Below are 72,089 nucleotides of genomic sequence, written 5' to 3'. Positions count from 1 at the left end.
AAAAAAAATTAGATTCTGGAATGTTTTTTAGTAACTTACGTTTCTATTTTCTAGATTAAATTATAGATTGCGATTTTACGACGTTAATTGATCGATCATGCTTCCTGTATTCATAGCACAGAAACGTAGAATAAAAGAAAAAGATACATAACGTTCAAATGGTTTCACACGCAAGTGCTGTATTTACGTATTGCGTGATAAGTATATTATATTAGACAATTTGTTTTACCGATTTTATTCCCTTCACATTCAGTCTTGTCATTATTTTCTAAATATAAAACAAATTTATGAAGCAACATTTTCGTTTAGAAATTGGCGTAACAGGAAAAAAAGAACATTTGACATTCTAATAAATCATAAACCGTGTAACTAATCCTGATTGTACAATTTTTGATACAGAAGTGGTCACTTTGAGGCTTAAAAAATTTCTTGAAAATTATTACTTATATTTTGCAGAAATTATATTTTGATTTCTAATTTAAGTGCAATTTACAATTTAGTATTTAGTGCAAAAAGGAAACAATAATTTATTTTAAAAAATAATTAAAAGTTTATAAATTCATTTTATAAAAAACAAGTTCATTTTTTTAAATCTAGATTATGGCACTAAATAATTCTCTATTAGTATCACATCAAAAACAATTGTTTTGACAAAAATTAAATAAACGCAAACTAAAAATATTAATAAATAGTAAAGATAACATTTCTGCAAAAACTAAACAAATCCAAAAGTTTTTAATTTTTTTTAATAATAATTCAAATTTAATTAAGACCTAAAACTTTGTTTTATATTTTAAATAACGTTTTCTTCTTTATCTTTGTTATTAATGTAAAAATTAAATGTAAAGTATTAGAAGGTAAAAAGATAATTAATATAAAAGTCTTACAAAAAATAAACAAATTCAGAGATAAATTTTTTTTAGTGGATACTTAAAGTATTAATAAAATATCCCACAACATTGTTTTTATATCTATTTTATAAGCGGAAAATTTGCTATATTTTTACTACAAATGATTTAAAGCTTAGAAATTTTCACATTTTCTAAAAATTTTTAACTTTGGACTTGTTTGATTTTTGTAAAAAAAGAACTCTTAATTAAAGCTGTCTTACCTTTTAATTAGATATTGGAATAGATTACTTTTGTTACGAAATTGTTCCTTCCGTGCTATTGTTATATCACACTAGTATATGTTGTGTTACACGTTCTCTCGCGTCATCTATAGTGTTTCTGAGCGTAGTAGATGAAGTAAAAACAAATGCATCTTGCCGGACGGTGGAGCCAGTACTACTGCAAGATGACTTTTCTCCGTCTCTCGACATCTCAATCGGCCTCGAAGATCGTCAACATTTTTACGATATTTTTTCTTACGTATTCTTCGTGATGTAAACGGAATAAATTAACGAAAGCCTTATGGAAGTTCCGCTATTGCGCCTTGCATAAAAAAAAATTTTTTGATGCAAGGAACAATGTGCACTTCAGTCATATTGATAAGGCAAGTAATTGAGTAATTATAACAAACTATCTCATTATTGTTTATCGAATCTTTCTATGTGTGTGTTAAAAATGTTTTTATATTGATATTATAAATATAAATCAACAATTTTTGACGTGAATTTAAAAAATTAAATAATATTTGTATATAAAACAATTATTAATTTCTATTTGCTTTATTTGTGCTTTTTTAATTATTTTAATTATGTTTTGCTAAATTACAATGTATTGCTGAAATTTAAAATGCATTTATGTTTGAATATAAATGACGCAACGTCTGAATTATATGAATTGCAACCACAAAAGAGAATTTTGCAATTCTCAATTTTTGGTTAATTTTAGTTTTACTTTAAGAAAATTATTTAAAAATGTATAATATTACTTATAAAAAATAAAACTTAATGAAATTAAAATATATTAAATGTAAAATATATTTTCAAACACATACAATTTTTATTTAACAATTCTCGTTTTACGTAAATAAATTACGTGTTGAATTAGTTATTTATTTAAATTGTATGAATTATTTAAATCGCGCATTATCCTCGTTTGTTTGTTAGTATCCTTGAATCTTTTTGCCTACATTCTTCACCACGACATGTGTGTCGCAATTTTTTTCTCGAACTTTGCACGTTGTCTATTTTCGATGCTATAGGTCCCTCATTAATTTGCTCGTCAAAAGGATAATCGTGCAACAGGTCACTGATTTAAAAATTACATAAAATACTTTTGCTCCTAGTTTGATGTCGACACATGCGACATCAAACTAATATTGTGTATAAAAATCTAAAATGAATAAACATGTCAGCAAATACAGGCTTTCTTTTATTTACGATTTTATTATACTTACGAGTAATTAATCTTTCAGTTATAAAACTCCAGTATAAAACTTTGATTAACACCTTTATTGGATTTAGAAATAGGATCAATAAATCTTTTATTTCTTCGAAAAAATATTATTCTTATTGCTTGAATACGAGGAGTGCACAGATTTCGCAAAGAGCGTTACATCTGCTTCAGGTGTCCTCGTTATGTGAACGGCAAAATGTTACATGGTCGAGTTCTCGATGTCACTAGATGCGACACTCTAACCGCTTGATCATACGAGTATAATATAAGGCTTGTTATCCAGATAATAAATCATTAAGTGTTAATACTATGCAATACATATTGTCGATGCAAAATTTTTATGCAATCTGCTTCTTGCGTGATAAATTAATATTAATAAATAAGACGTATCTATCTTATTGCACAATTATTTCTAAATAATAAAATAAGAAGTCTGCATAAAACACACTACGTAATTGTTCATTTATATGCATTATTATGGCAATATATATTAAATTATAAACTAATAAATAAAAATAAAGTTTAAAGATTTTTTTAAATATTTGTTTAAAATAAAATAAAACTAGTTTTACGAGATGTAAATTAATTTGATTGTCGCTCTTTCCTAATTACCTCGCACACCATAATTAATTAAAATTTGACTAAATTGTTCTTAAATAAACACATTTTATCTACACATTTAATTTTTATAAGTACATATTTATAAACATCTATTTTATAAAATAACATACGCTTTTAATCATTAAAAGCGTACATTTGACTTATAACGCCAATTTTCGAGTCATTTATAAAATTAAAAGGAAGAAGTAACAGAAGTAACACAGTGCAATAATAATGGATAAAACATGAGGCAAAAATATGGCGTTATAAGTTATAATTATCTAATGACAGCGAAGAAATCTCCGCAAACGTTACACAATCTTATCTTATCTAAATCTCAAATCTAAGATGTTCTCTGATCAACGGAACTTTTGAACAGCCTTCATAAGCTGTGATCAATATCTGTCGATCTAGAAAACGTATGAGCAAAACTTGCGGGACGTTTCCCAATAAGAAACGGCGATCATTGAGCAATTATTTCGTAGTAGTGCGAATACGAAACAAAAACGCAACCCTTTACTTGGGGTTATCCGATGGTAAACCCTTTATGGCAAACGTGCCGCGGAAGAAAGGCTTGAAAATTTCCAGTAATGTTTGCGTTCGTTGCGCTGAATTCTAAAACAAATGTGAGCAATCATTAGGAACTGCGATATGAAGATTAGTAGTTTTTGTTTCTATCGAAACTGGAGAAATCGCCTGTAGTTAATGTATATGTAACAAAGTAAGTGAAGGGCGATTCAAACACGTTAATCGATTAGGTAGTACTAGAAAAATGTTGCATTATAGACAGAATGAAACATATAATTAGGCTTACGCGCGCGAGCGGAAGGCAGTCATTAACACTATCTCCCGTACTAATATACATTGCTTTTAATGAAGGTGCATTGTACTTACTAGAATTACGCTGTTGAGAACCTTGCTGACATTAGTTATTAAACCGAAGCCAGTGCCGAATGCGCTTGACGGTATATCCAAAGACACCTTATTTCTGTCAAATATTACCGTATCCTCCGTGGTAGTACTAATATACCTCTTCTGCACACAAATACATACAATCAGATTTTTCGCCATTGTTTTATTGAATATTTTATCATTTATTAGAATAGCAATGAGATAGAATGTCACGTGGGAAAATGTGGTAGAAATAAAAACATGTATAAATTGTGTTTGTGTTGAATTAATTATACATCTCTTATGATTTGTGATTTTTATGAATTTCAATGAATATAAAGAAAAAGAACTCTTGAATGTGAATTACTAATGTTTATAATTTTATAAGTGGTTTCATCATATTTATAATTTTATTCCATATTTATTCGTAAATGCAAGAGTGAAATAAATTTTTTATAATTACACATACACATACACACACACACATATATATATATATATATATATATATATAATTTGTGCATTTAAGTTAAAAAACTTATAAAATTTATTCATTTATATTTAAAAACTATGCTTTTTTCTTTACAGAAAGAAATTTGATGAAAGAAAGAATATTTGTGTAAGCAATATCTTAAAGAGAAATAAAATAAATGCAAAGTATTTTAAATTTTAGTGTTATAAGATTAATCATCGATCAATAATAAAAAAAAATTATAAAGAGATAGTAGAATAAATATATGTATAAATAAATTCTTAAGATATATAGGGATATGTGGGAAAGGATATATTAGAAAATTTCACCATGTTCTGCAACTAGCCGCATGTGATAGACAAAATATAATTGTATGTTTATTTGACATCAACATTATCACACCATCATCACCATCTTTAATTTTGTTCTTTACGCGTCATGGAGCATTAGGATGCATTATTTACATCGCTTACACACAGCAAAATGGTCTACGAGTTTGTGTTCGCGTCCCTACAAGCTACTCTTAAATTATTTACAGCTTTCGCGGTGGCAAATTGACTACGCCGCTACAGCTCTTCTATAATTTATCTCAGATATAGCGCAGTTTCCACACCGGATTTGGCCGGAAGAGCGTCGATTCCTCAGGAGAACATTTCCTGGAGAATTTTTGTTTTTCTCTCTTTCCTTACTTTTTTTTTTTCGTTTTGAATTCTTTTAAGTACGGACTTTTTTTGGAGAGAGGAAGGCTTCTAGTGAGAGAAAGAAGGTTCTGCCAATTATCGGCCCAGCTAGAAACAGAAATTCACAATCCGCGTTACATGAAACGTCTACATATTTCCACGATCTTAAAATCCGTCCTATTTTTTTTTCTCGCGGTTTAACGTTCGTTCGTTGTCTGTCGTCGTTTTTTTCCCCCAAAGTAGATCTCTTCTTTCAAGTGCTGCTGTGCTCGCTCCGGTCCAGGCGTTAAAGTCCGCAATCAAACGTCCCTTTTCCGCATCCCATCGGCATCCCGTTTTATCCCGCCCGCCTTTAAGCCGCCTAATACGCCGCTTGTGGTGGCGTATAATCGTACTGTTTGTGTACAATACTTGTTTTAATGGCATGTATAATGGTGTTGGAAGGCCTTGTTCTCGTGAAGGCACCTTCCGAGGTTAAAGGGGAGATAGGTCTCGGCAACATCGATTAGCCGGAGGTGTAGCCGGGGGTTTAATGAAGCGTGTCGACTGGACTGGCGAAGCAGGTTCTTTATTGTATTCAATTACCCGTTTATATATAACAGTAGCATTTCAAGGCACGGAGAAAGGTATCGGTGCAGGTACGTACGATGACAAAACATAGAAATAGCATGCTTTGATATTTAGTGTTGTTACAAGAAAATTGGTCCGCCAGGATTAGTAGCGTTGTTAAATGTATCACATGTTTTTCTAATAGGATGGAAAATTAATAAGTAATGCGTATTAGAAAATAGGTAACAGCAATAACCCGCATGCAAATAAATAAATAGATATACCCAAGGAAAAAAAGACTGATAAGAATAGCGAAGAATGTATTCATGATATGGTATTAAATTATTATTGAACTATGGAAGCGAATATTTTAAAGAAGCATTTACCAAGAACTCATTTCTTTATCATCCAGTGCTGTAATTTACTGTTATCGTCTTGCAAATAGCGATAGCCTTACAAGTGACGTCGTACAAACAGTCACTTTCGTCCGTTTGTTAAGTACAGGAACTATTCACCGTATCTAGAGAAACCGTCACACGTATTCGTATTTTCGAGACAGTAAACCAGCGCTTTCTTACGAAGACGCACAAGATCCAACAGAGACAGCTTGCGTTTATGTATCAGACATAGAACAGGCGACATCAAAGGGACTTTAAAGTGTAAAAAAAAAATGAGAAAGAAATTGACAGAAGTTTACACAGAAATAAAGGTAAAAATAAAACTTATTGCGATCCTACCCCTCCTAGATTGGCGAAAGCTCCGAGATTGATCCCGGCGCCCGCACCGCCGCCGTTGCTGCCGCCGTTACTGCCCGTGCCACCATTGCTGCCGCCGCTAAGACCGCCGCTCAAACCGCCGCTCAAACTGCCTAAACCGCCGCTACTTTGGCTCAGGCTTGACAAAGAGCCGATTTTCTGAGTCAAAAGATTGCCGATAATGGCCGACCCGGAGCCTCCGTTAGCTCCATCTGTGTGTCCTGTATTTTTTAAGTAAATAATAAGAAATCATATAAAATAAATAAAATAAACACTTCATCTTAAAGAGATATGCACATATATATCTCAATAATAAAACTAATTGTGCAAAATGTTATATCTTATAAATATTTATTTCTATCAGAGATCTGATTCTTGTATTTTTTGATTAAATTTGGAATTTTTTAAAATCCGTACAAAAGATTCTTGTTTATAAAACTTGATGGAAAAAATTAAAAGAATTGAAAATTTTTTCTCGATATCACGTACCTGCGCCACCCGCACCCCCGGAAAGACCGCCAGAAAGTGAGCTGAGCGGTGCAAGTTTTCCGACCAAAGCCTTCGAGATGCCGGCCGTGGCACCCGACAAGAATGTCGTCGCGCTGTTTATGATGGGTCCAATGCTACCAGTCGCAGCTTGAATCTTCTGAGACACTAAGTGGTTAAGGAACTCTGACGTAGCCGAATGTTTCGGGTCGATTCCGAAAACAGCATTTTTCGCTTTGTTGGATTCGTCGAGAACTGCGATCGCTTTCGTTTTCGAGTCTATGAAGGAGTCCACTTTCTATAAAGATATAAGTTTACGATCAAAAACTGACTATTGATTTGTCATTTATATCTACATTATAGATAAAGAATTTTTAAGTAGGAATATAATACAATAAAGGAAAAAAAAGAAAAATTTTCAACTCGATTAAATTTCTTCAGCTCAAGTATTTTATATATTTAAAGTTAAATGTACAAATATTACGAAAAAAATTTAATCAAGAAAAATTTAGTCCAGTTAACAACTTTTTTCTTAACGTAATAAAAACGAATGTTTTAAATTTAAAAGAGATTTGTTATATTTCAAGCGCATTCTTAATTACATGTGTTATTATTAATTACCTCCTTCACAAATTTTGTGGCGTTATATATTATATATATGTAACAACAGAGATTGTACAAAAAAATTAGTTAATTATTCTTACGTCAAACACAAAGTTAATGATGCCGTTCGAGACTCCAAGCCCAATGCCAATCTTTCTCTTGTCTCTGTCCCCTCTTTCGTCATCGGCCGCCGCATCATCAGATGCTTCGACGACGAGAACCTATATTCAGATCGTAAAATTAGCCTCCTTAAGTGCAACAATAAAATAAGATTAAAGCTAAAGTTTATAAGTAAAAGAGAAAAGAGATCTCGATGATGAAATATGTTGTAACATGGAGATATTCTTTGTCCGGATTTTATTAAAATCTTATTGCGCTTTTTACTAGCCGAATATTACGTATTTCATTACGTCAATACTATCAACGAAACCTGTTCCACAAACGTTCGCGCGAAATATCTACGGAATGTTTGGCGAAAAATAGAAAATAACACATCGCGCTCTACGCTATACTTATGTTCTTTTCTAAAGTTGTAATTTTGTACATGCAACCCCGATTACGCAATGCTGTTTTCGTTTTGAGAGAACGAGGTCGCGTTATGGATCGGATATTGCCGAGTGAGAATCGCACGGCGGTTACATTAACACGGCGATCATGAGCAGCGATAATGATGCGACGTGTTGCCCGTTGACCGGCGCGTGTTCATCAACGTTTCACGGAAATTTCGTTACAGTGCATCCGTCTCTAGCGCGTTCGAACCCGTAGGTAGCGCCGACTACTTTCACTCTTGACTCGTTCTCCGAGATTGGGTCTCTCTCTCTCTCTCTCTTTTTCGTATGTATCCCTTGTTCTCTGTCTCTCTTTTCTCTCATTATGATATTATATCTTTACCGTGCCATTTACAGCGCGTTTAACTAACGTAATACGTTGAGCTACCGGGGTATCTTTCTTTACTTCCTTTACTCTTTTCCCCTTCTTACAACGACGAATAAACTCCCCTTCCTCCCGTGACAATCTTGTTTAATTATAATCAGTTAAGAAATTAAATATCAATTTACAAATATAAAATTTCTTTTTCAAAATCGCATGCGGTCTTTTACCACAAAAAGAAGGAAAAGAAAGCCACGTTCTGTGTGAAGAGTATACTTTCCCCTGGATTAATATCCACATGATAAATATTTATATAAGCTATGGAATTTGGTGCTGACCCAGATACTTCTCTCATATCGATTGCACATTTCCTAATCAGTTAACGCGGAATTATCCAATCGATAATTTTTGCGACGTTTGCTTTCACTGTCCGTTACCAAACGTTATAAATCTGTCTTTTTGTTTTTTTTCCCCGCCGGCAGTAGGTTTTGAGGCGCTCGTTCTAGGTCGAGTGAAGGTATGGCATTTAGTGCGATGCGTTGCGCTTAGGAGGGAAAGGAAGGACGTAACGCGTCGCGTAACGTAGATCAACGTAGTCAAATTCTTGTTCGGTTTATTTCGGAAAGAAACACGTTCCTCGGTAAGCCACGTATCTATAAATCCGACTTATGCTTTTCTCAATTTTCTCAAGTACGCCTAAGGACACGCGGTACGATGGCACTCGTAAAACTCTCGACATAAGAGATCGACAATAGCTTTCCGCAAGTACTTCAGCATTCAAATCGCTTCATTAAAAACGAGGCGCGTGATCGCGGCTCTCCTTCCATTTTGTTCTCTTACTTTCTAAATAAGATTTGAATTAATTCTGTCTTTCCGATAACTTTCTTGATACGTACACGACTAGAAGTTATAGAACATTTAATATCTTATTATATAATATTTGGTTGTATCGGCTTCTCGAAAGGGGAAATATGAGGAACTTACTTCGTTTAGCGGACTGAGGTCGTCTTCCTTGGTTTCTCTCTTGGCGATAGGACTGCAATTGACAATGGCGATAGCCAAAAACAGTCCACAGAACGCGCACGACACTTGCATTGTGTCTCCTTCGTTTGGTCCACGTGTTCCAATTTAGTCTGCATGAATAAAAAGTTGTCTGACAAGGCAGCAAGATTCCCGGCAGTAATAAAATCGAAAGTAATTCTTGAAAAGTCGAGTGAAAGGGCGCTCGAATGAGCTTCGAGGCAAAAACAATTTTTAAAGACTTATTTAGATTGATACGATTTTGTAAACAACAGTGACAACAATAGTGATAATAATTAGTCAATAATTGGTAATAAGTGATAATAATTCCGTGCAATCAGTGAACCAAGGAAAATTAGGTGCAGGCAAATAATGTTATGTAAATGCATTATACAAATTGAATTTTCTTCGATAAATATCTTCTTGAAGAGCTTAGTCAAAGCATAATATCGTTAAAGAAGACTTGCAATAACAAAGAAAAAAAATTGTTAACAGTAAAGATCAATTTTTGAGAAATGTGAGGAATATAGAGGATTTATTAAAAGACGTTTGATATTAAGCTGTCAATAATAAGTTGTTATAAATATGAAATAATTGGCTAAATAATATGTTATAAAGATTCAGAAAACAAAGATTCACATTCTGAACTCACTTTTATTAATAACAGTGGGTTGAGAGTATGAGCCAAAGTGATTATCTTGTTAATAAAATAAGCAGCTTTCAATTCGACTGTCAAATTACAAGGGTAAAACGATCGGTGGAATAATACACTATAATTTATAAAACAAGTAAGAAGCCCGTAAAATAATCGCATAAATATGTAACAAGAGAGGAGATTTCGAAAAAAAGTATAGAAGAAAAAAAATAATGCCACTCAACACGTGTCTCAATTTATGTCAATTTGTTTAAACCGAACGGAATCTTTCTCCGAATAAAATAGGTAAATCAACGAGTTCTCAGTGAGCGTGTCAGTCACGTGGCAGTCAAAGCAGAACATACATATGTGAAGGGATTTGCGTGGACTTACGAATGCCGGCGCGGCGAGCGCGTACGAGCGAGCGAATGCGTGAGTTGTGTACCTGGCGAAGTGCGAGGCTCGTTTGAGGACCACGGTGAAGGAGGTCCCGATGTCTTACGGAGCCGAAGGGGAAACGAAGGCGAGCATGTGTGCCCCTTCGAGAATCGAGAATTGTGCACCGCGAGCCTCGCCTCCCGCAGGTGGGGCGCCCTCCAATTCACTCCATTCGCGAAATCCGCTCAGTAGCTCGACATCATCCTAAGCGCCCGCCAATAGGACCTTCCTCTTTCACTTTTGTCTTCCTCTCTTGGCTAATAACTTCACAGCTTGCAAAGTATTGAAAATTACACAGTTGTAAGCTCGGAAATTATCAGTTCGACACTTTTTTTATTGTTAAATAATAAAGGCTCAAATTTAAACTAATTTCTTTAGTTAAATAATATTATATATATATATATATATATATACTAAAATTTTTACTTTAACATAAATAAAACCTGTAGTTAAGAAAACAACTAGATCTAACAACCCATTTTTGTGATTAAATTGCTTAGTTTGAAGGCAAGCAGTGCACATATTAATGTTACATTTAGTAAATAATAAACTCAATTGTCAAATAAAATTTAATACGTTTCCTCAAGTTGAAATATTTAACATCATTGTTTTAGTTAAATTAACAATGTATTGAGTCATAACAGTAGCGACATAAGAATGATTAAAAAATAACTAAAATGATAACAATTTGATGTAATAAATTTAACAATCTGACGTAACCATTGTTCAAAGACTTGAGGTGTTGTCAGTTGCAAAGAGCTATCCCACTTTGAGCCGTATTTCTTTTGTTATGTATGCTAATAGTGAATAATAATTTAGTGGCCGATTCCAGTCACGCTTCGCGCGTAAGCAACAATAAAGCCTGAGAAATCAGAAATTACGATGTCATCAATTTCCCTGATTATCATTTCTTTCTCCTATGTAATAAAAGAAAAAATGTATAGAGCGTTAAGTAAATATGGGAATTACGTAACTTTTAGTATTGTTCTACCAACGTTCATACACAGCAGGTGCTATGTAAGCCAATAGAATGCGTAATATAATCAGTAATACATGGTTTAAGATAATAGCTTCGAAATATGCCGACTTTAAAATCACCTTTGGTATTCCCATTCAGTTGTGCGAATATCCACAAGGTTTTGCATGTAATATGCATATTAGTGCTATTATTGCGTGATTTTAAAGCTTTACGTTCAAACTTTCTCGTACTATTTTGAAATTATCCAATACAAAATTGGAGAACCTTAGTTTACGTAAGAAATAAGTTTCTCCAAATTGGACTATTTATCTTCGTTCTTTTGCGTGTTGCAAAAATAACGTATGCCACGCCGTCGTGCAAGAAACTGCAAAATAAGAGAGATGATGCATTACGATATTTACATCGCATTGTAATGTTTGATAATCTGCTAACAACAGTTGGGAAATTGGAACAGTCGCTGGAGGAAATCTCACCTAACATAGTTTAACATCAAATTAATTATTTTTATCTTTACAATCCATAATTATTATTATACACGCAATAGATTTCATTTGCAATTACTGTGTTCACTGGTTTGATCCTAAGAGTTAATCAAGATGAACTCTCCTTTCGCCTTGACCATAATCTAAAGGTAATGTTTTAATTTCAAATGTTTTTTGAAAAATATAATATAATTAATTAAAATTAATTATTAAATGCCCCTTGTGTTTCTTGTGGATATTTCCATTTTTTCATCGCGTGCAAAAGGAAAAAAAAACGTATTTAGGATGCGTTTATAAAAAAGTTATCATACTTTTTTGCTAATTTTTGTTTGCCATTTTTGTTTTACATGTAATGGATCATAAAGATAGAATGACAAAAAAGTGTTAACATCAGCGCGTTCTGAATAAGGGCCATAAACTCGTTCGTATATTGTATACGTGTAATTCGCAATAATGATTTTTAAGCTAACTGACGCTTACTCCTTCTAAGGAATAAAAACTATTAAATTAGACTCAATAAATTTTACAATTATGTATTTAACAATTGCGTTGCTTCCGACACTTTAAACTCGATTATAGATATAAGAACTGATAATATAATATCTTTGTTATTTTCTGAGCGTAATATAACGATTGATTAATAGGATAAATTCAAAATAAATTTAAGATAATTCGAAATTTTATACATGTAATTATCAAAAAAAGGCTTAAGAATGTTTATCACGGAAAGATACGTCATTAGAATGCACTTAGGATTGTGTTTATAACGCCATAAATTAAAATAGCTATCCACTATTCTACACACACAGGCTTTGTATCAATAATCACTATTCTTTTAAGACAATTGCTGGATGAATTTTTTTCATACAATGCATTTGTATGTGTTACGTTGTGATGAAATCAGATTTTTAAAAATCGACGAAAACACTATAATTTATTAGAAAAGAATGGCGTGAGAATGTAAACACGGGAATGTAATGATGCTATCTAGCTTCAAAATAAAGACTTTTCATTAATAATTTATCAGATTAAATGATAACATTTTTACAAAATTTTTTATATCGAGTGAGAGGTGGCAATTGTAGCCTCATGGGTGTAATAACTTTATTAATAATCAATATTTTAAATTAAAAACTTAATTTTTATATTTGTTAATGTATGGTTTAATTTTAGATTTAAAGTTAAAATATTAATTACTTGCAATAATAATTATAAAAATAACAGTATTATAATAGGTAAAAAACATAGATAATAATGTATCTTTTCTTTTAAAATAAAATTTAAATAATTAGTTTTAGTTAAAAAAACATCGTGTTTTATTATAAAATTATACAGTTTTACTGTGTCAACAAATTAAAAAGAAAATATATGCAAATGTATGTACCTCTACAAAACGTTTTTGCTATAGACTGCAGTATTGAAATTTATAATACATGTAGTGTAAACTATAGATTAGCGATAAAACTACAATCAACTTAACAGATCTAATGCGGTTAATTATTTCAATATGAAAAAGAAACCATAGGCCTGTTGAGGCGTTTGTTACATTGATAAAATTTTATCCTATTACATTTGTAAATGTAGATAGTAAAAAAAGCCAAAAATAACAAAAAATCAAGTATCTATATTTGTATGACAATACGTTTAAATTTAGTTTCAAAATGTTCAAAAATAAAAATGCCTTGTAAGAAATATCGGTTACTGTGTTAGCACATAACAATAGACATAACTACTAAACAAATAATTCTATAAGTAATCACTAGAATTTGTCACTTGATAACATAGATAGTACGAATACTATAATATCAACAAGGGTTATAATATACTACCTCTTCTTCTAATTTTTTTATTATAATTATTTTTAATTAAAATTACTACAACGTTTCTATTAAAAATTTTTTAAATTAAAATATTGTCATACATAGATATCAGATGCAATGCATAATAATCTGAATAAAACATATTGAATCATTTTTTTGGAATATTTCCGGGTATTCAAGTGTACGAGGACTCAATTAATTTGAATGTAAATTATTTCGGATATGCCAAGGGACTTTATTGGTGTCTAAGTAGTAAGACAATTGTGTGGTCAGACTGTTCTGCCACGCTCGTGAAGTGGCGCCGCGCGGCGAACACGCGCCCAGACGGATATGGCATTTCAACCGCAATCGAAGAAACATCGAGTAGACTTTCCAATGAAAGAGAGAGTAACGCAGAGCAACTCAGTAACTTCTCCTGTGGGAGGAAAGTAAAAAGGGGAGCAGAAAATCCCACGCGCGCCACCGTAAAGTCCGGCTTATGTAAAAACGGTTGCGTGTGTGGACGACCTAAAAGTGGAGCGTAATTATTTCACACCGACGCCTTTCCGGAAGTGCGACCGACGGAATATAATGTCACCGCATGCAATTCCACCTTTCCTAAAATTTTATTTTTAGAATTTCTCTCGTAATTCACTGCGATAGATTTTTTATAGAAAAAAAGACTCGAATGAGGACGATCGTTGAGAGATAGAAGAAGAAATATAATAACACAATATCCTTGTGTGAGCAATTTTTTTTCTCTACGCGTAATTAATATCTATCTTCGTGTTTGTGAGATGCAGGATACGATAACGTTGACTCGATACATGTTAAACATTGCATCGAATATTCTAGTAGCGTCGCATACGAATGAGAAAAGAATATAACTTGCGCCACGTAACGTAAACGCGCGCATCCAGCAATAATGTACATATTTCAGAGGCCATGCTAATATGTTGTAACTGTTTATCTATCAACCGCGTACGGTTTATTGACACGCTGCAACTTTGTGATTGTCCTCTCTGCGTTTCGATATGCAGAAGAGTGCACGGCAAAAATTTTAAGCTGTTCCAAGAATAGCTGCCGTTCAAAGTTGCATTACAAAAAAATTGAAGTCCAATGCATATGGACGTTGACTTGTCACTCAAAAAACTCACTTGTGCCACATGTACACTTTCTGCTTATTAGTATGTGCATCGAAGGGTGCGAATAAAACTGGATTGCAGTGTAAATTAAAAGGCCCTCATTAAAAGGCTAACTTACTTACGTCTCACTTGTCACGTTCTGTCAGTGATTTTTTCTAATTAACAATAAAATATTCCGCATGATAAGTGCGCGTACAGAGGACGCGGCTGAATTTCATGTTTGATTAACTCGACTCGCGCAATCTGATTTTTCTTGCCGAACCGAGCAATTTATTCGCGCGATAGCCGCGCGCAGATTTCTAATTTTCACTCATCCTACAAATCAGTAAGAACGACTTACGTCTGCCCCCAATCGGTTGATGAGAATTGAAATATATAAACGAAGCGCAAAATAAAACGCATCGCGTGAAATTAAATTTAAATGAACGTCACAAAGTTGGCATTAAGCAAATTTCGTAAATAATCGTCCGCTGCAAAGAGTTAAAAGCGTTTCGGATGCACATTTATTATTCAACATTGTGCCGCTGTGTTGTATAATTAACTTTACAGATTACTTCCCTCTCGATAATTGTTTATTAATTCGTCTCGACTCACTTCTCTACCTCGCAATTCTGTTTCTACCTTCGTCCCACGGCGTGCTCCGCTTCCTCTTCTCGCAAAGCGGGCAATTCTCTTGGCTCTTCGTCGGCCTTCGAAAAAACCGCAAGGTAGCACTCGACGAAACTGTCGCAAGCCGGCAGGTGTCTCACCGGTGTGACGCGCGATCGCTTCGGGCGATCAATCACTCGCGCAACCGCGACCTTTGCCGCGAACGTCCTCTCGATCATCGATCGCGAGATGATGCGCGCGAAGAAGGCGGGTTAGGTCGGCCGTTGTGGGAGAAAACTCCCGAAACGAGTTTCGAAGTGAGAGAAAGACGCGCTGCTGCTCGCGACGCGGCCGATCGATCGGGACTTTGATCGCGCGGCTGCGACTATCCGGCGGAACGAAGGCGAGCGAGGAGCGGCCACGCGCTTCGGCCGTTCGCGAAGAAAGTTGGCAACGGGGAAATTGGTCGTACGAAACGAACGCGTCACCGCGCCGCGGCGGCGACACGAACGCGACGATGACGAGGTGGGCGAGGAAATTTATGGCACACGCCGCGTGCTATAGGCCCGTGCGTCACGTCGCACCGTCACTGGATCGATTGGCCCATTGACCGGAAGTCATCCGCGATTATTCGAGATTTCCGTGGCAAGTAAGCTCGTACCTTTCAACGGTGACGTACAAACGTTTCTTGGAAGCTGGAAGTGACGCGGCACTTCGGGAATACCGAAGGAAAGTACTTCGCGGGACGTCTCGCTCGGGTGAAATGCGGAGAGAGAAAGAGAGAGAGAGAGAGAGAAGAAAGTAGAATCATGTTATGTAAAAAAGTTATGCTTCTAAAGAGCGCACCTATTATCCTATTCTACGAAGTGCTAATAAGATGATATAACGAGCAAATTATAATAAGCAGATTGCCAACCACGCAACACTGTCGCATTATGCAATTTTTGTTTTAATAAATTGTGTCACATACATCATTTTCAGGAAGCATTGTTTTTCTTCTTAAAATTCTCCTTCTTCATGTATTATGCCAAGAAAAGAAGAGTTGCTAGTTAAATTTATCACTTCGATTGAATGTCTTTGATTAAAGCATTTTTACATATTTCTATTTGTGCGATTTGAATATATAGGATACTTAAACATCAATTTAAGTATCAATACCTGATGATTTATTTAGTGCATAAAATACCTCGGTGAAAGACGCGCCGTTACGATATGTTAAATATCGCGGGATATTCGCATTTAAAATCCACGATAATTTATTTCTTCGGTTTTACGTAATGGCGGCGGCACGTGTTCGGGTCGTCCGTGCGTGCGTGCGTGCGTGCGTTTGTTCACCCGGTGACGCGACGGCCGTTGTTCAATCCCGGTCGTGCAACCCAAATAAATATCGTTCTTTACTTTCTCCGCGACTGGCTGTGCCTACGAAACTTCCTCTACGCGGCTGCCGTCGCCAGCCGTATCGGGCATGCACTGAGAAATTTATTATAATGGACATGTGACGTGTCCTCGTGAGCAGTTAACGGCAGTAAAAGTCGATCGCATCTATCTCGCGAGTGCATATCTGCTTTCTTTCTTCCGTCACTTTCTCAATAAAGAAACTCGATCGACTACTTATCTTTGGCGTTTAATGACACAATAATGCTAAAATAATGCGCATAAAGTTTTGACGTAATAATAACGTAGATCTCTATTTTCACTAAATAATACGGATACGCTGCACAGAGAGAGAGAGAGAGAGAGAGAGAGAGAGAGAGAGAGAGAGAGAGAAGAGAGAGAGAGAGAGAGAGAGAGAGAGAGAGAGCCTGTGTCGCGTGTGTTTTGCTCCGGAAGTTCATTTCATAACAATGTTTGAACAAGTGCGCATTAAGCGAGGTGAGAGCGCATGACGGAGATTCAATCTCAACCATTTTCTACTTTGGGCAAGAAATGTATGTGCGCGCAATAAAATAGATATGCAGCTAATAGCGATAAAGAGATAATAATCGAAATGCGCAATGCGGATAATAGACGGGTTTCGATCAGATTTAGATCATCGTGGCAGTTGTGGAAATTTACTGTTGATTTGCGCAATTTATATATTGGCAAGGTATATTACCCACTGTTTCATAACTAAGGCGATAATTTTAACATACCTTTGACATGCAATACACCGGTTTCCATGTATTATCGTGAAGACACCATTCTGCAATAGAACAGAATAATATTAGCCATTCAAAAAATATTGTTAGTTACGATGATCAATATAGGGATTTATCATTAAAATGGCAGTAAAGCGAGATTAAATCGCTAATTTGAGAGAATATAATGATTGTAGCCATTTTCTCTCACAATGTCCTGTAAAGAATGTGAACTAAAAAGTTAAAGGAAATATTAGATGATAATGCATTAGCAAGAATATTAACAACTGCGAAGTATGTACTGCTTGACTCATCACGGATATTTGCTATAAACATTTATCTTTTATTATATACAGAATTTATAGTTTTAACATTTGTGTTGTAAAATTTAATGGCTTGCTAAAGTGCCCATCAAATTTAATCGGAGTCGATAATGTGGAGTCATTCGTGCACATCATTAACAAGATTTCGTATGTATTTCTTTTACAGATTTGGAAATCCTTTTCCAAAATTAAAGTATTCCTATTAATATCAGCATATAAATTGAACTTTGTATCGAGAATGAAAAAAACTGTTTGCAGACTGCTCTTTTGCAGACTCTTTTTATTAATATCTGGATTTGCAATTATAAAAAGTTCATGAAACTAATCTTTTTTTCTAGGCTGTTAGAAACATGTTTTGTCATAGTGCCTTTATGCGACTTACATCTTTATCACAGATCACAAAGGCATATAAATCATATGTGATTTGCTTTATAATTACTGTACAACCATCAGATGATGTAAAGCGTATCACGATGCCCTGTTAGACCCTTCTGATAATTATTATCAAAGAGGATCGCTTTAACCGTGACAGCTGACACCGCCGAGAGATCGTTCCACGTAGCAAACGTGCAATTACACGCGAGCGCGCGCGCGCGCGGACGAATCTCGCGGCGCAGTCCTTGGAATGCAACCCCGTTGCAACGAGGTGCATCTATTCAACTGTATTGTTTGTTCCAGTTCGCGGTTTCGCAAGGACGGCTGTCCGTAACGACCCGTCGGATCGTTTCGAGCGACGTGACGCAATTTTTTCGCTCCAAAGGTGTCGCACGAGGCTCCAAGTGCCGGCGAGCCTTAATTGCGGACGATCAGTAAATAGAAATCGTCAGCCGAAGGTAAAGATCGATCGAAGGTTTCTCGTTAAAAGATAAATATTAATATTAATTAAAGATTTTTGAGTAAAGGTGCGACAAATGATTGCGCGCGTATGTAAATTAAACATAGATCGTCGCGCTGACATACACCTCTGCTACCATTAAATATTCTATACGTAATCTGTTTCTGATTACCAATCAATCGCACGTGACGATATCGAAATAGATTTCTTTCTTTTTTTTTTTTATACAATCCTGACATTCTAGACCACGGTGATCTACTCTTGGGAGACTCTTGGGTAAGATCGGATGATCTTCTAGGCGTCGCAGCGTTGGAATGGAGGTCAGCAGATCCCTGCGTGATCCATTTACTTCAGACGGGCAATCGCATTTCGCAAGCTATAAATTCTCACAATGCAAATTAGCGTGATACTACAAACTGTACGATTAGAAGAAATCAGTGGCGTGAATATCACGCTCATCGGTCGTAACGAAACAAAATGTGTTTAGAATAATGGCGCGCGTCATGTTCGCCATTTGGTTTTTGTAATATATAATGCAAGATATAATACGTCAATATTCTGCTTAATTGAGCATTTAACGTATTCAGTATATAATCACTTTAACGTTTCTCTGGAGCTCGATAAACCGTGTTCCAGTTACTGCAAATTATTCAGCAGCATATCTATCAGTACCAGAGCAACATCAGATTTTTTTTTATTGGCTGATAGATAGCCGATTAGCATCAATCAAACTTAGCTGTTGATCGCACGTTGTGTCAACGACCTCAACGAGGATGAAAGTAGCCCCCGTTTTAATTTTATATGTGAAAGAGGCGTGACGTAAGCTTAATCTTAAGTCGATAGAGATATGACCCAATTCTATTGAATGACGTTTATGCCTAATTATTTGCACTTGCGAAAAGAAAATTGCATCAAAATAAAAACCACATGCGATTTCTTTTATGATTTATTACACGATTGATTACACAATTAAAAACTGTAATAAAAGCTCAATTAAAAACTGTAATAAAAATGAATGCAGTTAAGATTAATACAACAATTAAAGTATGTATACTCGTAGAAAAGAGAAAACAATTTCTGTTGTATTATATAAAATGTTTCACTAGATTTAAATAAAAGTTTCATTGAGATAATCGACGAAATAAAATCGGTTGTCGGGTATTGCGTAACGTGAATGAGAATGCGTGTCTGCATGCGACTAGGAATGCCTACCATGTCTTGGCAAAGCATTATGAGGGTCAACTAACGACCTCAAGTCTACGAAAAGTTTCACTTTCTTTGGCGATAGAAAGTGACTGCGGCCTTCGATGTTATTTTGCGATCTTTAGCTGGACTTTTCACACGTTTAACATATTTTTGCACAAACTAATAAATTGCTAGAAACTTTATGTTCACATTTTATGTACTTCTATCTGTTTCATAAATTACATTCATTTAACCTTGCTTCTGTTTGAATCTATTTGAAATATATCTTGTTACTAACATTTTATTTAAAAACTTTTTATGAGTTTGTCCGTGAGAGAGAAAGGAAGAGAGTGTAAGATTTTATTAAATATTTTTTTAATGTTTTTTTTTAATATTATATTTTTTAAAATTTTTTATTATATATTGACCCAAGCAATATCACAAACGCCCCCCCCCCCCTTAAAAAAATATTTATATCAAGATCAAATTATATTAGAGATCTAATTTTATCATTCGGTTTATAAAATTAAATTTGTTTTTGATATAACTTGATCTATTTTGATATGAAGATTTTTTATTAGATGATAGTAAATTTACAGGATGGTTGCGTTAAAACACTTTCTTGTTTTTTCTTTCTTTTCTAGATATTTAGTTATAAATTATGCGCGTTATTTGATTACAATTCATTGGCACATTAGTTTCCTTAAAAGTTGTTGCGAAAGCTAGGTCTATAATTTTTATGGTCAATTTGTCAATATTACAATCGTATTACCACAGCGTAGAAGTACTGTGACAGCCCTGGCGCTTTGGTATTGCCGGAAGAGAATGATCTTCCGTGTAATCCTGGAAGGATTCATAGGTCAGATAAAGTGAAACGTGCTTTCACTCGAAACAGCAATCGAGAAAATCAATGCGACACAATCTTTTGGAATGTAAGGAGCTTGACCAAATTAGAAGCAATGTTGTGAAAGTAGAGTTCTTGTTGAAATCTTTTTTCACTCGTTTTAATTGAGACTTGTACTTGTAAACTCTAAATGTTGAATAGAATTTATTAATTGATAATTACAATTAAACGTTTAGTTCTTGATTATTGTAACGATAAAAACTCTAGTTACTTTAAAATAAATCTTACGCATTAATCAATTTAATTTTTTAAATCTTATTGCTCAATATAATTTTTCTAATGTCTAATTAATTTGATATTTTTAATAGCTTGTATATATGTACATTATATATGTAAACTACGTGTTGACAATTTGGTCAGTCTGAAAACACAGTTGCTAGCTAGATATCAATGCTCAAAAGCATCTTTAAGATCTCTCCTTTCCCTAAAAATTATATAAAAACTTAAAATAAATAAATAATTAATTATTTCCGTAAAAGTTTATTAATTAATTGTGGGGATTCGAGCTTTCTCTCTCTTATTGCATCTTCTCGTTTATAGCCTTCCAAAAATATGTTAATAATATACGCAAAGTTCAGGAAACAACTGTAGCCGATCAAGAATTTTCACTTCCGTTGACATAACGACTTCGGTCCGTCCGCGCGTTTTATCATTTATACATGCGGTATCGAAGTGAAATCGTCGGACGTATCGATTAATAGAATCCATTATGGCGAATTATTGCGTGATGCAAGTGCGAATCTATGCAGATAAGAAAAAATGTTGCGAAATTCTTGAAAGCGTGTCAGCTTCAAAGACCCGATTCTCGGAAGGTCGGGTTAAGAAGACAAGAGGTAAAGAAAACAAAGGCCGAACTCTTTTGAATGATGAGCGAGGGCTTTTAGTATTATGAGGACTTTCACTGGCCATTTCGAAAAAGTCAAGTGTCGATTTGTCGCTGCAGGGTAATTAAATAAGCGTTTATGCAATGTTACGAGCACAGGTCCGCATCCTGGCTATTCTGCGAGAACAGTGCTGTTAGTAAATTTCACGAACCATTAAAATAAGCCATGCGCGGTGTCAACGTGATATTTCCTCATGTGATCCGTTGAGTCATTTAAAGAGGTGTAGAACAGGATGTCTAAGTTACGATATCCATGACGAGTGGAGAAACACGTGAACAAATGAGAGCACAAGGTGCTGGTTTAGGCGAATTGCGTAAACCTGCCAACCCGTAATAATAACGCCGAGAGACGTTTGACCTGTCGACTATATTTCAAAGGTAACGGAGACAGAGCTAGGAAAACGCAGGAGAAAAAAGGAGGATAATCCTAGAATAACCGTGCTCTAATGTTGCAGAACGGCTCATTGAAACTGTCTCGAGCTATACAAATTACCGGTTTCAAAGAAACTTTTATGAAGACCGGGTAAATTCCGAAGATCGATGTGTTTTCTCGAACGCGATATGGAGTTCGAATCGCTCGCAGGGATCGCCAAATTATTGTCCTGACTGATTAATAGCCAATGATGTGAGAAAAATACGAACCACAAATATCGCTTTCTAGTAAAATAAATCTTTAACGGCATCGCTTAGAGACAATCACGTAACTCATCGCTTGCTGTATCCGTATCATATATCCGGGATATTTAATGTCTGTCGTCGTAAAACCCGCCTATATGTATAATTGCACTCATTACAAATTGCTGGTGCAGTTCAGCTTTTTTCTTCGCCAGCCACGCACGCGGCTTCTTTGTTCAGAACCTATGTCAACTTTTAATACTATAAAGCATCATAAAAACTAGATACGCGAAGAAACTAGCTGCGTCCAGGAATGCGAAATGCTCCTTTTGTCCATTTCTTCCGGGTATTCGGTTCTCGCACACATGTCCCGGACGTGCGTACACCCGGATGCACGGTTACCAGATCCGGGTAACGCGTAAGTGCTGTGCGCATACGCAAGCAATCAATTTTTTTAGATGCGCTTTTATACTCTAATACATATGTATGTACATGCGCCGAATGAAACAAATGTAGGGTCTCGTTCCGCGTAAAAGAGTTACAGCTTCCTTCTCGCTAGCTGTGTCATAAGTATCGTGTCGCAGTTGTTTTCTAATTAACAAGAGTATGTTTAAAGATGTGAATCACATCTTAAAATATTAACAAGAATGTCAAAATTTCATAGATTGTTTTATTATTACCTTCACGTTTATTTATATAAAGTTTGTGCACAATTCTGTTAATAGTTTAAAAGTTATTTGATTTTTGACTTGTTCTTTTTAAGTTAAAATTTTTGTCTTAAAATTTTAGTACAGAGATTCTAGAGGAATAGATATATTGTAAATTATATAAAAATTAAATTTTTTTTCAGCTTTTTTAAAGTATTAGCTATTGGCAAATTTCTCATTTCAAAGTTTGAAAAAAGTTTTGTCGAATAAATTTTGATCTATTATAATCGTATAAAATTAACATATGTTCTAAACCTAAAATCGAAAGAAGAAAAAATTTAATTCAGAATCGACACAACAAAACGATTGATCGTACAATTGATTCTTACATAAAATCACGTTGTAGTATTTATTTAGTAGTTCTTTGTAAATTTGATGAGAAAATATAAATTAAATCAAATGAGTAATGTACAAACTATAAAATATCAGCCGCGGCTGCTGAATAATTCTGCGACAAAAATCATCACATGATTATTTTGCTTAAACGATCAATTCGAAATCGCAGTTTATTATAAGGCAAATTAATTATTTTATTTCTTTTGAAATTAGTTTCAGGGTGTAATTAAAATTTGTTATCGTTCATTAGACAACAAAATAAACTAAGAATCCTACAGTTTTAAATTTTGATAAATTTTTCTAGATACCACGCATTGTCTAATACATATCTTAGCATCTGATAATACATGTCTAAAAGATGTCTTTAATATATTTTTTGACATGAAGTTTAAATTTAGCTGATACTGTACAGCTAAAACATTCTTAATTAAAATCCAGTCAAAAAATAAATATAAGACGATAAAAAGTAGATAAAAAGAAGATTCAAAAAAACAAATTTAGCACTGATAGTAATTAGATATTAATAATAATTGTAAAAAATAGCTGCAAATAAATTCAATTAATGATTAGTAAGAATAAATAAATTTTATTTTATTTACACATGTTATATTATTAATATTTATAATTTATACTAATGCCCCCACAATCGTTAAAGTTAATCGTTAAAAGTGCGAATGGCGATGTATTTATACATTGTATGTTGCACAGAATTATTCACAATTTATCCACAAGATTACTCATAGGAAATGATTTAAATGAGGCGAAAGCTTGCAACAATCATAACGATGACGTGACAGCTGTCCTTGCGCGGCTAAGATTATCCTGCAATATTACGCAAAAGCCCACATGATCTCGGTTGTAATAAGTTCATTATTGCAAAATTCATCACTGGGATTTATCGGAGAGGTCAGCCAAGAAAGAGAGAGACAGTCTCCGTAGTCGTAACACCTGCACTTAAAGCCTTTCCAAAGAGACTTTACGTAAAAGAACCAAGAAGTAATCCTAGGAATGTCTACAATTATGCCGGAATACAGTCCATCTCGCGGGAGTGATTCTATCAAACTTAAAAAGGTAATAAACTACAAGCGAAATGTGACTCAAAATCTCTGCCGTCTTGCGACTTGTCTTCGCGTGAATGTTACGTAAGGAGAATCCGGATTTGGCGGAGGCCCAGCATAATCAGGCTGGTAAGAAGGTTTGGGGGGCGGTGGAGCATATGTAGGTGGTTTATACGTGGGGGGACCATACGTAGGTGTCTCTGGTTCCTTTGATGATTGTGAGGAACCGGCTGACAGATCTGCGCTCGAGCTCGACGATGCGCCGGATACACTTGAGCTGGAGGTTGACGACGTGGCCGATAACTTTAGGATAGCACCGAGAATTTCCTGTAACGGCTCGGTAAGCGCTGCTTTAGGCGGCTGTAAAGTCGATCGAGAGATCATTTCAAACGAAAATGACAAGAATACCGCTTTTGCGTTTATCAGCATAAATAAAAATAAAATAAAAGATAGTACTTTTATCTGTTTTAATTCAAGTTTTTCTCGCAATTAAACAAATACAAATTAAATTTATAATTTATAATTTAAAAGTGTGCATGCGCGTAAAAAAATATATAAAAATATATAAAGTAAATAAAATATAATAAATATAAATATATATAAAAATACAAATATAAATATAAATATAAAACAAATATAAGATAGAGGTATAGAAGAAAAATTTCACTTACAGGTTTAGTGCTGTATGTATCGTAACCGCCGTAGGTTGTGGACGCTTGGTACGTGTCTTTGTTACCGTATCTATTATTGCTATTATTTTGACCATATTGACCATATGTAGTACCATAACCATAACCCTTACGACTTTTGGAACCAGCACTGGCACCAGCGAATACACCTGACACAATCGAACTTACTAAAGCTTGAACATCTGAACTACCTGCCGAAGCGGCGGATTCCTAAAATTTAGAAATAATAATAAAATGTTTTTATTTAATTTCAGAAAAAAATATTTAAAAATAGAAAAAAATTAATAAAAATTATATAAATAATTGTGTAGAAGATAGTTCTGTATTATTAATTTCATGATACGTACTTTACTTAGTTTAGCGGTGATACTGGCAACAAGGCCCGATAATACTGATTGCCCATACGGTCCCATCGGCTAAAATCAAAAGCACAAAGAGATAAGCAATAATGCAAAATTTCAATTGTACTATATAGTATAAGTACAAATATAGTATAATATTATAAATATACTAAAAGGTTCATAAAAATATAAATTACTTTGCTTAAAGGTTCAGCCGATGCACCAAATACAGATGCCGATCCTTGTATGCCATCAGGCTGAAAGTCAAATTTACATCCATTAATATTTTATATTTGCAAAAGCAGATAATTTTTCTCTCTCTATCTATGTTTATGATGTTCTACAATTTTGCAAATATAAAAATAGAAATAAAATTCTTACGCCACTACTAGTACGACTCAGTGGCCCGATCAAGGGCCCCGAAAGTGGTCCGCTTAATGGAGCTATCAGCTGAATAAGAGGCCCTAAAATGGCGCCGGAATCGCTCCCTTGTCCATCTGGGCCCTAGGAAAAATGTTATCGTTCAGAGAGTACGCTTTGGAAATTATACTCGATAACTTTACCTCACTGAGTTTCTGAGAGAGTGGCAGTAGAATTGCTGGAATATCAAATCCATCCTCATCTTCTGGCTGGAAGAAAAGAGATATTCTGTCATCAAATAATTAAATCAAATAATTTATAGAGTGGTATCTTAATCTTACATCAGAGAGTCCTTCGAGAAGAGGAATTGCACCTGCAAGTACTTCTGCTATATCGACATCGGAGTTTGGCTAAAATATAATCATAGCTTACTATTTTTCATGCTGACTTCATCTCTAATGTTCTATTGCGATAGAACGTTTTGTGCAATCAGAAACACGAATATAGAAAATTCATGAATGCTTAAGCGACCCTTAGACGCTCAATATTATTGCACAATATTTCAATATTGCACAATATTATTGATCAACTGGTTATATTAAGTTTATTTTAAATTGTTAAAAAAAATTATTGTACAATAGAAAAAGTATTACTTAGCATTTAAATGCTTTTTAGTGGACGTTATATAAATTTATTGTGATATGTCATACATCACTAAGTTCTTCGAGAATCGGTGCAGCTAACGGTAATAATTCGATCACAGCTTGTATAGATCCACCTTCTTCTTCTTCTTCATCATCTTCCTCTTGTGCTTCTATTTGCGGTCCATCATCATCATCATCGTTCCCATTATCGATGTCTCCATTATTGCCGTTTCCATTACTACCGTTCCCATCATCACCGTTCTCATCATCACCATTCTCATCATCACCGTTTTCATCATCGTCCTCCTATATGATAGTTTACTGTATTATAATCTTTACTTTCTTATAAAACGTGGTTTATATAATACATGGAATAATATAAATTACCAATTGTTGCGCTAAAAATGTTTCATTGCGTCTTCCACGATTAGGCAGTGGTGGCGGGATCTAAAAATAATTACGTTTTTTTAGGAAAGTGTTTTTGCCAAATGAATATTGTTACATCAGTTACTTTTTTAATCATGCGACAAGGACAATATGCAAATATAGTTATTATGGTCATATATATACTGTTTATAGCAAAGATAAAAAACTAATTTATTGCTTGTTGTATGCTTATTAATGCGCAATCAGAATACCGATCGAGGCCAAGTCACTAATTTCGTCATTAAATCTGTCTAAGACAAGAAAGAAAAATTCGTCGTTAATTCTTTTTGAGCAATAGATTATTAACGCGACATATTTTATACATATTTATGAGCTAAATCGTGTCAAGTTGAAAATATTTCGGCCAACGCAATTGACGGTAAATTTGAAATTTTGTTATTTTTATTTATAATATTATATTATTTTTAATTCTTATTTATAATTATTACTCCTTTCTATGTATCTTTTTTTCAATTGCAAATGCAATTAAATTTCAATTATTATATATTGAATTATAACACAAAGTTTTTCACGACTATTGTTGTTAATCTTTTTTTTTGTGTAACGCTATAGGAAAGATTTATTTGAATTATATGTAAAATACAAAAAGTCTAATATATGTACGTGTGTGTGTGTGTGTGTGTGTGTGTGTGTGTGTGTGTGTGTGTGTGTGTGTGTGTGTGTGTGTGTAAAGTAAGGGTTTTAAAACAATTTTAAAAATTGTTTATAATCTTAAATGTAGAGGTAAAGCAAATCCTTTTCTCTCTTAGAATAATCAGTTTAAAAATAAACTTTGAAATCAACTTTTTATAATGGTTTCACAAAAAGATATTATGATTCATAATTATGTAATTATTATGTAAAAATACTACTCTTTTGAATATATATAGCAACGTATATTTTATCTTTTTTAATTACAATAGATTCACTACTAATCTTAGCAAATTAAATATTTTTTACATTGAAATGTATCTGAATATAAATTAATAAAATAATACATTTATGTGCAATTTACAATTGATTGCTGCTTGCAGTCTACTCACCTCTTCTAAAGCCACTTGTATCTTCTGTGTGTTCGTACCTTTCAAGATAGAGAGTACAGGTGACGCGACGCTAATCTCGGTGGAATTCTTCGGCAATTTCCGGAGGATACCCAACATCCTCAACAAATCCCCGAGTACGGCCGACTGCCGTTTTATTGATGACTTTTGACTATTTGAATTATTCGTCTTTTTCTGGTTTTGCTTTTTTTGCTCGCGTATATTTTGCGATTTTTTTTTCTGCTCCGCCTTTTTCACATTTCCCTGCATCTTTGTTTCACTCGTATCCGTGATAAAATCTTTGAAGACGTGTCCGGATTCGTTCATGGGTGTGTAGTTTTTTTCGAAGTATGACAAAAACTCATCCGGTAGATCTCTAATCGCGGTGTAATCCTTCGGTTGCATAATCGTACCTGCTGGAAGTTCTTTAGTGATTGTAACCACCGCCTGGAACGGAAAAGTCAACAGAGGTTCACCCACGTACGACAGATTCACTCCAGTTAGTCCGTTATTCACGGCAATCGGCAACGCCTGAGCTCCAAATTCATCGTTCTGAGCGTCCTTTATGCGAAGATTCAAGAAATTCCTCATACTCTGGAGATACTTCGCCGGGTCTTCAGAACCGGAAGAGTTCTTATTGACTGCATTTTGATGCAATTTAATGGTATCGGTTGGGCTTGTCGGTAATGGGAGGTACATGTTAGCGGGCGGCTGCAAGAAGGCATCAAAATTCGCAAAGGAATCAAACTCGCTCTGAAACGGATTTCCGATGTTGAAGTCCACGTATTGTCCAAAATCAGTCGGCCCATTGATATTCGAAGTAGGAAAATTAGAGCGATCCTGCAGTTTGGATGGTGTCGGTTGCATCGCTCCCATGGGTAAAGGGTAAGCGACCACTTTGTCATCCGCTCTTTGCACAGGGGGTTCCTTAAGCCTTCGCGCCGGATAGTTCAAGCCTTGTCGTTTTTCGTTGAGAGGTGCCTTCTTCATCATCTCCTTCGATTTCGTGCCTGAATTGTTTATAAGGGGAAGTCGTTTCTCAGCTGGCGACGAGTTTTTCAAAATTGGCGTAAAATTTACATTTGTTGCCATCAAACTCGATACATATTTAGACCAAGCAGCTAAATCTTCCTTCGAGGTGATCTTGAGTGGCAGCTGGAACTCCACTACCCTTGGGGAGGTCGAGAAGCCTTGTTCGTTTTGGAGCGGCGAGTTTTTTCGAGATTTTATAGGCGCTGAGGATACGAGGTTGAATATCATCAAAATCAGAATACAGTTTGTCCGAGACAATATCCTCGATAGTGTGAGGAACATCTTGAAAATCAACATTTCTTCCTCCAAAAATTATTACTTCATTCGAAAGTTTAAAAGATTTAAGTATAATTAACTGGCAATTGTAATACCATGATTTTCACCAAAAATTAACATCACATTTTCTTTCTTGATTGATTTTTTATATATTTTATATTTTTTATTTCCTATATTCTTGATAAATTTTGTCGATGCGTTTGATAAACTCGATAATATAAACTTTAAAATAGTTAAAGTTATGTAACTTCAATAATAATGCACTTGAACTCTTGATTTTACACTTCACTCACAAGCAGATGCTGAATAATAACTGTCTTCCACATACTGCAATTTACATGTCGAATTAATTAAGTATAAACAATTCAATTTTATTGAATAAATTATTCTCGCGTCCCGATCTCGGAAAAAAAGAACTCGTAAGACACGAGGATCGTACTTGAGGAACTGGACAGTTGAATAGAAAAATGGTTGCTTTATAGGCTGGGCCTAATCAGAGGTCTGTTTTTTCCTTGGTCGCGGAAGCATGCACTTTTTTGCATGCACCATCGGCATATCGGCTCCGGTAATCATAGTACATCGGACCTGGGGGGCGGTTACGCTCACTTCCGTCATTGCGTCTCTATCGACGAGGTCTTCCTCTCTCCGGTATTCGGATAATTATACGCACAGGCGGGCGAGTATGTAATGTGAAACGCATGATGACGTGATGACAGGCAGAGAGCGACTTTCGTAAGGGACTCGAGTACCTAATCTTGTAAGACGTGCGGTAATTTTGTAATATTGTAAATGGCGAAATTACTTATATTCTGGGGCTGTAGTGGATGGATATTAGATGACGATGACAATGATAAGTGGCATCGGATTGATTACCGCGCGATTAAGCGGTTACGCGTAAACCAGAGTCCAAATGCATTCATCGTTTACGCGTTTTCTTCTTCCGGGTGCAGCAGACTATCGTTATCGAACTTTATTTCGTAATCCTTATTTGTATTATACGTTTATTACATAACTGCATCCAAGTTATTTACTAATTTATATTATTAACAACTGTATTATATGTAATATATGTAAATATTTAACTGTATTATGCCATGAGATGCAATAAGAATTCATCCAGCCCTCAAGAAACCTAGGATTCCTTACAAAACAAGTATGCGTGACACTGACTTCTAGAATCGGCAATCTACTGGACTGTGAAAAATAATTTGTCTAAGCTTTCGAAACACGTACGGATAAAAGTTTTGCTAAACTATTTAAAAATTTACTTGATAGAGATTCAAAAATAATTGTGTTGGACCATCAAAATAATAATAAAGACGTCAAATATAATGCAAAAATTTTGCATAAATTTCTTCAAGCAATCAATTTGAGCTTTAGACATAATTATTTTAATAAAAAAAATTTTTTTAGAGTTTTAAGCTAAATATTTAGACTTTAGTAAAACGTTATTTTTGTAAACATATAAACATATCAGGATAATTCAATTCTTTAAAAAAGAACTTAATTTTAAAATCGAAAGCTTCTTTCCATATTTTTGGAGAAAAACCGCATCTCTCCGTGTCAAATATTTTCTTATAAAGCAGAATCAGTTGAAGTAAAACTGTAGCAGCGAAAGTATTCAGTGATTTATCTTGGTCACGACCGTGAACGTGATCTTGAAGGTTTGAGCGGTAACAATGAAAACGAGTGTCTGTAATGAGCGATGGCATCCCGTTTCTTGTGAGCACAAAGCAAGGACGTATTCACACCCGCTCACGCTAATGACAGCTCTCACGACCGACCTGAGTTGAAAATGGCTGATTTAGCTTAGGGCATGCTAGATAGAAAGTCACAGTAAAGAGAGTCGAGAATTCTACTTTACTGTCTTTGAACAATTCGTATTGTGTAAATAGGGTAATGGCTCAATTACTGACAGTGTCCTAAATACTGAAAATTCAATCTCAAGTCAAAGTTTTCTTTGAATATAAAATAATTAAATTTATATATATATATATATATATATATATATATAATTATACTTAATTTTATTTAAATTCTTAAAGTTTATTTATTGTACAAACATTAACTTACAACATTTTATTATAACTTCAATTTTCTAATAAAAAACATTTAAGACAGAAGTAATTAAGACAGTATCAGTAATTAACCCATTTACTTTAGTTACACGAAAAGAACGTTTGTTAAAGTAAAAATTGACAGATGTAGATTTAAAAATAGTTTTGTTAAACCATTAAAATGTTATAATTATGAAGGGTTTAAACGTGGTGAGTAATACTGCTATAAAAATTGATATTGAATTGAAATTAATATTTTAGTAATTAGCTTGAGCGTTTTGCATAACTATATTCATGGTTTATCAAAATTATTTTTAGATCTATTAAATTTACACCCAGTTAATTTTTAGATATTAAGTAGATATACTTTAATACCGTTTTTTGTTGTTATTGAATATTTTATAACAATTACTATTAAATTATTATATTGATCATTATCAAGATATTTTTAAACTTTAAAAAATTGTATTATAATTTAATTCAAAATTTAAATGAGAAATTCTTTTTTAAATAAAATTCGGAATAATAAATGGATTCAAAATAATAAAATTAGAATATTTCTAAAATGTCAAAACTGAATTTATATAAATATTTTCAATAAGCAATTTAAATTATTTAGGCAATAAAATAAATAAAATGATAAGTTGAAGAGCGACCATGACGCTGAATTAAATTACAAAGGCTATTTATGAAATTCGAAAATACGAAGTGCAATAAAAGAAGCGAGTGTAAAATGTCAATTCGAGATATTTCTTCAGTAACGAAAAGGTTGTCCGGTTACCTTTTACTGTTTTGACAAAAAGAGGTAAAGAAGGATTTCCAATATCACAATCTATAATTGGACCGTAATACTAAATACACACATACGCACACGCACACCCACACACATACACAAAGTATCCATAAAAATTTTGTTATTGATTTTATAATTCTGAGTATTTAAATTTTTACATAAAGTATGCCGAAAGCACAACATATTTCTCATTTAAAATTTTTTTTAATATTTAAGTTAGTATTTTATCTATTAAGTTTTAATTTGTCATGTATAATCATAGCTTATATTTTCATGCACTTATTGTCAAACATCTGTTGTATATATAATACCTGTTTAATGCCAAAAATAAAATATGCTATAATTTATAAAATATAAATAAAAATAATATTAAAAAAATATATATTTTTAAAAGAATCTGTATGTGTGTATGTAAATTCTATATCTTTTTGTTGCATTATTATTTTATTTTTAGAGAGAATTGCTCTAATTATATATGAATATGAAATCTATGTCTTTGGAAAAGTACTTCCTAGTAATGTTTAAATAACTGTATGACACTAATAGCAGGACACGATGAACGACTCGATGTTGTTCAATCGAGCGCGATAAAATCGACGCGGAAAAAGAATGGAACATACCCGATAAACTTTCCTTTACACAAATGCACGGTCACTGTATACCGTGCTGGTGAACGATTTGCGCGATTCCCAACATCGTGTTTGCAATGTACTCTTCCGTTCAGTTCTGATAAAACCATAATAGGTTTTGCAATTTTTAAGGAAATAAAGACTTCAAATCTCTTTCAATTTGCACAAATATATTAATTAAAAGTAAAAATATGAAACATAAATATTTATATCAAAGAAATTATAATTCAGTTTTAATATAAAGATAAATTTCATAATCTGTCTTGTTATTTTGACATCAAATAACAGTTTCTCAATTAAAAAGTATGTTATGAAGAACGGTTTCGTAACTCAATTGATACACTACTTAAAAGAAAAGTATATACGCAAAAAATACTACACGTTTTTTGTGTATTATACCTTGTGTTGTTCCTACATAGCCGCTTATTAGTGACAAATTATTGTAGTAAGTTATAAAAAAAATGAGCTTGAAGAAAGACAGAAAGAAATAAATCGCCACTCAGAGAGGAAGTCGGATCAGTCAGCGATGAAGTAAAAACTGGTTTCTCTACGCGGAGCGTATGTGAACTTATCACCGCAGTCGTTAGTCGCCGATCAACCATTTACCTTTCATTCTCTACCGATCGTCGCGACTTGCAAGTACGGTCTTCTATTCTATCTAGACTATAATCAAACGGTCCTTAACTCCCGGCCGATATGCACCGGCTGACTCTTCGGGAAACTCCGCCGTTGCCTTCAGATCATCGCTTAAAATAAGTGAAAGGCTCTTAGATTTGTCAACAGGATTTGTCTAACAGCGATCCAATTTAATGAAACGTATGTCTCACATCGGAAATAACGTTTGTGTAACGCCCGGACAAAGTAGTCAGCGTTTCTTTTAACGCTCTGTGTTTCACGTTCTCTACACAGCAAAGAGAGAGGACCGTCGCGAGTACCGTCGTTAAAATTTATAACAATTAAATAAATAGCAATTAAAATTTAAAATACTTTTGATGCAGATAAAGGTGCCTCCGTCTGGCGAACGTTCACCAAAGCCTTAGCGCTAATCGAACTCTCTGTTTCACAGTTGTCTTAATAAGGTGGCTGTCGGTAAAATCGCCGCCATCATCCGGAGATGTCAAGTTCATCGATACTTTCCAATCTCAAGAAAGGCCCACGAAACATTTAATAGATAAAATGAAGAATATATTATTCACTCGTTAAAATGTTATGATGTAAGAATTATTTCTGCAAGTTTTCTGTCTGTTTCATTCGCATACATCATAAATAAAATTCTCGAAATAAAATTTGTAATTTATGTTAATCTGACACGTTGGCGATTATTCAAAATGATAATTATATCTTTATTATGCACTAATAAAAACAGTACACGGAAAAAAAGATGGCTAAGTTGTGGCTCACAAGATTAACATTTACGAGTAGATTTGATGATACAGCATAAAAGTTATGCCCAAAACCACACAATTATATAATTACATTAATACATATTTCTTTCGTTTTCACAGATTTTTTACAGATTAAATATGTTAATTTTGCATTTGTTTCTTGAAAAAAGAATTGTTTACTAAATTTAACATTTATGCCTTTGCGCAAATTTGTTAGTAAAAAAGAAATTATGTCTGTCAAATTTGTGCGAGACATAACTTTACTGTCTTTTCTTTCTGTCTACAAATGCAAAATAAACATCTCTTTAAATAATCTATAGAGACAGAAAGAGAGTATTTATTTAGTACGTCTTTAGCGATAGGTCAACAGTTGATGTGTAACATATATGTGCATGTTGTGTGTAACATATATGTATGAGTGCGGTAAATGCACATGTAAATTATATTACGGCATCGTATTTAAATGACATGCATATGTTTCTCATATACACCTCGATGACGTCAAACGCTGCAAATGAAATCAATATTTTCGAACGGCCTTTTACTTTTTTGAACGCCATATAAAGCTTAGACTGCGCTATTGAAGCTGAACTAACGAAAATAGATCGACAACATTAATTTCACTTTGCTACGAGCCCATGTAATCATGCAACAAACTCATTACTCATTTCAGCAATAACGCTTCTTGTTGAAACAGGTGAAAAACGCGAAGCTCAATAACCGCTCTTTTCACCCTTTCGCAAATGCGGCGTAATCGATTCGAAGGATCGAACGTACAGTAAAAACGTCGATACATCCGTTCGAGAGAGAAACCTTTGCACTGTGCTGTGCCAATCAATGGTCATTTTCACTTTTACCCCGGACGATAAAAAATGCTGAACCGGCACCTAGCGTCGTCGTGTAAGCGTGTGTCACGTATAATGCGTGAAACTTGTATTTTAGATGCAATCGAGTAGCGCACACAGAATACGATTGCATGCACACCCGGGTCCACGATCGAATGGTCCCCGCTTTCATGCAAATCGCAGTAACTGCAAGGTCAACAACATTCGCATTACAGAGTATTCTTTCCGACGCCGATTGTCGCTATGTAGATAGGCAATTATTATAGCTAGATAATTGCACGCGTTGCTATTTTGTTGGCGAAATGAAAGGAAACGATAGCGCGCAAAAAAAAACTGAGAGGAAGACGCCTACACAGTTAAAAAATTTATGTTAAATTTAACATTAATCGCTGGTTCCAAATAATGTACTCAAACTTTTGTATTTCTTAATTTAATATAAGATAAATATGTTTAAAAAATACTTAATCTAAAATACTAAATGTAAAAAATTAATACAAAAAGACACTTTAATAAATGTAACTAATAAATTATAAAAGTATATTTTTTCAATAAAATTAATATTTATAATATTTATAATATGTATATTTTATTCGTTTATTTTATAATCTATGTTTCAAAATTATTTTATTTTAATATTTTTATGCATTATTTGTTTATAAATTGTACTATTTTAACACTAAAAATGTTGAATGTAATAATTTCCGTTTAATTTCACACAAAATATTCAAGTAACACATTTATATCATGATAAAAACATTAAAACGCATAAATGTGTTAAAAGTTCAACATATAAGTTTTAACAACATACAAAATGTTTCTACCGTATAATAATACAGTAATACTCATTTCCGTACTCATTCCTCAATTTACACGGCACTTTTTATATGCAGTTTTTTATGCGGTAAATAATCTCTTTGTTTTTTGCAGTGCTCTTTATACATGGTTTTAATTTTATGCGATCTTATTTCACGCGATCAGAAAATACATTTTCTGGTCGCGTGAACAACATTTAAAATTGTTTTATATCAGTTAGCCAAAAGTTATTACATTATTCTAATTTTTCTTAACATGGAGAACATTAATCTTTTTATGTGTTGCTATAATTTTGATAGTTCCGTCACGACAGCAAGCTTATCCGCACAAGTTATTAACAAAAAACGACGAATAAATTAAGTCGATTTTTGTTCTCTTAATGACAAACGCCATATTTTTTGTAATTTCTGAGCTACTGAATCTAATTCTGATCTTCAAATATTATTATCTTTTATGTTGACAGACTTTATTGACACAATTATGAACCGCATGAAAACCAGAACGCATATTCCGCGTAAATAAAAAAATAAAAAAAATTAGATTCAACTTAGAACAAACTGAAACATTTCTTTATTGCGTTTGCGATATTTTTGCGAGGTACATTATTGTCTTAAAAAATTTTTTTCTTTAATCCTGGATTTCCACTTGTTGAAGTAGGTTATATTATTCTGTTCTTTAAAACCATCTTTTGTGGGAAAGAAGAGAGAAATTTGCAACGTGGGAAAAGAGAAAAAATAATTCACTAACTCATTATTATGTTTGCTCGCTTTTGTTAAACGATTTATGAAACATTGAGAAGCTTCGCTTGATTGTGCCAAGCTTGGAAATTGCCTGCTGTTACAATCTCCTTCGGTTGGCAGAGAACAAATTCGTGCCACGTCACACTTTCACTGGAGACGGGAGAATCCGTTTCCGGACCAACAATCAAAAATATCATAAAAGCGCTCGTGGGACTGCACCACTTCATGCGAAAGGTGAAACGTGCGATATCGTGAAATAATGAAAGGGATGTGGGATCCTTTCCAATCGTAATACCTAAAAGACATAACAGAAGTAATGCCTAAAAATTCCATCATCAGCTGTTGAAATCGTCGCTTGATATCTGACATTAGCTGATTTAAGACAGCATTAGTGGCTATAAAAACGTTTCACATAGCAGCTCTATTTTTACGAGATTATAGACTTTTATACCTTACTTTGTGATTGCACCATTTATCAAAGAATGTAATAATATATCTATAAACGTGCAGATGCATTGACTGAAATATCTTTTGCTGAAACGTTGATGGTTATTTCTTTCAAAACGATTAATAACACACATTAATTACGTTTTCAGCTTATTCATGACGTTTCTTACATACGTCTTTCTTTTACCTTGTTATGTGTAATTTAAAATTTTTTTATGTTTTTAATATTATGTGATAATTAAGTTTAATGATATTTAAATGCGATTCTCTCATATGTATTGTTGAATATTTGCGTAAATCATTTTTGTTGACGTTTGAAATCAGGCGCGACAGATTGTCCAAGTCAATAGTTTGACGAAATCAATAAATCGTTTATTTCGCCGTTTATTTCGAAATAGGCGAAATCTCGTTCCAGATACAATCGAGATTATCGAGGCCTTACTAATGCGCGCATTGAAACAAACAAATGCGCTTAAAAGCGAAGACGAAATAAAGAAATAAAGAAGGTGACTCACAAGGTGATGCACAAAAGTGAACGCGGTTTTGTGAGAGTATCAAAGGAGGGCCTTGGCTTCCCTCCTTCAGAAACATTTTGAAACGGAATAGGAACGAAAAATTATCGCTTCGTTTCTTTCGACCTACGATTGCCTTCGCAGATATTTTAACATTATAACATGCGAAAATACTTACTGGTTTTTTCCTATGGTAGAATATTAGATGTACGATAAAGATAAAAGTAATTAAGCGGTATTTGTTGTGGTAATTAATACCTCCTCGTAATCTAAAATCTTAACACAAAAATGTCAGCTGTACAAAAGAACTTCTACGCATAAACACTTCTTTATTATTACAAAATGCCCGATATTTTTATATTATCATTTATATTATCATTTACGTATTATAACGCAGGTACCAGTGCGTAATATGAGTTACGTACGCACTAATTAAATCTGCAATTATTCCGAGCACTTCCTATCTGCGTAGCAACGTCGTGATTACGATTCTTTTCATCCCTTTCTTTTGACTGTAATAATTTTCCTTCCAGTTCTCTCGTTTTATGTAACACTTTCGGAAAGTAAAAAAAAATTACTGATTGATACAAAAGTTACATTACCGTTTTGTTCTTCACCGTATTTTCTCCACCGGCCGCTATTTGATCCAAATATAATTCCGGTATCAGAACAAGCCACACAAACACGCACGCGCGCACGTATGTATATGTCGGTCTCTTCATGTTCCGCGTTACGTGCATGGCGCAAGTTACATTGGCATCAGAAATGCGTTCGCATTATATCACGCACTGTCATTCGACACAAAATAAAAAAGAGACTCTATAAACAAATGCGGATTTTTATAGAAATCATAACGTTATAAATAAGACAAAATAAAAAAAATCTATAATCAAATTGTGGGGTTTCATAAAAATTGCACAATTGTCGATTCTTGTTTATAATTAAAATAAATTGAGAATAAAATAGGTAATGATTTTTTAATTTGTAAGTAATTAATTGTAAGTGAGTGTCAGATAATGTACACAAATATACATACATAATCTAACGCATGTTTACTATTAATTACTTGCAAATTAAAGAATCGTATATGATTTTCTTATTTCTATATACATATATGTATATACTTGTGTATGAAGTAATAATGTTATTAAATTTGTATTATCCAAGACAAATCATCTTCTTTCGTCACGAAGGAAAAATAATTGCTTCACATGTCTTTTTTTTTGCTGTCATTCCAACTTACTGACAAGTAACAGACGGAAACGTCGAGAAAGGAAAAACAATTCGCCGAGAAACACTCGCAATCCTTAAAACAACGGAAAATTGCTATGTTGTAAAAGGCAACTTAATAAATAATTAAACAATTAAATAGATATAATATGTATGAATTTCAGGATCGAAATATTATTAAAGTTATTTAAATAGTAAAAATAATTTAAATGGTCTAAAAGCAAAAAATCAAACTTTAATTGCTGGATAATATTTAAAAAATGGCTGTATATTTCCGGTATCTCTACCTCGTAAGAAGCTAATTTAATTATTATTATTGTTAATTTGCACCTGGGTCTTTTGTAACCAGTGGAAACTTTGCACGCAACATAAATACTTGGAACGTATCACTTTCGATTTTATATTTTGTGAAAACTTTAAGTTTCAAACTTCAAATTTCGCTTTAAAACACGGTAGTACTTTGGGTAATCATTAGATGCGTCATTACGAAATATATAAGATGTTATCCGATTAATTACTACTCATTTGGAGGATGCAATGAGGATGGTTTCAAACAAAATAAAGTAGTTGCAGATCCTATGTCAAGATAGCTGAATCTTCGTTTTAGAAAATAAAGTGTGAAACATTTATATGAAATTAATACAGAAAGTAAATATATTACAATCACTTGAGAATAATTAAGTTTTCTTTTTCTAAAATGTACATTATGGCTTTTTTAAAATATATTTTTCCTTTTCTTCACATCATTTATATATGATTTATCGGGCTGGAAAGAGAGTAGTCCTAATATTGCAAATTTAAATATATACGTGTAAAAACTGATATACTTTTTGCATTTATAAACCGATTAACAATTCTATTATGACAATGACATGTATAGAGAAATTTATTACAAAGCGAAAGATTTTAAAAAATTTGTTTATTTAATTTGTAATAAATGTTACGTGCATTGCTTTACATTTGATATGAATTTATAATACAATAAAACTTTTATTCATAAATACTATATTTCTTAAATGTAAAATATTAAAGTTTCCACCCTTAATTAATTGTTTTATAATTCTTTTACGTTATTTATGCTTTTCTTTATTTAAATTTGTTAAATAAAATAAAATAAAGTTAGGTATTAGAGAAAAACTTCATTGTACTTTTATTAAATTTTTAAATAACAATATTGAAATATATTAATACTTATCTAACAGCATAAAATAAAGAAGAAAGTAATGTAAAGTGAAGATATCCTTATTAAGCGAAGTGTGTCGAAAATACACGTGTATTTTTGTAATCCAAATTCAATGTGTTCCTTTTTCAAACGGCTTCGTAGTTAAAAGTGAAGTAAGAAAAATTTCACGTTTACTAAACAGAGCAGGATGATAGACGCATTGAGCAAATACGATCTCTATCATTGATTTCTACTATCATTGATTTCTATTATTTAGAAATGCCGATTGGGGCAGATAAGATTAAATCAGATTAAATATGGAATTTGCGTAACTGTGTAGATTATAAAAAATATAGGGTTGAAATATACCAGGGTTGGAAAAGTTAATATTTTTCTTAATATTAAAATTAATATAAAATTAATAGCTTATAAAATTAATTTAGTTACATTAAAAATTGCATACATAAAAAACTAACTCTAAAAAACTTAAAACTTACATCAAGATTAATTTAATTGAAGTTAAATTAAGTAGATGTTGAAAAATTATTTGTATTAAATTAGAATATCATACGTCATTTTTTAAAGTTTTTCAGCAGAATTATGGATAAGAAAATATAAATAAGAAATTTAATTGTTTTATTTTTTAATTAAATTAATATGAAATAACAGAAAATATTGTTTTACGTGCAAATATTTATGTGCCAATTTTTTTATATAAGCGAAATAATTTTTTTATTTACATAGATAAATTTTGGATTTAAAAAGAAGTTAATAAGCTAAAGTTAACATATTTCTTAAATAACTAGTTAAAAATTAACCAAGTTAATAAAATTAAAAGTTTTATTCATTATTTAATATATTTAACTATCCAATCCTGAATATATCAAATACTTAATTATAATTATGTTCAATGTTAGCGATATCTACTTGGTAGGAAGTAAGTAATTTGATAAGAAACTAAACGATAAATACTACAAAAAGCGTATATAAAATTTTTAAATAAATAGTTCAAGGCAATTTTTGATATAATTATAGATATATTTTCTCGAAGGATATTCCGATATGTAATAGAAGTGTAATTCCTTAAGTATAAATTTGCGGTGTACAAACGTAATTGTTCTTTTCCCATCAGAAATATAGTTATCTGCCTATCAAGATGCGTGCAGTAAAGTATTTGCGCAACATTTTTTACTTCCTATTGTTATGATACACCTTGTTATAACTTAAGATGTATTACAAACATGTTAAAATTGTTGGCTTCAACCCTGAATCATGAAATGTGAAGGAAAAAGATAAAACGTCATTACAATTGAATGGCTTTACTTCATTGTTAAATATTATAGGATCAATTTTAATCGAATTCCTTGAATTAAATAACACTTTCACTTTATTTTTATCACACGTGTGTATCGAAATTTGTTATTTTAACAAAACATGCAATAAAATAAAAAAACAACCTAGCCTAATTAAGAATTAAGTATAATGTAAGGTTCTAATGATGAAATATCACAAATTAATGAAAAGGAGGCTAATGAGCCACTACAAAATCTTGGAGTAAGAATAAGAAATATATTGTAACTTTGATTATAACAAATAGATGTTTCGATCTGCCTAATCTATTCTTGTAATTATATAATTGTTTAAAGTAAGCAGTGTCCATATCAATGTAAACATCCAGTAATAAAAAATAATAAATTAAATTTGTGCAAAATTTAATACATTTTTTTATTGAAATTGTTTAAACTGTTAATAAAATTGTTTATAAAAGTTTGGAATTTATTACTAGGCATTAAGATCCGCTTTGACTTATCAAGAGATACAACTCGCGCCAAGTAAATAAATAACTTTTTTTGCTATATTTGACGTTTTCATTGATTAATTTTTACTTAGTATTGTTTAATTGTCTTATTGTTTTAATTACATTAGATACATTTTATATTAAATAAAAGTAAACCAAATTTATAAGAATAATTAAAAATTATTTAAATTAAGACATTACAATGTGATATTATAAATTTAACATTAAAAGTGCCAATATTTTAAACTCACTAAAAGGAACAAAGGAATGAATTACGAAAATATAAAAAATGATGTAAAACCAAATGTTTCATCAAGCTAAATAAAATAACTGAAGAAAAGTCAGAAGATTTTAGAAAGAATCCTTTGTTTCATATAAGAAACAGAATATTAATCTAAAAATAAAAACGGTTAATAATAATCGCTCAATATTTATAGTTAAAAATGTTAAAAAATTATACAACCTGTTAGGATGTTTCATGACCTAAGTGAGAGATGCCTTCAAAGAGCTTTTCTGTGGCGCATCATAATTACCCATCGCGACATCGTTTTATATTAATCGATAGGAATTTACATCTAACGACTTGCTTCATAAAAAAAAGAATAAAGTTTCACATTGTGCGATGCTTGCCGCTTTGTAATACGAGTAAAAGTAATTGTTAGTAACGCATGAATGAACGTGATAAATAGTAATCGCACGACGTTAATTTGAAAGCTTCTTTTATAATTATATGATAGCTCCTTAGTTACGAATTAAACAACACGTAAATACACCGATGCATCAAAAGATGTGTTTCAAATAAGTGTTCCAAGACACTCAAGTCTTATTTTATAATTATCTATTCATCGATTACTTAAGATTTTATTCACGCTTCAGTCTTATGTCATTTCTTATGATATATTATCTACCTACATCTCTGACATGCATGTCCTATCTTATACTTTAATTATTGATTTTATCGACATATTATTTTCACCAGGGTGGGGGAAAGGGAGAAATACTTAAATTGTTGTAAATGAGAAATCCGATAAGCAAAACCTTGCTACTTAATTGTCCGTACGTGCAATGCGCACGTTATTCTAACGGAGATTTTATTTTGAGATAGATACTAGACGCTGGAAAAAAATACCTAATCAAAACGTTAACTATTATTCTTATCCGGAGAAGAAGATCTCCCTAAAATGTAAAACTTTGCTGGACTACACAGCAGAAGTGTAATTATATTGTTACATTCGAAAGCTCCGTTACACGCTGATGCATCTCCGCTGACGGTCATCCTGACGGAGTATCCACGTTTCGGCGATCGGAAGAAAATTTATCGATATGAAGTCGATCCCTTCTTCAGGATCTCCCGTGGCAGACCCGACAGAAGGAGAGAACGAGAGGCAGAACGTGGACATAAGTGTAGCGTGGAGGTGGTGCCAGGCCCCTCCTTCTAATAAAAGCCGCTCACTAAGCATCGGTACACAGACAGTAACAGAAAACCCCGAAGAGAGCAGGAGTCGCCGAGAGCTCCTTCAGGGCCTCACAAAATCTTTTTTTTTCCAAAAACAGAAAAAAAATTTGATTTTCACGGCGGACCGTGTGACGGATAATATCTGTGTGTGGTGAGTTCACATAAACCTCGCGTTTCTAACTCGATTAACGACTTTTTTTGCTGTGTGCTCGTCTTCAGTGGAGATTTTCCTGAACGACCACGTGGCGTGAGATGGTGATAAGTGGGAAACTTTTGAGTTGTTTCGTGTGTTGATAAAGATGCAGTGCAGACAAATAAAACCCGAAAAGCATTTCTGTCTTAATAGAATTAGAATATATAAATAATAAAAGATATGCATATATAAATAATTATTAATAAAGTGAAGAAATTGCAAATTTACTTATTATTGTTTAGTAGGAAATTAGAGAATACTTTATATGCAGCATAATACAATGTTATATTTTATATTTAACGAAAGTGCTGTTAATTTTCCGGAGAAATCTCTTTCCATCTGGACGCACAGGTTTCTTAGTAATTACTTATCTGATGAAAATACCAGAGTTCTTTTCCGTACCAGTAATATTTCGTAAGAATGCAAAATTAGAAATATTATTTACCTTTACGAGATTATTGATGCAAATTTAAAGAAGAGAACAGAGAGAGAGAGAGAGAGAGAGAAAGAGAGAGAGAGAGTAAAAAGGAGGACGGAAAAAGCTGATAAAGTGAAATGGACTGGAACAGCAAGTTTCAGGTGAAAATTAAAACTTACGACAATCGTTGCACAAATTCGACACAACCTCAAATACATTGACTTTTTTCCTTCGTACAAGAAGTCTCTAAAAAAAAAGTTCTCTCTTGCATTTGATTGCAATCTCATTTATTCTATTTTTATTACGCACAAAAAATTAAAAGAAAAATTTTTTTATTATCAACCTAACGGCCGTAACTTCCATTTGTTTTCTGTTCATCTCTCAGATGAGTAATTATCATTACAAATCCAACCTCACGTGTAAAAAGAGTGCATATTTTTTCTGAGAAAAAGATTTTCAATTTATGCATTTGTTATATCATAATTGCATCTACGCATAAACTTTTTCGCAATAAAAATGATTATAAAACGCGAAGGATACCAATTAAAACTAATCAATGTGTGGCCTCGAAAATAGAATATTGCAACAACGTCCCCAAGTAGAAGTGATGTGTGCTGAATCCATATCGTCTTAATCGCCATTATAACGCCATGCGTCCATTCTCTGCGTGCCAAATGCACGTGTAGCTATTTGCGCATTGACATACATTAGTGAATGTAATTCAAAATTACCCCCATATCGTTCCTCAGCGAAGACAGACATTTCGTAATTCTTTACCTTACACGTACCGTTTAATGAAATTATTTCTACAAATTTTTTTTGTTTTTTTACTAAGCGATCCAAAATTAATTAAATCGGTTTACCATTTCTTTTCCATCTTTGCTACGTGCTCCAGCATATTCTTAATCGATTTTAAACCGGCGTTTTCTAAGTTTACGTTACAAAACGGGCAACGCTTTTGCGCGAGATTGCAAGGAGCAAATAAGTTTCCACCAGAGCTCGAAGAAGGAAACGCGTTGCGTTAATAAACATAATCCATAATGCGGACATAAAACGCGTCGGACACAAGTATGTTTTATTAAAATCGCGACTAATTAAGGAGTTCATGCGCGCGTTATCTCGCCTTTCCTCCCGCGCATCCGCCACCGCAGAGACGCCGGCAGCGTTCTCCACTTTCATTCCGTCGAAAGTGATAGTCGTGAACGGATCCATGTTCGAGAAAGGAGAGTCATTGTGCCTCTCTCTCTCGCTCTTCTCTCTCGCTGTGCTCCTTCTCGTTTCCTCCTTGTCATGATCCTCGTGTACGATTTCCGCTTCACCTTGCGACTTAACTTTGCGTGTCTATGAGGATCTATCTGGTAAAGAGAGAGGGGGGGGGGAAGAAGAGAAAGAGAGGGGGACTGAATAATATTTAATGTGAGAAAATCATGAGAGAAGTAGAATTATGACCCGTGAAAAGTCTTTCACTTTCAACACGCGCGCATTGTGCCCAGATATTTATTTCCACGTCGCGCACCTTAGAACAAATATTTTTGAGATAATCTGAAGAAGTTTGTGCGAGATACATCTAATACAAAGAGATCGTTTTCAAGAAACTCGTGCACTGTCGTGAATACACGAATCGCGATAAAGATCTTAAATAACGCCATATAAGATATCTGAGCTAGACGAGACCTACTTAATTAATTTTATTTTTTTATTTTATTTAATAAAAATGTTAAGAGTTTTATTTACAAACTCTGTTTAATAGAATTAAAAAAACAAATTAGTGGGCCTTATTTAACATCATATAAGATACCTGAGTCAAATAAGACCTACTTAATTAATTTCATTCTTTTTAACTAATAAAATTTTTAAAAAGACTCTCTTTAATAGTTTTTAACACATAAAATAAATAAAGTGGATCTCATTCAGCCTAGGCATCTTATTGTTATAATATAAAAAATTGATAGAGGGGAAAAAAACACCATAACATAATTGATGCGCATTGCTACCGTATTCATAAATATTGTATGTTAATGTATCATGTTTTTGCAGAATCCATCTACACGAATCAAGATGAGGTTTACCATTCTAACGCTGGCGGCTACGCTTTGCCTCGCATTAGTGAGCTCGCATCCGCTTCCGGAAGACTCCGGGCTCCGATCAGAGGTAAGCACGTGAGCGGCGCATCTCGTACCTTTCTCTTTTAACATCGCCATCTATTTTGCGGAGATTAATTCGCGGCATTAACAACCACTTCTCCCCTTGCGTTATCATTTAATAATTATCTAACGTGAATGACACACGGCACGCAACTAACAGAATTCGAGGCCGAAATTCAAGCGCAAAGTAGCGCAGAATCTTTACTACTTCTTTATTTTAATATATTAGCGCTGATTGATACTCCTGCATAAAACAACGCATGATTATAATAATTTTCACTATGTGTCATTGAATCTAGTAACATTTTCCATTAACCTCTTCCATTAATCTTCACTTCTTTACTGGTCTTATCTTCGGTTCTTTCCTCCTTAATATCTCGATTAAGGTGAAAGTCTGATTTGCAGAAAATATGTCGCAGAGAGAATTTCTCTGTATCGACGCATAGAAATTATACGTAACTATTAATCATTGAACGATATAGGGTGATAAAGCACGAGATGTTCCTGCCCGACCGCGAAAGTTCGGTCACGTTACGATCCGCGAGCGAGTTAAACGCTTGGCCGTTTTACAGAATCGACCGATTCGAGATGGCCGAAGATGACTATTTTACTTTCAACGAGTCTTTCACTCGAACAATGCCGTGGAGGATGCTAGTAGTAATATGAGCTAAACGCTCGGAAAAGCAGTCGCGTGATGGATAGTTTACGACTGCGGTTTTTGCGAAACCACAAGTAAGAATTTTTGTTTTTAACAACGTTGATAACTCGCAAACGTGAAATAAATTTTCTTTATTGCTCTCGTGTGCTCGTGGAGCCCTAATAAAATTTACATAAGATTAAGCTGCTTCCGTATCGAAAACGTGCTGTAACGTGGAAACCCCTTGGCGTATTATCCGTGACGCATCATTGAAAGTTGTTCGGTTTGTAAGCCTTAAATTCTTCGAAAACGTGGCATTGCTGTTACGATCGCGCGCCGTTACGTTGTAATACGACTTCGGGGGATCGGTAGCAACTACCGGCAAAGAGCTCGCGCGTCTTCCTATCGTGGCTACTTTAAACTTATCGTTTACCGTAATTCATTTATAATCACCGTGATTTACGTAACCGCCGGTTACAATTCGAAATGCCACGCGATGCGCGCTGGGGGATTCACGTGCGTGAAAATATAGTAACGGTGGAAAAACTACCGGCGGGCGGACGGCTACATGACGGCAGGCACAAAAGAAGTTATTCGTTTGGAAAATATTTCGCGCATAATCTCCGGATACGCGTGCCGCCGCGCGCCGTCGCCGCCACCGCGAGAGGAGTTCAATGTTTCGGTTATGCGACCGTAGAAATAGACGGTGTAACCCTCAAAGTGTACGGTCCGACGAAAAGGCCGGGTCGTCCGACCGGCTCTCGTCCTCGCTCCCAACACTTTCACTGGCCGCGAACACCGGCGGAGTTACCGGACACTTTCTTCGGTCGATAGGCGCCCGATGGAAAGCTGGTGTACGCGCACATGCAAGTACGCGCAATTCAACAAACACGGTGTGATATATGAAACATTGTGTACAAACTAATCACCGTACGGCAATACGCATTTCGCATTTTCGCTTACTTAGTCGAGGGACACGAGATAACGAGGCACGTGGGAGATAAAACGTGGGTGATATTAGAGATAAGCAGATATATTAGACATATAGTAATTATACAGAGTATACGAATGGCCTAGTTAAAGTTGTGAAAAATCCAAACACGCAAGGATAATTGTGCGATATTAAATGTTTGATTGCAGACTAGATATTATAAATAAATAAAAAGTTAAGAGGCGAATAAAAATAAAATAGTAAGACAAATAAGAAGCGTTATGTAAGAAGATACGAATGTCATTGGGTAGAAAATGGTGTATTAATCTTCTTATTTTCTAGTTATTTAAAAAAAAAATCTGAGATATTTTTAAGCGCACGGAAACAAATTTATAAACGAGATTTCTTGGCCAAAGTTGAAACGAACGAATACGAGTGTCGGCGATCACATGAATGTAAAACGAGGTTTGAGGGAAAGTGAACCATAATACTCCGGTTGAGCAACATTTGAGGTTCGGTGGCCGCCCATTGGCCAATCTAGCTCCATCAGTACGAAATTTAATGCGAAACTGATGTAAAATACGCATGAAATTACAGACGAAACAATCCGAAACATCTCGTGATGGCTGTCCTTCGATGAAATAGATACAACCAAATATTAACCGTTTCGTAATTTTGACTAAAACTATAGATAAACATCAGAATTTTGTAATTCTAATGTATTCACATTCGCAATCTTTGCTTTTCAAATAAATATCGAAAGTATCATTCATCACGCGAGATAATTAGTTTTGACGATCAACGCCAACGATAATAGCTGCCATTAAAATACCAGTGTATAATGCAAAGAATCTTAATCGCGATACATAAATCCACGTTTACAAGAGGATCTGCTAATCTGAGTCTTCACGGCGAAAACAGTAAAGTGGTCGACAAATCTGTTTAATATCTCAGTGGCGCTAAGTTAATGATCCTTGCTTGGCTATCACTTAACATGAAAAACAGTTACACAACACAATTACCTTAACATTCTCAGACGCACTAAAATTCCATAGCCTCCACCATTTTCAGCTCGAGCGGGAAAATTACGCATTGCAAGTACTTCCTTATTTGTCGCTACTCCACGCAGAGAGAGAGAGAGAGAGAGAGAGAGAGAGAGAGAGAGAGAGAGAGAGAGAGAGATACGCAGAAAAAAAAAGTAATATAGCCATTAACATATGTGATTGCGGGCTGCCAACTACATAAAGTACTTAATACAATAATATTTGCTATTAATGCAAGTACAATGTTGATACTGTAATAGCATATATTATTGTATTGAGTGTATCTGTAATTGGCAGCCCGCAATAACATATCTTATTGAATATATTACTTTTTTTTTCAGTGTACGCTTAGTATTATTTTAACTTTGACAAAACCCACACACATACAGGTCATTTTAACAAGAGAAACCCTTGGCAATCCCTTCCATCATCGTAAATTGTTGTTTAACGCTTCTCGCGAGACGTATGTTCCCAGTAGACAGGTTGAAAGATCCCAGTTCATACCTAGTTTAAAGCTCTTACGTAACTGCATAGAAATCCGCGACCGCTTACTTTGAGTAGACGAGCATTTTCTTACCTGAACAAAACACCGGCTTATTAATCCGTAACATAAACGTGTAGAACTCGAGGACTCGAGATCTATGGATGTATCTCTCAATCGAATTGTGATAATGCTTCGATCACCAGCTGAAAAGTATCGTTGCCGTCACGTAAAGATCCAAATTGCAAAATTGCTGTCATATGGCAGGGCCAACAAGGAAACTTTCTTTCAGGCCCTTGATCGGCTGGTGATGGCCGAAGCCGACAGCGAGGCCGCCCTGAGGAGCAAAAGGACGATCGGCATTCTACGACAGCTTTTCCCCGAAATTTCCCAGGTGAGCAGTCGTGATATGCGAAACGTCAGAGAAATCCTGCAGAAGGCCAGGACTAGACTGACACACATACACACACACGTCGAATGGCGTGTGTAATAGGCGAGGCTGTACATAAATTATCATCGCAGAATACATACCTCGCTCGACAAACATTATCAAGGAGCAGTACGACGTCCTTGACTCGCTGATCCGGCTAAAACGCATTAAAAAAAAAAAAAACTTTTGATATTCACCGACTTTTATACGACTTTGTTTTCGTCAAATCTTTGTAGACCTCTGTGCCGTTAAAGAAGCGGTAACCGCTGAGCACTTAGCTTTACATTCTTACCGAGAAAGTAACGCATACGATTTGAGAGGCGGCCAACGCATTGGCCAACCACCCTTTGCTCATTTACTCGTACGCACGCTCACGTACGGATCGATTTGTTTCGATCTTATTCTCTCTTGTTCGGGTTTATTCCGCATGAAGCGAGCGGAAGTGATTTATATCATGTTGCTCGCGCGTGCAAAAAGAATAATTGCGTCTCTGTCGATTCCCACTGTTAGCTATATGAGATTTTTTTTAGTTTTCCTTTCACTCTTTTTTTATTTAATCCCCGCTCAATCTCGTGCAATCAGTTGTATGTACAATGAAAATTTTCAGATTTGTAATATTATTAGGGGGAAGTTCCATTATTCCGAATAAAAAATTGCGTAGTAATATCGCGTTTGTGGAACAAGAGGAGAGGTCCTCACCTGTAGAAAAACTTAAACATTCTCGGGAAAGTTTCTTTCTTGCGTGTGAAACTCCTTTCTGGCCTGTGCGCTGCCCATTGAATTGTTCACCAATAACTTCCTAATTTGACTAATAATACACTGTGCGATTTTTTGTCTCGTTAAAAAATGGCGCCTTCGACGCCGACTACTCTTTCATGCGGTTGCATGTGCATGCACGTGCACAACAATGGCGATTGATTTAATAACGTACCTCGCAGAATATGCGTGAGTTAGTTATCCCGCATTAACCGCCACGGAGTCGTTTGCGCGTAACGGAAAGACGGAGTACTCGCGGAGGAATGTCGAAATTTCTCCGGTTATTCATTGCGGTCCTCCGAACGATCGGACGAACGCATGACAATTGACGATGGTCGCACGAAACGGATACAGTGGGTCCCCTCTCGGGTTACAGAATAACTGCATTTTTCAACGAGAATCAGTGTTTATAATTCTCTCTTTGTATTTAAAATTGAATTGTAAAAATCTTACTGAAAGCTACCCACGTCACTCTGAGCGCAGAGTATTACGTAAGAACGGCGAGTACCTAATTTCCTATAATTTGTAGCGTCTTTGAAAGAAATCCCCGGTAATGAGAGTTAATGCGGTTAAGAAATAACAAATCACCACTTAAGCACAGCATCGACCAATCACACGAATATTTATTGTTAGACGGACATTTGATTTGGAAAAAAAAAAAAAATCTTCAAACAGACTAAAGTCCACATCATTCATAGATAAAAGGATCTCAACGATCACTGGCATGGATCGATATCATATCATCCATCGATTACGCAAAGCAAAACAAAACGATGTCTTGAAGCCCGAGTAAAAAAAGAAGGGACGGATCGAATAAATTGCCACGTTGCGAGGCTCTTCAGCTAAGACCTATTGTTTTCTAGAGAATCGAAGAAAAAGTCAACTCTATTATCGGGGAAATCATTCGCGTCCTTGGTCCGGTTATCCTCCGCAATGTTCTCGGCGGTGGCGGCGGCGGCGGCGGCGCCGGTGGTGACAATGCCCCGGGTGTCGAGAGGAGCAACGACGGCACAAGCGTAGAGGGCAAGTCGCCCTTCGATGATGATGAGGAGGAGGATACCGAATCGTCGTCATCCTCGAACAGCTCGAGGCTATTGATCTCCTTGCCGACATTTCCGCCTGACGAGGAGGTAGAGTCCAGCTCCTCTTCGTCCACATCATCCTCGGTGGAAGAAAGCAGAGACAACATTGACTCTACATCGATTACTACTACAACAACAATAACGCCATCATTATTAGAAAACGAGGTCACCACTACGCAGTGACCGTTTGATCAACAGCTCGGTAAAACTTTCGAGGTCATGACCTTGAGGAATCCTCATGAGAAATGCAGAATGTCTTGCAGAATGCCTTACCGCGCATTCAAGACTGCTGCGGCGCGCGTTGTCTACTTTGTATGCTAATTACTCACTGGGTACTCGAGAAAACGAGAATCGAATCGAGGAAAACGAATCGATCGACCGCTCAGCCTCTCGAAGGATCTAATGAACCGCTAAGTTACCGCGCAACCAGGACTGCCGCGGTTGCGCACGTTTTCGTCACACTGCTAACTGTTTTTTTCGTTCTCGTGTCTGCTATTTATCCAGCCATTAATCGATTAATAATGTTGTACCGGCAGCTTTTTATGCCGTCATTATTGTGATCTTGCTCCATCGGAATTACAGAATTCATCGAAAAATTTTATTCTACTGGGATTCTGGGAGTTTATCTTATTGTTTCAATTATATGTTGTGTTTCTCTCTTCATTCTACACACACACACACACACACACACACACACACACACACACACACACACACACACACACACACACACACACACACACACACACACACACACACACACACACACACACACACACACACACACACACACACACACACACACACACACACACACACACACACACACACACACACACACACACACACACACACACACACACACACGTTTACAGCTTATTCAGAAACTTCTGTGCTCTGTGCCTAGCTAAAAAACTCTTTTTTGTCATTTAATTCTGACATATAAATTAAAAATCAGACTTTAACTTTTACCTTCTTGCATATTTCTTTTTTTTATCATGCTGAGATTTCATCTGTTAGATTTTTTTTCATCATATTTTCCAAGTTTATCTCAAATCACAATTTCCAAGCAATTTTCTTTGACTCTTTGTTCTGTACCTTTCATCTCTCATTTTAGTATGCTAATTATTTCTTAGTCATTAGCTGTCGCAGGTTAAATCATTCTATCGTGATTATATTTAGCTTGAAAAATATCTTACTTACAATACATGTATTACATAATATCTCCAAGATATTATTGTAGAGGCATAAAACTCACATAACACTTGCAAATTTTCATTAATAATCCAATACTATGCTTTTTGTTCGATGAATCATTAACGATACCGAGAAAAAAATAGTGTCTAACATAAATAACATACTTAGTAGAAGTCATCTTTTACAAATTGTTATTAATGTTGTCCGTGTCGCTTATTGACTCTTGCATGTTATAAACTTCGTAGCATATCTGTATTATTCATTTATAATTGGCATGTAATTTGTTTTGACATTTTCACATTAAATTCTAATTTATGTAGCTACTCTAAAAGATTTCAGAATGTAAATATAATATCAATCATACTTGCTTTAGTTACAGTGCACGAAAAATCCCAATCGAGAAAGTAATGAAATTTATGCAACGGAAGTCATTTACGTCATGAATAATTTATAAAAAACGTTGTTGGAATATTACATGGACCTAACTATATATATCGTACAGACCCTGAAATTATGCGAGTGACCTATTTGCCTCATGATTGCGATTTTTTGCACTTCTTCTTATCGAAGGACTCAACAATGGCAGGTTGATTCATTGCTATTAACAATTTGTGTCACAATATGTTTATATTACGAGTGTTGCTACTGCAAAACACACATATAAAGTGACGAAACGAATATAAATTACTTTTTATTCGTTCCGGTAAGATGTTCATGAAGCGAACTGCCCGATCCTTGTCAGCCATAGATAACCTTTTTTTACAGGACGTAAACCCGGAATCAGAGAATCGAGTGAACGAGATCGGATCGGAATCACAGAACAACGAGGTGCGAGTGCAATTTGCGGACGAAGTGCCGAGCGAAAATTCGCCGCAGGAATTGACGCCGCTGGATGAGACCGAGACAGACGAGGATGAGAACAGGAACAAGAGATTCCTCTTTGGACTTGGCGGCGGTGCCGGCGGTGCCGGATCGGGCAACTTCCTCTTCGACATCATCAGGGTGAGTTGCGCTGTTAATCTTAGACATACTTTTCTTTGATAACGCCGCGTGAAAAATGGAGATTGGAATTACGCTCACGAAACGAAATGATGAGAAAAAGAGGCTGACGAAGCAGAAGGAGACTCGTGATTATGGCGCGCGCGATCAATCTCAAATACACTTGATATTCTAGCAACAGGCAAGAAACCGCAAGGTTTGCATCTATATAGCTGTAGACAGCAGTGAAAGTAAGCAACCAAATTACCTTTAGCTGCTGCTAAACCATCTGGTTACTATTCCAAGGTTCCTGACCTAGGCATATGATCGGGCCTCACGATAGAATTACCTTAGTCGAGATTCTCGTCAACCAGAGCCGGTGTCCTTGATTAAAGTCCACGCAAATCCGTGATTTCTTATATATACACATACGTGCGGTAGAAGACCGCAGATTAAACGAGAAATTAATAAAAGACAGGTCGGATAATAATTACTTTTCGTGATGATTATAAATGTCGTTTGCGGTTTTATCAAGAAATTGCGGTTTGATCCTTGTTATAAAAAATATATATGTTTAAATAACTTCTTAAAGATATGTTGTATCTCAAAGTTTTATCAAAGTATACAAATTTCATAGATTGTTTTTTAACTAGAAGAAAGTCTCATTAGTGATGGTACAAGTCTTTTAGAATGATAACTTCTTATTTCTCAGAAACTAAACATTGTATTTTATTAATACTGATAAAAGCGTGTTCTGTTTACATAATTAAAGAAATAAAATTCTTAAAAAAAATTTCATATATTTATAGCTTTTTTTATATAAAATCTGCTAAATATAAAATCTTCAAAAACAAAAATAAAATTTGCACGATTTTTTTGCAAGTTGTATTACTTAAACAATAATAAGTGTATTGATAATAGATCGTTTTACATGTTTGCAGCCTCTTAAAATTGTTTTGTTAATATTTTTTCTTTTGTATTTTTTTATGCCGTGTAAAATATAAAATCATCGCAACAGTGTAAATCGATACAGAGTCGTCTTTAAATTCTGTCATTACTGTCTACTGTGCCAGCTTTGAGATTTAATTTCTTAGACGTTTATTCTTGTTAACATTAATTTATCAAACATTAATTATCAAGAAAACATTAATTATCACAAAATGTGAAATAGTATTACAAAAATTGCTATACCCTCTGATAAAAGACATTTTCTCATTTACATTTATGTCTTAAAGTTTTAGTTTTGGCCTTTTGTTTGAAAAATATTAAAAAATAAAATAATATATCAGTATTGGTAATCTTCTATGTCTGATTATGAATATCTGTATAAAATTTGAGTGTAATTTCTGGTTTAAAAATTTCTGAATTTTTTTTTACATTAATATTTACGTAAAATTATTTTGTAGTTATTATTAGGAGTATATTAATGTTGGTATGTTATTTATAACTATACTTATTTTTATAAATTTGATGTGAGCATTATAAATAGCATTGTGTGAGAAGATTAAACAAATTTGTTACATATATTGATAAAATTTTACTGAACATTCGTCCTAAAATTTATTTAGATTTGCTTATTTGTTTAAAAATTATTTACTTAAAATTGTAGCAAAATATGGCCATTAGTCCGCCACTTAACTACTTTATAAATAAATTATTTGTTGTTTTATTTTTTGCAATTTTAATTTTATGGTATTCATGATTAAAATTTCTTTGTCGTCAATTAGAAAAAAATATTAATTATAAATATTCCCTTTCTTGTGGAAAACTTGAAAATCACGTGTTATTTTACAATATTGTTAAACTTGTTCTTAATGTAAATTTATTTACTTTATTTTTTCTGACATAATATAAATGTCGGTAACATATAATTTTTTAAATTTTAATAACTTTTAGTATTGTATGGCTTACAAATGTTCTTAGTAATTTTTGATATTTTTTTTTTAATTGGAATCGAAAGTAACTTAAGTATTCAATAACTAAAGTGTGTGTAGTGTCATTAACCGTCGGTATCAACAAAGAGGTGCACGAGATGTCGCGTGGTACCGCTAGAACACGCATGGCATAACTTTTCCGAGAGTGCTCTGCGGTATGAAGGATACAATTTATAAGCAATTTGTGAAGATTCAAACAGTGACGCCGCGGCGTGGAGAAATGTGACTATAACCTAACCTTTTCTTATTCTTTACTATCACCAACTGGTGATGGTGCCGGCAGCTCTCGCTGGTCCCCAACAGAGAGTTTGTTTACCGCGACGTCTTTATTTTTATGTTATATCTCTTTATTAGCTATCTCTCATTAAAGAGATATGTGTTGCTAAAGCTAGTATTACTGCTGGAAATTACGCGTATAATATGGTTTTTTTTCTATTGTCAAAGTAATAATATCTATATATTTTATTATTATATGTCATATATTAATAAAATATTATTTTAGTATATATTTAAAAAATCAATTTTAATTCAATTTTGTATTGAACCAAATTTCCATTAAGAATCTATAATTAATGTATGTGATACAAAACTTAATTTGAATTTTTCTATCTTGTTATTCGTTATTTCGAGATATTTGTTGCCAAAGATAGTATTTTGTTAACGAAAATAAAATGTACTACAATACATATTTCTGTATTGTTGTAATATTATTGTATTTTACCGCGTTCCATAATACAAAATCATTTTTCACGTGCGCTTTCCATGATAAAACAATCGCACGCGCGCGTTTGCGTGCGTGCGTGCGTGCGTGTGCGGTGTGTGTGTGTGTGTGTGTGTGTGTGTGTGTGTGTGTGTTGTATATTCGAATGGAAGCGCACGAACAATAACGGTGTCGCGCACCAATGATACTCGCGGCAACCGGTTTTTATTTTTTACCTGCTCGCAGCGTCTATATCGGCAAAACGGGTTTTTCGCTGACAGGACAGATGCAATCACGCGAAAATCGAGTCACCGTTTCCACCGGCCGCCGTTATCCACTTTCTTGGCAAAAAGACATTATTACGAGCAGCTCGGAGCCGATACCGGGGACCGCTCGGTCGCGTCGCGGCGACCCTTCACCGTGCACCGGATAGAGAGAATAAGAAACTCTCGCTACGTGATCGATACCCCCCCCCCCCCATTTGTCTTTGCGGCGGATATTCACCTGCCCGTCACTGACCGGTGAATTATGTCAGAGAGACCTCGCCCTCTCATTGCATTACAAAAATATGATTACAAAAACGTGACACGTGGATTCCATTTGAGATTCGCGACGAGAGATTTTACGGTTGTGAAATATAAATAATGTTTACTGCAGAGACATTTTGTCAAAGGGGATTTTAACGGTCGCGAATAGAATTGATATTTGCCGCACATAACAGAAAGATTTAAATCAAGAAATTAGACGGAAATGACGACGCAAGAGGTGGCTTTTTAAAGATATCATTTGTATCGTGGTATTTTTCGGTGACATTTTAAATTTGCGACATCCCAGTCGGTTAATAGTAGACAGCTTTCAATTGCTTAACAGCGTGTATATATTTATACGAGCAAAGTTCGAGAAGAAATGCATGCAATAACTCTCGCTCGTCGATATCGAACCGACTTTTCCTCACGCAAACTTTGCCCGCGGAGGCACGTATCGTTGAGCAATTAATTCCTCTCCATTTTTCACGACGCGCGACGGCGAGACGAAGCGACTGCGTGGAAAATCATCGGCGGCGACCGAGCGAACGACCACCGACCAGCAGCAGGCCCCTCCCTCGTTACAACCAAATCCGGAGCTTTTTAACGAACCACTTTCCAGCCATTATTGCAGGATCCTGTTCCAGGAGCCCGCGCAGACTTCCGCCGGGAGAGATAGCGATCTCTCTCGCGTGATAATCGCGAGGCAACTATGAGAGGGCGAGAGAAAACTATAGCGATTCTTCCAGCAAGGGGGCAAGGGTACGGAGAGCGCCAAGTAAACGAAACGTTCTCGTCTCTGTTCTCGTTTAGCAAGCGGCCGACGGGGCGGCAAGAGCGGCGGGCACGGTGTACCGTGTCGTGGCCGGTACACAGAGCCTCGGGCTCGGGCTAAGCGCCTCGCGCGACGTGGGCCCTGCCGCCAACCCCGCCGGCGGCGCTACTGGCACCCCGACGTCCGGCGCACCCTCGACCGCCGCCCCAGGAGCCGGCATTCTACCACCGGTACGCCAAATCCTTCCGACACGCCTAAAGTGTCCGCCGACAGAGATACGGCGACTGCGCTCTTCTTCTTGTTCGATCGGGCCCGATGTAACACCGGACGTGCTCGCATAAGCGCAGAAAAAAAGAATTACGATCAAATCAATGTTGTCATTGTTTCATATATAAGCAGGAATGTAAAATCTTTTTTAAAGAGTTTGCTCGTCTTAGGATTCAGCAAATGTTGTAATTTCATTTCAATATTATAGTCGTCTGAAATGAGCACAATATGATTGTTTTGATAATGATAAAAGAATCCAAATTTAGATTTAAAGATGTTACTTCCTATGAAATATTTTCTTCTTCTTCTTCTAACTCATAAAAATTACTATTAATTAAAGTTCAATTTATTTTTCTTTTTATCAAATTATATATAAAATTTATTCAAGCAAGCAAGTTATGTCTGTTTGAGATTACTATATTCTTTAAAGAAAATTTTATATTCTTACTTAGATATGAGACAGTAATTGTTTATTTGATATTAATTTTTTTTCTGTGTGACATTCTTTTAGAGAATATTAATCGTTCGGCGTGATTTCGATGATGGAACGCATCGAACGATCTATACCTGCTCTGAAAGTCGAAGAAAATGATTATCAACTTTAAACAGGCACGTTATGCGTCTGCTTTTCACGTGAGAAGATGCCATAATATGCCATGAACGGATGAGCATTTTCTTCTATTTGTCAATGTGAGACAGATCGACGATTGGTGTTGCACGTATATAGCACCAATCGAAATTATCGGGTTCGCTCATTAACTCTCTCTTTCTATCTCTTTCTGCATTTATTTCATTTATTACTAATATATATACGCAATTGTATATGTCTCTTTTCTTTCTTTCATCCTTCTTTCATTTCTACTTTTTTACTTTTTTCATTTCATAATTACCTCCAGCATGTTATACGTCTTTCAAGTGCATGAAAAATTGATTTATCAAATTTTCGTCTTTGTTTTATCATTAATAACTCAATGTTACACCATTATGAATTATGAAACCTTTGTGATTTTCTTGTATTTTATGATTCTTAAAAATTTTTGAAATAATTTATATAAAGCACATTATAAGAAATAATTTTTTAATTTCTTTTTTTTTAATACATTTCAAACATTTAAAAATAAAAAATTTTTTTAGAAATAAATTTTCACATAAGAAGTTCAATATCATTATCACACTAATTTTTTCAAAGAAACATTTTGAAGCTTTAAAAGCTTACTTTGAAATAACTTTTGTTTGATGTTTCATCAAATTACAACGTTTTGAAGTAAAATATATTTAAAAATTATTTTTTTATTAAAAAATTTTTAAGTTTAGGTAATTTGAGAATAAAATATTGTAGAATTGAACTAAAGATAGATTTATAGCTTTGTCTGTTTTCATTAAAATGCACTTAAAAGTTTCTTTACAATTTTTTCGATTTCTTACGAGATATTTGAATTCGTGAAAAATATTCATGAGATGCCAGTAAATCGCAAATACTAATGAACATGAACATCTTTACAGTTTGTTATAAATTTCTCTAAAAATACTATTTCGTTACATGCATTCACGTTTGTAACGTTTAAATGAAAAATGCAAAAGTAGTGTAAAATACACTTTTCACATACAGTTCGTAATTGCATTGTCTTAACGTTCTATTATCTTCAATTAACTTCATGTCTAACTCTCCTCTAATCGCAATATCTCGTTCACATCGTATATATCTGCATCTTTATCTTTATGCATGCCGCACTTCTTCATGTATACGCATCACTCTCGACTCAGTTGTGTGACGTTCCACAAATCTTTCGACTTACTTTCTACCAGTGACTTAATCCTTCACGACGACTTATTCTGAACAGGTTACCGATACTTTTCCTGCGTCTGGCATCTTTCTCTCTTTTCCCTCAAACACCGTTTCTCCTTCCTTTATATACAAAGCATCTACCGATCTTGCCTGTCTCGCTGCGCATGAATTGCATATCAAGATCTCTAATGTATTTGTTGTATATGCGTACGTGTATATGTCTGAAAGTAATGCAACAGCAAGTTCTCTAATCTGCAGTTCCCTCTGTACAAAACTATCTTCTTTATTTCGCTATGATTTCTTTTGTATCCACGCACCTTTTACATGTTTAATGTCACAACGAGGTCTTGCCATGTAATCTGTATAAATTGCGCATCCTTAACTCCTAATTAGATATTACTTTATAAATTCCTACACAAACATAGAGTTGAAGTACAATTAGTTTGACTAAAACAAATAATATCCGGCTTATTAAAAAGTTACTAATAGAGTCAGCACTTGTCCAAGTATACTGTGTATGAAATGCCTGTGTATGAATAAGACATAATTGTATTTTTAAATATCTCTCTTTAATTTGTTGATATCTTTTTTGTTGAAAGATAACTTGTGCTCAGCTTAACGTTTGAAAAATTTAGCAATTAGGAATATGATAATTCGAAAATTTCTAATTGCCCAACTACTCAATTGTTTTCTTCAACTCTGCCGAATAATTTTGCCCATTCATCTCGTTCCAAATCAATCCTATCTTGTTCCACTCGGCCAACGGTCCCGACGCAACGCTGACAACCACTAAACGACTAAACATAAGGGACTTTTTTTTATATGGCGTACTGACCGGCTGATGGACAGGCCGATTCACTCGGGATTTGGCGGCCGCCATTGATCAGCGCCGATTCTGTCGTTGTTGTGATCTTCGTATTACTCGTCCACTGCACCGTATTTATCTAGCGGCCCGTAGTTGTACCTTCATCTATCGTATATTTGGATTATTTGGATGCACCGGAGTAACGCACGCAGTTCAATCGGCAGACGAATTGGTTGCAGAGGAATGGCAATAATCGCGCGCATTCTCTAATAAAGAGCGAACAATGCTTAACGGTCTTTATCAAGAAGCGGAGATTTTCCGTGACGAAACCGATTTGTCTGCCAGATCTGCACATCTCGTAGATATTGTAAATTTGGTAATTGGTCCACGTGTACAAACTCGACGCGCTCGTAACTAAGAAATTCGCCTAAACGCCGAAATTTGATCATTATTCTCATTATGCTGCGTTGCGAATTGCTAGATACGGGACGTATTATCGAGAGCCGGTTGTAGCGTTATGGTATTATCTTGTTATTGGGTACTTGGCGATTTCACCTTTCCATGGTGCACGCGCAGAGTGTCCATATTGATATTCTTAACCGGATGTCGATCCGCGATTATCTCGCTGGATCACTCAAGAGTAGCCTCGAATAACCCTCATGTTGGGCGAGAAAGAAAGAGACATATGGACACCCTGCGGTACAAGTCTCGAGTATTACGAGCCGAAGGAGCGCACGTAAGGATCGTAGCAGCAAGATCGATGGATCATATGTCGTAGCCGCAAGTAGGAATAAGGATGTAAGAGAGCACCGTAGTGTCGGGAGCGCTGGAGTTGGACGTGGAGCTGCAATACACACTGCAATTTTATACCCCCAACAAACAAAAAAAAACAAACAAAGTATTGTAATTAATTTTTTGTATGTCTGTCTGTACTTGCCACCGCCGCGCACGTCCCGGAATTCCGTTCGGGAAATGCGAAACGGCGCGGGGCTTTCCTCTGCCTGCTCGCTGACTAACGCCACCGGGTATTTGTAATCTTTCTAGCTGGTGGCCGGAAGCGGAAGTAACTCGCTGGGCGGCTCTTCAGGTAGCCCTGATCACGAAAAGTCGGATCACGAGCACGAGGCTGTACCCGGCCCAGTCACCAGGTTCTTCGTCATCGCTAATCGAGGACTCTCGAATCTCGTCCAGGATCTCATACTTGTGAGTACAGATTACAGAAATACAAATACTTTCGCCGATTGCTAATCGTACATTTTATTTCTGCAAACGCCATACAAATTTGCAAAAATTTACTTTTTAAATCAGAATCAGTGAAATTTTATTGATTTATGCTGTTTTTATATCAATTAGTGTATTCTATTCATATTTGTATTCTTTTTCAATGATAATACACTGATTCTGATTAGATTGAAGATTTCTCTCTTTTTATTGGATTGAAAGACAGTGAATACTCACTGACGATCATAATTATAAATACAGCACTATAAATCAGTAAATAATACATTAATTCTGATTTTATAGATTCTATAATTTGAAATTTACTTTGTGATTCTAAACGCGCGCGCCTTATTGGCTTGCTTCATTATTTTAATATTCTCCTTGTCACGCGCGCGCACTCGTAAAAACATAATACATCCTAATAATAAAGACTATAATAAGTTCTTCTTACACATAAAAGAATAAATACTTCACTTATTATATTTATCATAACTTTATCATAAATATCAAAATATATTCTATCATAATATACAAATCTATCATAAATTTATAATAAATGTTAAATTTATTTAATATTGAATCATGATAATCTTAATTCTTTAATCAAGAATATTAAATTAAAATAAAAATTTGATTTACTATTATTTTGACTTTTTATAGATAAAATATGATTTTTTGAAAAATATAAGTTAATTATTTTTTTTTAATATGATAATAAATTTTCTTAAGATTTTTTAGAGCCTATTTTAAGACTGATATTAAAAGAATATTTTTCAAAAATAACCGTTAAAAGAAAAATTAATTGAATAATTGCTTTTCTTAGCAATAAAATAACATTTTTCTATGTGAAAATACTTCTATGTGAAAATTCTACATGAAAATACTTTTTTTAGAGTATTCCGTTTTAAAAATATAAAGAAAGCCGATGCAAACGTTTTGATAGGTTTCCAATAAACATTGTAACGTTTTTTTTAAATGTTGAAAAGGCAGTCGATCTATTAACATTGAATTTTTAACAACTTCTGCCTAAATTCCTAATTTTATATTCATTAAATTGCGCGGCATTTTCATCGTTAATTAGAAGGCCACTCAAATATAGTTTGTCTTCGCAGTTAAAACCTCGTTTAAATTTAACAATTTACGAACCATCTTTCGTAGGTTGAAACTGCATTCTTTTTGAATGCCGTCAAATGTTTTTCTTGAACATATTTGTCTCTCTCTGAAATTATGTGTACATATATAAAATTCCTCATATTTATTTTTATTAAAAATATCATAACTTACTCGAATTTAGCCATTTTTTTCTAAACGACAACTTACGGTGTAGCCTTTTTAGTATTATATAATTTATTGACATGTGCCAATAGTGTAGTACAAAAAACATTGATTACAATATCTATTGAAAATTATTAAATCTTTGCGCTCACCCAATAGCTTAATCAAATAATAGACCAAGTAACAATCTTGTGCTTGTGGAGATAATTACTTAGAAACTTCATAAACAACTCTTATTCCCAAGGAGAATGTATCATGCCGATCTCGATTCCTACGCGTAATGGTAGGGATAATTGGTGATCAATAATCGAGCGCCGTCATGGCTCAGAGCCAGTGCTAACAATGTGATCATGTGTGACTCTTAATAATATATTTTGAAAGACATCTACGTCAATCCGCCGTACACTATAAACGGACAGCATAGCGGGAGCTTACGCTATATATACCGGACGTCGATTATAGATTTCGAGATTTTAATGACTCATACTATGCGAAAGTAAACCGCGCCAGTGACGAAATGTCGAACCACTATGATGAAGAGCGATTGATTAATAGATAGCTAAATTAATTCTGTTAGACAATTGTGCCAGAAATCAATTAGAACAGTGTGATTTATTTGGAAACTCCGCAAGAATTTAATTTCGGTACGATACATGCGTAACACGTAATCGCGCAAAATGATTACGTCGTTTCTGACGCATATGAGTTGTTCATATCTCTATTTTATTATCTAGCGGGAAAACCGCGTACAATTTCGACATCGACTTGGAACGAGGAAAAGGAGTGTTTTCTTTTCCTTTTATAATATAGAAATTATCGTTCACAGTTCGCCGCGTGAAATTTGCGAATTCTCGCTACTCCAAGAATAAAAGATTTAGATAAACACGATAAACACGAAAAACTTAATGTTGCGCGTGACGTAATTCCGATTGCGATCCTCATAACAAGTAATTCAATCTGTCGTCGCGAGCGACTGCATTTGTCGACACGCGATAATCGCCACTTGCAAACGGTTCTGTTTCTTCAACGGATTTGCGGAGTGAAATTCGTCGTAGTTTCTTACATAAAATTGCGAAATTAATTAAAGAGCGCAACAATGGAACGCACGACAAAGTTTGGACGCAAAGTGCGAAACTGCACGTGAGCCTCTCTCTCTCTCTCTCTCTCTCTCTCTCTCTCTGTTTCTCTCTCTTTCTCTTGCTTTCAATAAAGAAATATATCATAACTCATGTACGACAACATAATTATCAGTATTGCAACTCGATAATAATCATGTCAATTTGAAGTAAAAGATGCGAAGAGCGATTCAACGCTCCGTAACGAATTGCAATTAAAAATCCATTTGGAATTGATAAAGAAGAAAAAGATCGCGGATGAAAAATGAGACGCTACGCGCGCGCGAAACGTGGCAGATTTGAACCGCAGCGCTATATTCGAGAGAGTAGATAAATGTGTGCGATGGAATTTCATCAAATCTCCTTAAACCACTCGGGAATTAAAGAGACATTAGTCTGTCATAATATTTACAGCTCGAAACAGGCTTGTGGCATAACATTTAATTAAGGTCGGGCGCTGCCTCGGCGTAAGGCCACATTACCTTGTTGATTAGAGAGCCCCGTGGAGATCGGCGATCAGCGGATTTAATGGCTTTTACATTGATGATCACAGTCACGCAGCAGTTCCAAAACGAGCGTGGCGCCGCGACGCCTCCGATATAAACCGGGCCTCCCCATTATGCAAGCCGCACCGCGTCGCGCCGGGGTCGATGGAAAGTAAAAATGTGTAAGCGACTTTCTCTATGAAATAGCGCGTCCATTTGCCAGCTGCAACTTATGCAAGAGCTGATCCCGGCACGCAAGATTGCCGGAGGCGACAACTGGCCGCGGCCAGCTACTACTCGTCGAAATCGAGCGCCTCGCGTTCGTTACGCTACGCTTCGTGGACGACTGCCCTACATTTAATTTATCATAAAGGGATCTCTCTCTCTCTCTCTCTCTCTCTCTCTCTCTCTCTCTCTCTCTCTCTCTCTCTTTCTCTCTTTTTGTCGTGTCAACGGTGAAGGACCAGCGGCCGCGAAAGTGCGCGAATCGCCTTTCCGCATTTCTTTTTATATTGATTAATTATTAAACACCACTGGAAACTATATAATTTTGAAAAGATGAATGAATATGTATGAGCGGGTAACACGTGCATGACTTTTGAAAGGTGTCTGATTTCAATAATATGGAAAGTTCACCTTGCAGGCTTCTAATTTGCATTTGGCAAATTGCGGAAAGATACCGAATAGCTGAATCAGTTTCTACGGCGTGACAAATATCGCATAAGAAGAGAATGAGAGAAGGAATTGGCATTTATTGCTTGCAATATATTTCATACGTTCGTCGGGAGCGAGCTGTACTTTCACTTGGTGTGACTTAATCAATTTTCGAGCTCGTAGAATCAGTGGGCCGTAGGCTGATTGGACATTGTCCGTCTAGGAAAGATTATATTCATCTCGCGCTGACCGGACTCAACCTCCGGACAGTGCGTGATGAATGATCTAAAAGATATTGCGATAGAATAGAATCCGCTCTTTCGCGATTAGCACGGGATGTCTTGCGTGATCATTATAACATAATAACCGATCTTCTATAATCTTTGATCGAAATTGTACTGCAATATCGAAGAACCGCTGCGCGTGTTATTTCGCCATATATAATTGAACGACTGTAATTTATTAATTTATTTTACATAGAGTATTAAACGGCAGAACCATCGGAATCACTTAAGTTGCCACTTAAGATACAAAAAGCCGGAACTGAACCTTAAATCATGCGCGCGATCACGCAAGGATTTTTTTATTCATTTCGTGGTACGAACCACTATATGATTTTTTAAACCAATGATTTTTACGCTCGTAACACTCAGCATTGCCTCACGAACCGTGGAAAATGATTCACCCTAGATCATCTGGTCGACGTAACTGTTACGTTTATTCTTGCTCGGTCATTTTTTACTTCCGTGCAACAACTTATACATTTTGTAATCCGTTAATAGCGGATAATCATAATCATTGGAGATAATAATGATTTGCAATATATAAATACAAAAATACATAACAGGAACAAAAAACGATAATTTAGATTAATTTACAATAAAAGTATAATTGTTGACATGAAATCTGTAACTGTTTCCTGCATTAGTATTTATGAAAACAATTATAAATATTAAAGAGAGAAAATAATACTGACTAATTCATTATGCTTATATCATCACAGATTCACCATAATATTGTTTGCCAAAGTGAAAAAAAATTCACAGAAAATTTTAATGATCTGAAAAAAAAATCGACAAACTTTATTAATATTACTAACATAATAAAACCTTGCTTTGAATTAATTTGGAGACATTAAATTGAATGATTCTAAGTGTATTTATGAACTATTTAATTTTAACAGCAATCATATTTAACAACAAATGCAAATTATTTTCGCTTTTTCTTTTAAACCCGAATAATAAAAGTACAAAGAAAAATAAGACTAGATTAAGTGATATCTAGATATATAAAAATAAAAGAATTGCATCAAAATCAATTTTTGTCTTATTACCGTCTTATTACAATAAGTAATGGAGTGTAACAAAGAGAATATAAAAAGAATAATATTAATTAATGACGGTAGCGAATACGTAAATATAAATAATCTTGCGAAATCTCTAGACAGTGGAAACACTGGTTTTGCGTATATTATGGTCATAGGCTAAAATCATCGTTTAGATTAGAATTGTATTATATTTGCAAAAAAATCATATTATAGCATAATGCAAATTAGGATTTTGCGGCAATTGATTGACTATGCAACGGCAGGAAGCCGTTTTGATAAGCAGCGCGGAAAGAAAGGGAAAAAATCTTGGAAACACTTTTGCTAGTCGTCACAATTTTTTTTGTGCCACTTTTTGTGTCATAATCGTTTCAATGCTTCTATTTACAGCACGTTAAATTCTTTCGTACTAATGTACGAGGCGTTTTTTTTTTTTGGTTTTGCAAGGAACATCCGAAGCGGTTTGAAAGCGTTCACGCTTCGTGCACCGTACGGAATTCCTCGATCCGCTAAACTCTGCTGCGATTTTGCGTGATTAAACGAAGACGCGAGCGCAATAGGAAAGAGTTTTACGTAGTCCAAGGAACACGCAACTTAGTGTTAATGATTTCTTTCCATTCAACTTCCTCTCACTAAAAAATAAATCTGGTTGCATTATTTAGAATTGTTTTAGAGATTTAACTGGTATGTCTGTTGTGGAAATTGAACGAATCAGAATTTTTGTAGGAATTACTGATAATATAATTAATTCTTTCCTGTTATATTTACAATTTTTTGTTATTGTTACTAAAATTTAAAATTAGTACATAGCAGTGATTAACTGAATTTAACTATGATAATCAGAAATTTTGTTTAAATACAAAAATAAACTCTCAAATACATTGATTTAACCAGGACAGTTTCTAGTGCTCAAATTGATATTTTGAATTTTTTTCTGCTCTAAATAAAAGTAGTTTTCTTAACTAAATTTGTTTCTAATTTGATTGAATTTCTTTAATTGTATAGATACATATATTTAACATTATTTATTTAACTTAAATAAATAAACACTTGAACTGAATCAATTTAGTCAAGTTAATAATATTTGTCAGTGCATAAATTTAATTCGTATGAAATAATATACATAATTTAAGAAAAATTAATTACGACAATTTATATTATATATTACTATTTCTTCCATGCGTAGACATTGAAGAAGCAAATTATTTGAGGAATAGAAATCTGAGAAATGTTTAAATATATAATAGCTTTGCTCTAGAAATAAGTATTAGACATAGTGCGTAATATCGACAAAAGATTGAATTAGATCATGTGCAAAATACTAAAAATATCTGATTACCGAACTGGAATCGCTCAATTCGTTCTAATTTGCAGCGTCTGGCGGCAACGAGCGAGCGCTTCGTCAACTTCAAGGCGCGACTGATCACCTCCATCATCTAAGAACTCACTCGAGGACTGGGATGAGGAAGCACAAGAAGGGGCCTCGCCGGCGTTGGTACCGCCACGTGGAGGCATCATCGCCGAGCCGCCTTTGCCAGTAGGAGCACGGGTACGACGTTGGCAACAAAACCAATCTCACGGGTGTTGCCCCCTTGTCCCTGAGATCCTGAACTCAATTCCTTCGTCGATGGCCGTCGAGCTCTTCGCGACAACACTTCATCGCCAAATGCATTTTCCCTCCCCCAAAGCGATCGTCTCGATTCCGTTAGACTTCGTTCACTCTACTGTCTAGTTCCCCTTTGTTTCTATCTACTTCTCGTTCTCCGCTTTTTTCTCTCCCTCCTTTTATCTCTCTCCCTGCATACTTCTGTATTTTCCGTCTTTCAGTCAATTGAAATAACGATAACAAATAATTATATAAAGAAATTTTTGATAGGCGATCGTCGTTTTAAGATGATCGAAATTTAATTGTGACGGGGTGGCTCGTGCCGCCATAGTACGATGGAAGCACATTCATCGAGAGATGAGACGATAAAACTATAAAATTGTCTTGAATTTGTGATACGATACGGTTTCCGTTTCGAACGAAATAATGCGCCAGCAATCACAGGTTCGAAAATTTCTATGCGCGACTCTGTCGAGCAGCAGATAATTTCTCGGCTAAAAATATTATATTTCAATTTGCGCCTTAAAATAAGATTATATATTTTTTTTTTATTTAAAAGGGTATATGAGATACGGAAGGCTTACAGTTTTTTTAGGGAGTTAAACGTGTGCTGTTGACGGTTCAGATACATACAAGTGTTTTGTCCCGACGACGATCAAATCGAAATGCATCATTCATGCATGTGAACAATCGAAAGAAAAAAAAAAAACTTGACTTTGTTTTCTGAACCGTTCAACAGCACACGTTTCACAACTCCCTAAAAAAACCATAAGCCTTCCTCATATAAATCTCATATAAATATATATATACATATATATATATATATATATATATATATATATATATATATAGATATAGATATATAGCTTAATTTGGGATATAATAGTGCCAGGCATCTTATTGTTTCTATCTATTTGTGTTTCTATCACACTTTCTTTGTAATTATCTCCCTATCTACTTTTAATCTCTCCTCCCTAAAACTTGCGGTGACGTAAATTCATGAAATTTAGACAATTTAAATAACGCTGTTGATTATATAGAAACAAAAAGAGAAAGAGAGAGAGAGAGAGAGAGAGAGAGAGAGAGAGAGAGAGAGAGAAAATAAAACCAAAAATTTTTCTTAATATGTAATTCAGCTGATACAGTTTGTGGAGGTTTGTCACCGCAGTAAACTATTGGAGATATTCCTTTCTTGGATTTTTTCAGAACGCGAAAATCCAATTAGCGATATAATTTAACAAAAATAATGGTCGTCAACATGTGAAACACGGCGTTTCTCGTCCTTGTACCGAGCGTATTATTTCTTTATGTAAAGTGTCCCTGTTGTTTTTTGTAGTGCAAATAAATATTATTATAATAAGAAGTGAATCGTGTGTCTTTTAACTTTACCTACGTCAGATGAAAGTTTTTAATATGTTGCATTATGAATTACAATCTTAACTACTGCCAATCTTAACAAGTAACAACAATCTTTACAACTGTAAAGTAGCAACGGGTCAAATAATGTATTAGATCGCCGTTCAGTTAATTAATTTTAGCATACCTTAATTAATTTTAGTTAACGATAAATCGCGTATTCACATACGACCATTTTACTTATTCGATTCTATTATGCATTTTTTGCTTGTAAATTCTGTTTCGTGTCTCATTCTCCTTTTCAAGATAGGATTATATAAAAATATAACCTTTATATAATGTACAAAGAAAAGAGAAAAATAATTAAGAAGCCTCGAAACACCTAAGCCACGAATCACATAAATTATAAATAAATAAAATAATTGTTAAAAACTAACTTGTTTAAATTGACTAATATAAATTTAACTAAGTAAAAATACCTTTTAAATATTTAATTTAATATCTTTTCAAATTCATTATTTTATTTTTAACATTTAAATTTTTAACTGTTTTAACTGCATTACTATATCTAATACCTTTATTATAATATAATATTAGTATCATTGAATAAAAAATAAAAAAAAATTAATGTAATTCTACAAATATTTTTTATCAGGGCGACATTTACCTTTTTCGTGGGTCCAAATCGTCGATGTAGTATCAGCGCAAAACGGGGATGTGGAACTGCGTAGCCTCGATAATTTTACATTTTCTTCTAAGGGCTGAGTTGGCACCTTCGTCTAATTTGCCACTCTAATGTCTCTCTTCTCCACTGTCTCGTCTTTAGCCCTCGCAATCTTCACCCGTTACCCTGGGCAGGGATCCTTGGCAGGTGCTAGCTCCCCGGATCAGGGAGCGCCTGGAATCTACGGTGGGCAGGGGTTGATTCAATTCCCCTGATAGGACTGTCCATAAGGAGTTCCTACCCGCTACCCGGATGATATAACACAAATACAAACAAATCCTAAAATATATTACAATCGAAATTTCCTATGTATACTTATATATAGCTATATATAGGCAAATTCCAATAGTATTTCTACCTATCGTATTCGCATTTTCAAATCAATTATGCGCGCTTTCCGTTTGTACAATTATTATTACGTTTATATATTATAACGTAGATTTAAAAAATTATACATAAAAAATTTAATTATATTTATTATTACTAAACTTGCGGTCTACATATTATTGCCAGCAGTTCTGGCTAAGGTATGTATTATTTCCCCAATAATTTATTTACAGCTTTTGCGAAAAATAATACCTCAATTAGAATGGCCAGTCCTGATTGAGGTATTAGTTTTTCGCAATAATTATTGCCAATAGTTTAGAAAAAGGAAGAAATTTTATAGATGCTCCTGAGTACCGATATCTAGGTAGTAACGGTATTTCAAGATTGAAAAAAGTGGCGAACAGTTCATAAACTGGAAATATTAAATTTACTACAAAATATATAATTAAAAAAATATTATTTCTATAAATTGTTCTTTGTCGGCGAGAATTATATACACTACAAATATTAAGTTTACAAAAAAATTATTATTTAACACCAAGAATCTCTTACTGTAGACCAAATAAAGCAATAATGTAATTTTTAAAAAGTATATATTTTTACATGTAAAGAAACGTCATTAAAACTTAAATATATGAATAAGATAAATTTATTAATTTAAATAAAAATTATTTAGTCTCTTTAAATCTCACATCACTATTTTTGAACATTTACATGAAATGCGTTTAAGAATAAACATAATAAGTAACAACGAATCAAGATTGAAATGAAAAGTTTGTAAAATTTAAAATCATATACAGCAGTATTAGACAAAAATTTAATTAATCGTTTAATTAATAATTACAATTAAATATTACAAATTAAGTGATTAATAATTAGGGATAATTAAAAATGATCAGCGATTAATCGAGAACGTCTCTGCCTTTTCAATGTTTCATCTTACAACTTACAATGATTGATTATTCGTCTCTTATTTCTTCTTCAGCCTTTTCCTGGTAACAAGAGACATTGCGTTGTATCGAGCTTAATGCGTTAAAATTCCTAAACTTTATATACACATTCTTTTTGTAAAAAAACAATTTATAAACTCTCACATCACATAATTTTTTATATAAATCTAATTCATGCAACATGCAATTAATTATTAATATAACAATCTTTATCTCTCACCGACCGATGTGCAGCAGTGGAGTTATCAGCAGCAGCGTTGCTACGATGATTCTGCAACATAGAAACATAATGTTAAAATAAAATTAGCGTTCAAAAGAATCAATAATTAACTTTTACTCTACACATAATTTTATAATTAATTTCTAATTAAATATTTATTAAAATAATTATGCAATTTTTAAGATTTAGACGAAAATAAAATTTCATTATATTATAAATTGAATTTTAATTCTTTAATTGATATTTTATAATTAGCAAAATAAAATTGATAAATACAAAAAAAATTAATTTTACAGAAATAAATAATAATGCTTACCGCTAAGTTGCTCCACTGATGCCCAATGCCTCTCCTAGGCCTCCTCCTCCTCTCAGAAACTGCGGATCATTAATTAACAACGATGATACTGTAACACACAAATATAAAATTGAAATTAAAATGGTGTTTAAAATAATCAATTTTATACATATTAATGGAATATAATGAGTCATTTATTTAGTTGTCACTGTAAACAGTACGATAATGTATATTATATTAATTATATATAATAAATTTCACATTTTACCTAAATAATTAAAAACAAACTTTAATGTATTACTATAAAACAATTAATAAGACAAAATTATAAAACCATTGTAAAAATATAAAAGAATTTATTTTCTGACGAATCTACAACGGTCTACTGTATCCGTACGTTTCAAATACAAAATCTTCAACTGGATAATTGCAGCAAAAAAAAAATTAGTTGATAAAGACAAAAATGTAATGTTTCAAAGTAGTTG

General features: G+C 34.2%; 3 protein-coding genes and 1 long non-coding RNA gene across 11 annotated transcripts; 1 reads left to right on the top strand and 3 right to left on the bottom strand.

Annotated features, from left to right (window-relative positions):
* Nucleotides 1–2,312: 2,312 nt before the first annotated feature.
* LOC105837345 (PE-PGRS family protein PE_PGRS26) lies at nucleotides 2,313–16,107 on the bottom strand. Of its 4 annotated transcripts, none has more exons than XM_012682081.3 (8): nucleotides 15,348–16,107; nucleotides 10,348–10,612; nucleotides 9,233–9,381; nucleotides 7,480–7,599; nucleotides 6,779–7,073; nucleotides 6,272–6,510; nucleotides 3,837–3,977; nucleotides 2,313–3,557 (listed from the first exon to the last, which is right to left on the bottom strand). In XM_012682081.3, exons 3-8 carry the CDS (start codon nucleotides 9,341–9,343, stop codon nucleotides 3,459–3,461), a joined length of 1,005 nt encoding a protein of 334 aa, XP_012537535.1. In that variant the 5' UTR covers nucleotides 9,344–9,381; nucleotides 10,348–10,612; nucleotides 15,348–16,107; the 3' UTR covers nucleotides 2,313–3,458. The 4 variants fall into 4 exon arrangements, with proteins under 4 accessions (XP_012537535.1, XP_012537494.1, XP_012537508.1 ...); XM_012682040.3 differs by having other exon boundaries at nucleotides 10,296–10,612; nucleotides 15,348–16,106; XM_012682054.3 differs by having other exon boundaries at nucleotides 10,296–10,612; nucleotides 15,367–16,106.
* Nucleotides 16,108–23,827: 7,720 nt separating this feature from the next.
* Nucleotides 23,828–29,191, bottom strand: LOC105837290. The gene is made up of 10 exons (XM_012681919.3): nucleotides 27,800–29,191; nucleotides 26,718–26,777; nucleotides 26,397–26,636; nucleotides 26,028–26,096; nucleotides 25,890–25,955; nucleotides 25,708–25,830; nucleotides 25,524–25,583; nucleotides 25,333–25,401; nucleotides 24,968–25,195; nucleotides 23,828–24,656 (listed from the first exon to the last, which is right to left on the bottom strand). Exons 1-10 carry the CDS (start codon nucleotides 29,123–29,125, stop codon nucleotides 24,336–24,338), a joined length of 2,562 nt encoding a protein of 853 aa, XP_012537373.2. The 5' UTR covers nucleotides 29,126–29,191; the 3' UTR covers nucleotides 23,828–24,335.
* Nucleotides 29,192–42,968: 13,777 nt separating this feature from the next.
* Nucleotides 42,969–69,095, top strand: LOC105829602. 5 transcript variants are annotated; one of them, XM_012668603.3, is made up of 6 exons: nucleotides 42,969–43,122; nucleotides 45,620–45,733; nucleotides 49,111–49,212; nucleotides 53,049–53,285; nucleotides 61,097–61,255; nucleotides 67,501–69,095. In XM_012668603.3, the coding sequence occupies exons 2-6, from the start codon at nucleotides 45,641–45,643 to the stop codon at nucleotides 67,564–67,566; spliced, it is 657 nt and encodes a 218-aa protein (XP_012524057.1). In that variant the 5' UTR covers nucleotides 42,969–43,122; nucleotides 45,620–45,640; the 3' UTR covers nucleotides 67,567–69,095. The 5 variants fall into 5 exon arrangements, with proteins under 5 accessions (XP_012524057.1, XP_012524060.1, XP_012524058.1 ...); XM_012668602.2 differs by lacking the exon at nucleotides 42,969–43,122 and adding an exon at nucleotides 43,662–43,743; XM_012668606.3 differs by lacking the exons at nucleotides 42,969–43,122; nucleotides 61,097–61,255; nucleotides 67,501–69,095 and adding exons at nucleotides 43,130–43,743; nucleotides 50,868–51,288 and having other exon boundaries at nucleotides 53,049–53,136.
* LOC118647668 lies at nucleotides 68,273–71,858 on the bottom strand. Its single transcript, XR_004964832.1, has 2 exons — nucleotides 71,626–71,858; nucleotides 68,273–71,360 (listed from the first exon to the last, which is right to left on the bottom strand). It is a non-coding gene; the product is annotated as an uncharacterized LOC118647668 (long non-coding RNA).
* Between the last annotated feature and the right edge of the window lie 231 nt (nucleotides 71,859–72,089).

Source organism: Monomorium pharaonis, chromosome 10 (assembly GCF_013373865.1).
Source record: "Monomorium pharaonis isolate MP-MQ-018 chromosome 10, ASM1337386v2, whole genome shotgun sequence".
NCBI classification, from domain to species: domain Eukaryota; kingdom Metazoa; phylum Arthropoda; class Insecta; order Hymenoptera; family Formicidae; genus Monomorium; species Monomorium pharaonis.
This window is presented reverse-complemented; position numbering and strand designations above follow the sequence as displayed.

Coding starts and splice junctions, on each gene's coding strand:
- LOC105837345 (XM_012682081.3), bottom strand. CDS start 9,343: ATGCAAGTGTCGTGCGCGTTCTGTGGACTGTTTTTGGCTATCGCCATT. Junction 7,600..9,232: donor ACCTCAGTCCGCTAAACGAA/GTAAGTTCCTCA, acceptor ATCTGAATATAG/GTTCTCGTCGTCGAAGCATC. Junction 3,978..6,271: donor CTTTCGCCAATCTAGGAGGG/GTAGGATCGCAA, acceptor ATTTGTGTGCAG/AAGAGGTATATTAGTACTAC.
- LOC105837290 (XM_012681919.3), bottom strand. CDS start 29,125: ATGTTGATTTTCAAGATGTTCCTCACACTATCGAGGATATTGTCTCGG. Junction 26,097..26,396: donor TTCTCGAAGAACTTAGTGAT/GTATGACATATC, acceptor ATTATATTTTAG/CCAAACTCCGATGTCGATAT. Junction 25,584..25,707: donor TGAGTCGTACTAGTAGTGGC/GTAAGAATTTTA, acceptor TTTGACTTTCAG/CCTGATGGCATACAAGGATC.
- LOC105829602 (XM_012668602.2), top strand. CDS start 43,720: ATGGACTGGAACAGCAAGTTTCAG. Junction 45,734..49,110: donor ACTCCGGGCTCCGATCAGAG/GTAAGCACGTGA, acceptor ACTTTCTTTCAG/GCCCTTGATCGGCTGGTGAT. Junction 49,213..53,048: donor TTTTCCCCGAAATTTCCCAG/GTGAGCAGTCGT, acceptor CTTTTTTTACAG/GACGTAAACCCGGAATCAGA.